The 72,089-nt window shown below is 46.4% G+C and overlaps 1 protein-coding gene across 1 annotated transcript; it reads left to right on the forward strand.

The window, feature by feature from the left end:
* Positions 1-282: 282 nt before the first annotated feature.
* Positions 283-52,885, forward strand: TMIE (transmembrane inner ear; the record flags this gene model as incomplete). Its single annotated transcript, XM_084618335.1, has 4 exons — positions 283-372; positions 22,097-22,214; positions 51,883-52,032; positions 52,774-52,885. The coding sequence occupies 4 exons, from the start codon at positions 283-285 to the stop codon at positions 52,878-52,880; spliced, it is 465 nt and encodes a 154-aa protein (XP_084474461.1). The 3' UTR covers positions 52,881-52,885.
* Between the last annotated feature and the right edge of the window lie 19,204 nt (positions 52,886-72,089).

Genomic DNA, 72,089 nt, shown 5'->3' on the forward strand with positions numbered 1-72,089 from the left:
CTTGCTGGCAAGGTTAGAGCTCAGAGCACTCCCACCCCTCGGCCCAGAGCATTCTGTAAGCGACACCAATCTAATTAATTAATGACTCCCCAGGGCTGGCTCTGCGACTGCTGGACTGGAAAGCAAGGCTGCAAGGAGTGGAAAGGACTGTACGGGGTAGCTTCTGGCAGATGCCGAGACTGCTGTTGGAAGCTAGCCGGCTATCAATCACCCTTCCTGCTTGGGCTCCAGTACAGAGAGCAAGCAAGAGACAGAGAGAGAGAGACAGACAGAGGGAATAAGATGGCGTGGGATCAGCATCCTCTCTGCTGGCAAAGATGCTCGGCTCTCCTGCTGTCTTACTCCAGAGCCGCCATGAGCCAGTTAATAGAGGTAAGGGACTTCCCCCACTTGGACTGGGAAAAGTGGGGTGGGGATACTGGTGGTGCAGACAGCAGGTTGCATGCATCTTGTTTTCTTTGCACGTTACCCAGAGATAGGGTGACCAGACAGCAACAGTGAAAAAACGGGACGGGGGTGGGGTGGGGGTGGCGGGAATAGGCACCTATATAAGAAAAAGTCCCCAAAAACAGGACTGTCCCTTTAAAAACAGGACATCTGGTCACCTTACCCAGGGAGGACCAATGTGGAGAGTGGAGAATTTAAGGTAGCTCTGAGGAGTTAGAGGTTTGCTTAGTTGAAGCTTGTTGCTTCCAGCGGGCCTGTGTTCGAGGGAGGCACCTGTAAACTACTGCACATTTAAGGTGGTCAGCAGTCAAGTAAAGGCAACCAATTGTTAGGAGCCATTTTGCAGTGGCTAATGGCTACGACAGACTGTCTTGGTTACCTCGGACTTTCCTTATTTCCTCTCATGCATCCAACGTGATGCTGCCAAGAGCATCTGTCCGCACCCCCCTTCTCACTCCCTTCACTGGCTTCCTCTCCTTCCGCAACACAGGCTAGCTCCTTCTCCTTTCCTTCAGCACCCCGCACAATTTCACCCTGCCTGCATCTCATCCCACTAGTCCCAGCCAAGCCACCCTCTGACCCGTCTCCTTTGTGCCATTCGTTTTCCTCGGAGTTGTCACACCTTCCTCCACGTGGCCTTCTTCTCTGAGCCCTTAGCAGTTCACCCGGCCAGCTCATTCACCTCTCCGCACCCAGGGGGCTAGTCCCCCACCCCAGAACCTTCCAAGCTCTGTCAGCAGCCCTCTGTTGGGCCCTATGGCTCCCGGATAGGCCTCCCCACTGCATTCAGCTCTCAGGCTGTTCACAGCACCTCCTTCTGGCCAGGTATTCACCTGGGCAAACAGCCCCCTGAGCTCCCTGTGGAAAACTCCTTGTCCTCCCCGTCAACCCAGTTGGAGGGGGGAGGAGAACACATTGAAGAAACTTCATGGCTCATTACTACAAACTGGCAGGCAGTGGCTATCAGTTCTCAACTAATAAGTTAGAGTACTGCACTAAAGGACAAGCAAAAAACTACTGTCATAATAACCGTATCTAGCCCAGATATTCCCAGTCACCTCTGCCCAGACTAAGATCTGGGAGGCATCAGTCTATGCCTACTGCTTCCCATTCTCAAGGGATGCTGGCATGCAGAGCAAGCCAGTTTCCCCAGTGGGGCAGGGGATCTGCTACCACCTCCACAGTGACTAACACACCAGGGACCTCCAAAGCGATAAGGCTTGAGCCACAAGAACCAGGCTCCATGCTAGGGGGGCTGTAACACTAACCTCGGTGGGGCGGTCACAGAGGGACACATTGACCAGTGGGTTACACATCTCACTGCGGGGAGATTAGCAACACCAGCACAGAATAGGGAAGAGAAACCAGAGTGCTGTATCGGCATGACATGGGAGCCAGTAATTAGCAGTCTGTGTTTCTATCCTCCACATCACCTTGGCTGGGAAAGTCACAGCCTCTGGGCTGCAGGTTTTAGCAGTTAGCCACTAGGTGACGGGTAGTTTGAGCTTCAGGTCACAATAGGGACTCCCAGGTAGGGTGACCAGATAGCAAGTGTGAAAAACCGGGACAGGGAGTGGGGGAATAGGTGTCTATATAAGAAAAAGCCCCCAAAAAGCAGGATTGTCCCTATAAAATCGGGACATCTGGTCACCCTACTCCCAGGCGGTGACCTGAGCTTTGCCACTGACTCACTACGTGCCCTTGGTCAAATCATTTAAATCGCTGTATTCTAATGGGTCCACTAACTTCACATGTCAAGCTGGACATGCCTAGGGCTATTGGACCTGCAGCCTCCATTGAAGCCAATGGGAACAGCCGCTCCATCTGAACATCAGGCCACGAGGGTCCGACTCTCCAGAGTGCTCCGCACTCAAAGTGGAAACGTTTCACAGAGATGCATCCATTTCAAAGGGAAGGTTTTAATGCTTCCAGGTCACTCCCCCATACAGACCCCCCAACTAAAAGCCAGACATCTCCAATCCAAAAACCAGCCATTTCTGGCCACGCCGATTCCTAAAGGTTTTGTCTTCGTGTCCGTGTGGAGCAAAGACACATTTTGAAACCTTGAAATTTGCCCCAAGACTGAACTGTCAGACTCCAACCAGCTCATCTCATGGCAACACGGGCGGCCAGATGTTCAGAGGCCTCAGCAAGCAACAGGCCGAGCCCCCCAGCAAAATCTGGCCACTGACGGTGCCTCGAGAAGAGCAGACGTCTTCTGAAAGCACGACCTCCTTTGCGGGTGCTGGGTTCTTAAAACCCTGCAAGTCGGGCACCCAGAAGGCAAAGCACCCAAGCGCAGCGAGCACCTGTCAGCTATTGACCTTTGCGTGAGTGGGTGGAGCCCCCCTTTGAGGAGGCTAGCCCCCAGCTCTTTCCCTTCCGCCCATGCCCTCCACACGGCTGAAGCCCCAAGACAGGCGCCTCCCCCACCTCAAACGGTCAGACAGGCGCCGTGCCTCCCCTCCCCCAACACGCCCAGGGGAAAGCATCTGTTCTCAGACAATTTTGATATGCCCCATGCAGGTTCCGGGGCGGCTGAGGAGGTGGTATGTGCCTTGGCCTCCCTGGAACCTGCATGGGGCATAATAAAGCAAAATCTTTGCCGCCAACCCCGCAACCGGGGGTCCCGCGGCGAAGCCTCCCCAGCCTATTATACCCACCACCCATGGGCCTTAGTCTCAGTCTCCATTTGTAAAGGCAGCGTAATTACGGGCTGTTCTAAAACATTTCACCCGCGAAGTGCTGTTACCTCAAATGACTCGCTGGGCCTTAACTGTGCGGTCCAGAAATTAGAGGCCCAGCACCTTTAATTCATGTTAAGCTGAGCTGTGCTAACAAACACTGCAAAGATTAAAAGGATTAAGCAGCAAAACATTGCACTGAGCTCAAGAGAGCCCCTTATGCAGAGGCGGCGAGTTGTATGGGCCCGTGGAACGCCGACAGACCCCGGTCGTCGGCGGGCGGAACGAACCGGGGACCTCTGGAGCTTAGTGCAGGAGCCTCTACTGCAGAAGCGAAACGCCAGCTGGCTGTTAGCTAAGGCCTGAGCACTCTCGCGGAGAACACCACACCCAGGAAGTGCGTGGGTTACACCCAGGCTCCAGCAATCGGCTCCGCCAATGTTTGGGGCCAGGTTTCTGCCCCGGCCCCACTGGCTGCCCCCACGTGTCTCCCCCGAGCGGCCCTGGCCTAGGCAGCGGGCGGCTGCCCCCTGCAGCTCCGCACTGGGTTCCCTCCCTGGCCGCTCCTGCGGCCGGCGGCTACCAGGGAGTGGTGCGGGGGCAGGCGGAGGCAGCTGCTTTGCCTGCCGAGAGAGGAGGTGCATACCCCCCCCACCCCGCCCCGGCTGGCAACACCGAGTCGTCTCCAGAGCTGGGGTGGCTTATGCTGGCTGGACCTCCTGAGCAGCAGCCTGGGGGGGGGAGGGGGCAGGAGGGGCTTGGGTGAGTATTGTCTGGGGGGGGAGGTGCCCCCCTCCCCCCAAGTTTGCTGCTGCCGGTGGGGAGAGGGCTGGGAGGAATGCTCCTCTCTGGACCCAAGCCCCGGGGCAGCCTGCCTGCTGCACCCCAAACTCCTCATCCCCGGCCTAGCCCCACAGCCCCTCCTGCACCCCAACCCTTTGTCCCAGTCCAGAGCCTGCACCCAACCCCCGCAGACTCCACACCCAGCACCCCAAACCCCCTCCAGCATCCCAGCCCCATTCCAGCCCAGAGCCCGCACCCAACACCCAAACTCTCTCCCAGAGCCTGCACCCCTATTGCACCCCAAACCCTGAGCCTGCACCCCAAACCCCCTCCTGCATCCCAACCCCCTGCCCCAGCCCAGAGCCTGCACCTAGCACCCAAACTCCGTCCCAAAGCTCACACCCCTCTCACACCCAAACTGCCTCCCAGACCCAAACTCCCTCCCAGAGCCTTAGGCAGGTGTTGGGGAGGCCCACGTGGGACTTGGACCCATTCTAGGCACCACCAAAAATTATACAAACCTGCCGCCTCTGCCCTTATGGAAAGCAGAAGGATGGTCTAGTGGTTAGTGAGCCTTCCTGGGGCTTTGGAGACCTAGGTTTGAGTCCCTACACTTCTGTTGACTCCCTATATGCCTTAGGCAAGTCACTTAGCCTCTGTACTCCATACATAGGGATAATAGCACTGCCCAGCCTCCCAGGGATGTTGTGAGGATAAATACATTAATGGCTGTGAATCACTCTGATACTGTTACAATGGGGGACAGATCGATACCTCAGCTTGATGGAAGGGCCATCTTCCAGAACACAAGACAGGGATCCAGAAAGAAAGTAAGTAGAGATCTAGTCTACACTGTGTCTACACTGGCAACTGAGCCACAAAACTTATGTCCTTCAGAGGTGCTAATCCCCCCCAACCCCTGAAAGACAAAAGTTTTGCCACTGCAAGTGTCAGTGTGAACAGCAGGTTGTCAGCAGGAGCCCTCTCCTGTCGATAACACGAACGCCGCTCGTTGGGGGTGGAAGTATTTTGTCAGTAAAAGTGCGGACTAACAGCGGCTACGCTGCCCGGCTTTTAGCAACGCGGCCGTGTCACTAAAAGCCGTGTGGCGTAGACAAATCCTAAAGGATGGTCAGTATCATACAGATACTTTCCTACAGCCAGGAGACCAGCTAGTATAGCTACAAAAAGAACAAGGAGGACTTGTGGCACCTTAGAGACTACCAAATTTATTAGAGCAACAGCGAGTCAGCTTCCATTACATGGCACCCATTTAAAACTGCTTTGTATCGATGGCCCGTTAGTCTGCATCATTTCTCCATCCCCCTCATCCACCGGCACCCTCCCAGTGGCGATCAGCTGTGAACTCCAGCGGTATGCAACTTACAAGGGGCAAGCTGGTAACAGCCTACGCCATCGTGCTTTGCCTACCGGGCAAGAGAGGCTGAGACCACTGCAGAGACCCTGGCGGCGTGGGGCACGGCAGGGCAGGTATGCCTTACATCACTTCCTAGAACCACCTCAGGGGTCCGAGTCTCCTCTTGGACATCGGCATTAACATCTAGCCCAGGACGGAGTATCGTCCTCTTTGTGTTTTAGGACCACCCACGGCTAGGCTATGAAAACATTAGTAGGACAGGAGAATCATAAAGCTTTGCTTCAAATAAGTATAGAGAAGTCTCTGTCCTTACCTGACCCTCTTGCTGCTACAAACTTAGCCTACTCAAATGCCTAGGGTATCAATCAGTGTGTTTCCCTGATCCCTCCCAGATTATCTTGCTGGTGCATCACTGATTTGCACAGTGACCTTTTTATTCCCCTCCCAGGGCTTTTTCCATCCCCTTATTCTTTTTACCTGGACTTTAGCTTCTGCTAAAACCTTTCTGTCTCATTCTCTGGGCCTGCGTCCTTACACTTTGAAGAGGCAAAGCAGGCAAGATGAAAACAGGAACTGGCCTGAGAAACAGCCTCCTCAGCTCCCCCCACTTTATTGATGCTCCCCTCATCCTGCATTTTAGAGCGGAGTTTGGAACCATCAAACCAATGGTTGGCTTGAAGAGTTTGAACAGCAGGTTTAACTCAATCCTAATGGAGAGAAGCATCGAGAAAGACCTCCTTAAAAAGGCCTGGATTGGGTGGAGGTGTTAGAGAGCTAGAAGGTTCACCAGGTGTTTAGCATTCAGTGTGTGGTTTAGTCAGTTCAACCCTTCTTTAAATGTCTATGTTGTGTTGTTTGAGGAGCGTCCTAGCATTCTTGGTGTGAACTCTTGCAAATTCAAAAACACACTCGGAGTTGTATTCTACCCTTTTTACTCTTTATTTATTAGGATCTTAAAGCCAGATCTACAAAGGGATTAAGGCACCTACATCTCAGTTTTAGGCACCCCTGCAATCCAGAAAACCCATGCTCAGCTGCTGCCTAATCCTCTGGAAGCTTAAACTCACTGGGCAGCTAAACCTTTGCTGTAAAAGGTCCCCCACAGTTTAAGTTTCTGCCCCGGCCCATGCACCCTACTACCTGTCTCACCACTAAAGACCAGCACAAACCAGGAAAGATGAACATACCTCTGCCTGTCTTCCTCAAAAGGGAAAGAGAAGAGAATTGACCAGGGATCCCCCTACCTCTCAGCACAGTACTGTAACCACCAATTGCAGAGTGAGTCTCATGCTGTGTCTGGCCCAATTAATATTTAATTATTTAATTGAGGTGGCCTGGCTTCAACAGGAAAGACTGATAAAGCCCCACCTCAGAGTATCCCAAAGCATTCATCTAAGACATGGGGATTCTGTGTCCAAATCCTGTCTCCTCAGCAGGTAGTGGGGAATTGAACCAGGGTCTTCTACAGACTAACTAGCTCTTCTAACCACAAGGCTAATGGTTAAAAACTAGGGAACAGCTAGTCAATTATTTTTTGTAAAGGGCCACATTTTTTGGTGCAGACCCCAGAGGAAAAAAAGACAACTCCAGTAATGATAATAAGTAAATACAAAGATTTCAGGGTCCACTCAAAAGCATCTGGTGGTTCAGATTTGGCCTACAGTCTGCCTATTGACTACTCCTGAGCTTGGGCCTCTGTTCTTTCTTTGCCCATCCCCTGGCCCCAGCAGGAGCCTAACTCATTCTCGCAAGAAGCAGCTTAGGTGCCCAAGTCACCTGACTCCAGGGGTTCCCAGCTATAGATTGCAAGAAGAACAAGGCACCTCCCTGCAGCCTGGGTTTAAGCATCAAACCAGGGGTGCTGGAGCCCTCCCAAAAGTGTGTTGGGGGGTGTTTCCATGGATGTCCATTTTATGAAGACGCAGGAGATCGCTTGATAACTTTCACAAATGAAGCCTCTGTGTACTTCAGCAGTATATCATTCTTGGGTCTTCTTATGCTAACCATTGTCTAGACTGGAGGTCTGTCATGTAGCAAGCAGCAGCTTGTTATGAACAAAATAACAGTGAGAGTAAGGATCCCTTCACAACTCTTCACTCCATCCGCAAAGACGGCCCTTTCCAGGGGGCAGGGGAGTCTGCGTTGCATGATATTGTGATCCATTTAATTTATTATTACAGTCAGTAAACTGAGAGGTCATCTCATTGGCTCGTTAGTCTTAGCTATTTTACAATAGTCGGGAAGGGTCTTTAATGGGTGCGAGGTCCAACGAGCTAAAGTTCCACTTGACACTTGCAGTCTCTGGTCCTGATCCTGTGCAATAGTGAGACCCTTCAGTTCTCATGAGAGATTAGCCACACCTGGGGCTCTTTTTCAGGTTAACATGGACCTAAGGCTGTATAACCTTACAGGATAAGGCTTCAGGTTGCTAGAGCCAGGTGAGCATCTCTCATTAGAGCTCACCTCCATTAAAGCTTGTAAGCTAGATTCATTGGCAAGCCTGGAGAGTACCAGAGAACAGGGAAAAGGTTACTCCTTAGCCATGTGAGTTTTTCAAGATAGGGTTTTCCTTTTGATTTTTAAAATTAGAGATGGGGCCAAGGCCTGACAGTCTGGATTTCAGATGATTCAAATTATTTGGCTCTGGATTGGGAAGGAGGAAGACTACGTTCAATCCTCGCACTGCTAAAAACTTCCTGTGTGATCTTGGACAAGTTACTTGATCTCTCTGGGCCTCAGTGTCCTTACCAACAAACTGGGCATAATACTTCTTTTCTTGCACTTTTTGTCTTCCTTCTCTGTGTAGGTCGTGAGGCCTTTGGGGAAGGGACTGTCTCTTACTTTGTGTATTACATTGTGTCACAATGGGGCTAGGGTGACCAGACAGCAAGTGTGAAAAACCAGGACAGGGGGTGGGGAGTAATAGAAGCCCATATATATAAAAAAAAGCCCCAAATATCGGGACTCTCCCTATAAAATTGGGACATCTGGTCACCCTAAATGGGGCCCTGATCTCAGTGGGGGGCTTTTGGCATTAATGTAAGACTCTCACAGTATATTGGTTGGTTATGATGACAGCAAGGGGGAAGCCGCTACATAGATGCAAGGTAATATTTTTAAATTTTGGCTCCAGAGTGGGGTTTGGATGCCCTCTAGTCTCAGACGGTGCTCCATTTGGGAGCGTAGTCTGGACTCAACCCTGGTTTTGAAATAAACTTGCACTGAGACATCGATAGATTTAATGATGGAACCACTTTGGAGAAATCAGCTCCCCCTGTTCCGAACAGCCAATATGCTCATAGTAAGTTTATGAACAGGATGATAGGACAGGGCTGCCTGGGATGGCAGGGGCCGGACTCAGTGACCCAGGAGGTCCCTTTTAACTCATCTTCGAGCCAGTCTAAGCACAATGGCACTGCCAGGGCCCTCCAGCACAGAGAGCAGGAGTCTCCACAGTTCATGCTAGAATGCTGGGTCTGTACCAGACTCATGTGCTCTGTGGATCAAGCACAGAGATGGACACATAACACACAGTGACTAGTGGGTTACACATGCAGAAGGCGGTGGAGGACAATGTAGGGGGTTGTGTGAGAAGAACACTGTTCTCTTCAGTCTTTCGTCTCCTCAGTCATTCTGGGGGGCTACCCATGAAGTCACTGAAACCCACTGAACGCTTTGGACCTCATCCTGCAATCACCCCAGGCTGGTGGATCCCCCGTACCCATACGGAGCCTCATAGGTCTCTGCAGAAGTCCGCTTGCTTGGCGTTCGTTTGGTCTGCCCGTTGCCCTCCTGCTACGTGTGTGTGTGTTTTAAAGCCCAGTCTCCCAGAACAGCCTGTGACCTTTAGATATGCCTAATCCCATGCAATTAGTAATAAAAGTTATTTGTTCTCCGAAACAGGCGAGTTGTAAGCAAAGCATCAGCATCCATCCGGGCTAATTACGTGAGACATTTTAAGAGGATAGTGAAGAGTGGTGCCTTTTAAGTTTTCTTTCTGCTCCATTGTATAATGCTGTAAATAAAGCTTCTGTCCCTCCCAGCTATCTCCTTTTCCATTTGGGTGAATATGATCTCTCCACCCTGCCTTTTGTCTGTTTCTGATGAATCAGAAATTAACAAGGGTATTTCTTTTGTTTTGTTTTTTTTTACTTAGACGGAGCGGTGTCAAATAGTTCTGACTTAAAATGTGAACGGCTTGTAAGTGATTTAATGCTCTAGATGCTGGTAAGCACTTCAGAGTCCAGATCATTAGAGGCTAATTGAGGTTCCACTCCAAATCCTGAGGGATAGGTTCTGCCCCTCAACTCCTGCAGTTTATAGGAGCCATAAAGGCCCCCACAAGGGGCTGGGGGACTGTAAGGTCACTATGTTTCCCCTTCCCTGCCCCTCCAAGACCCTGCATAGAGGGAGGGAAGGGGGTGGATTGGGATAGGCCCATAACCCATAATGCTATGGGGAGTCTAGTTTCTGCTTCAGCCTGAGAGAGGCTGCTGTAATTTACACCTGAGGCCATTCCAGACTTTGCCCTGTCCCCTGTGCACCACCTTCCCTGCTGCGCCCCCTAGAGGTGCAGCATAGAATTGGACCCTCAGGGTACATCGTAACAGCAACAAAACCGAACAAAAAAACCCAACCCTTAAACACCCAGTGATATGGAGTCTGAGAGCCCGGGTCAACTGACTTGGACTCACAGGGCTCACACTCTGGGGCTAAAAATAGCAGTGTAGACGTTTGGGCTCGGGCTGGAGCCTGGACTCTGAAACCCAGCAGGGGGGAAGGTCTCGGAGACAGGTTCCAGGCCGAGCCGGAATGTCTACATTGCTATTTTTAGCCCGGTTACATGAACCATACAAGCCCAAGTCAGTTGACCTGGGCTCTGACACTTGCTGCTCCAGTTTTTTAATTTTGATTTTGCTGTGTAGACATACCCGAAGTTACTGATAACCTTTTGTCTTAAACACAGAAATGATGGCCACAGCATATGCAGGGGCTGTGATGCTCTGTACACAGTATTGTTTAGTGCTTACAGGAGTGGCCTATGTTATCCGCAAAAAATCTAGGGCACCCTGCCTATACCCTACTGAAGGCTCAAGGCATGGCCTGGTCAATTTAGGTACCTGCCTTTCCCATGGGGCTCCGGGCTCTATGGGTCTGCGGAAACTTTTCCCAGTGAAGGAGCCGTACACAGCTGTGCTCTAAACATCTATTTGTTAGCAACACACACAGAATATATATACCAAGTAAACCTCTTATGCTCACCACTCTCTATATACAGACAAAATTCACCCGATGGCCACTCAGGATCCTCGCATCTGGAGGTTTCCAGCAATGCCTCTGCGTGTCAGGATCGTGCGGAGGGGTCAACTTCCAGCAGCTTGATGTTAAATTCCAGTCTGGAGATGGTTCCCAAAGAGCATTGGTTTTTTGTTACATTATGTAGGTAAAACTAGCTACCTCCTTTAACTTCACTAAACCTATCACGTTATTCAGTCCGCCAGGTAACAAACTTTAACCAATCACGCACTGGCACCTATGTTTTCTCCTCCCTGCTCAACTCTTTTTACATTTTATCTCTCATGCCCAAATTGTCTTTTATTTATGACCTTCTTTGTCTGTGCAGATGGTCAGCGTAAATTCACTGGTCAGAGCTTAGCTTATCTATTTCACCAATTCTTGGGGGCTTTCTGTTTCCTCCCTAAACTTCCCAGTGCCTGGGGGTCTCTACTTTACAACGCTTGGTGTTATATCTCTTGTTAGGGGCATTCCTGAGGTGGGGGCACCTTAGTAGCATTGGAGCATTTTTTCCTCTTAATTTTAGTGGTAGAAATCCGTAAGTTTCACCCGAGACTGATTTAGTAGGGGGTGAGTTAAATCTCGGGCCTACACCTAGGAGTCAGAGGTCACACAAAGAAATACTATCCACCCCAAATGGAGTCTAATGGAACCCTGCGTGAAAGGAAGCATGCCAATGTGATGGGAATTGCTCTGAATCGGTCATCTGCATTAGGAATGGACTGAAATATCCGTCGCCCGAAGAGAGGTGTAATTTGAGAGCAGCTCCAAGCTGAGTTCTCCTCTCCGGTGTCTGTTGCAGCTGTGTTAGAACTGCAATTTCATGCATGGAGAAGGAAGGAGCATGACTGAGCATCGAACATCGTGCACGTAAGAGTTCCCAAGCCCCTTCGGCTTGTATTTAAAGGACGCTGCCGATTCAAATCTGGCCCTAAACTGAAATTTAAGCCAACAAAAATGTGTCTTTACGACCATCCCAAAGTTCCCAGCAAGTTTTGAGTAATGGTCTCAAGTTGCACTGGGGGAGGTTTAGATTGGATATTAGGAAAAACTTTTTCACTAAGAGGGTGGTGAAACACTGAAATGCGTTACCTAGGGAGGTGGTAGAATCTCCTTCCTTAGAGGTTTTTAAGGTCAGGCTTGACAAAGCCCTGGCTGGGATGATTTAACTGGGAATTGGTCCTGCTTTGAGCAGGGGGTTGGACTAGATGACCTTCTGGGGTCCCTTCCAACCCTGATATTCTATGATTCTATGAACCTATGACTTGCTGCATCACAGGGCAGAGTTAATCAACCTGAGGGCCGATCTGCACTGAATACTTACGTCAGTGTAGCTACGTCACTCTGGGGTGTGAAAAATCCACACCCCTCAGTGATGTAGTTATACCGACCAACGCCCCCATGTAAACAGCACTATGTCGGCAGGAGAGTTTCTCCCACTGACGTAGCTACTGCCTCTCTGGGAGGTGGATGAACTGCACCTTTGGCGTAGAACATCTTAATTAAAGTGCTAGACTGACCCAGCTGCACTATTTAAGTGTAGACGTGCACTCAGGGAGGTGGCTTAATTACAGAGACAGGAGACCCTACCCCTCCCGTCACTGCAGTGAGTGTCTACACTGCAGACATGCTGCAGCTGCAGGGTTTTCAGTGCAGGCATAGACTGAGTAAAAGGATCAACTCTGTTAGCAGTAGTAGAGTGTTATCTCCTACTAAACCAGTTTCCAGTGAGTGCTATGGCAGCTGCTTTGTTGCTGAGTTACATTCCCAGAATTTATTTTAAATCAGTTTTCAGTGGAGGCCATTGTTTTTAAATGAATATTCCCTTTTGGTGTTTGCAACTCAAACACAGAGACATTGCCCTACTTCAGGAGGATCGAGTCTCCAGTATTTATGTAAGGTACTTATACAGCCTCCATTACCATAGTAACCGAGTGCCTCACAGTCTTTGATGTGTGTGGAGCTGGTTGGGAATTTTCCATGAAAGATTTTTTTTTGTCCAAAAATACTGGTTGGGTGAAATGGAAACTTTTCCCTGGAAAAGGTCAGTTTTCAAGCATTTCTCAGCTCAAAAACTTTTGGAAAAAAGTTTCCAAATTGGTGCAATGGAACATTTTTGACATTTTCACAATGATGAAATTTTGATTTTCTGGTACAAAATCACCTTTTTGTTTTGAAAGTTGAGCTAATTAGAGTAAAGAAAATGGTCAAAATCAAGCCACGATGCTTGGAAATGATCAAAGCAAAACATTCTGACTGACCCAAACCATTTCCCTCCCTGGATTTTTGGTTCGCACAAATTTTCAAGATTTTTTTACTTTTGGTTCCAATTCAAGAGAGGAAAAATTTTCAAAATCCCGAAAATTTTCACAGGACAAGAAAACCATTTCCTAGCCAGGCCTAGCAGTTCCTCCCTCAGCACACCTAAGCGGTAGGGAAGTGGTGTTATCTTCATTTCACAACTGGAGAACTGAGGCACAGAGACACTAGCTGAAATTCCCCAAGCTACATAGGGAATCTATGGCAAAGTTGAGCCTTGAACCTACGTCTCCTGAATTCTGGTGGGGGAGTAACTGATAGGGCTCTGTTTTATGCTGAGCGACGGTCGCCCTGTGGTTTTTTTGTTGCTACTAACTTCTACTGGCCTTTTTCATAATTTTACGACTCCGAAACCCCTACTGGGTTTGTAAGGGCTTGTCTACACTTCAAACACTGAGCCAGTGCAGCCAGTGAAGACATGGCCTATGCCGATGGGAGGGATTTTCCCATCAGTGTAGGCAATCCGCCTCCCCGAAAGGAGGTAGCTAGGACAATGGAAGAATTCTTCCTTCAGCCTAATGTTGCCTACACTGGGGGTTAGGGTGTGAATTTTTCATGTCCTTGAGCGACGTACAGATACCAACCTAATTCCCTAGTGTAGACCAGCCCTAAGTAAGGCAATGTGGCTGAGGGAATATCTTTTATTGGACCAACTTCTGTTGGTGAGAGAGAAAATAGCTAGTAAAGTTAGGAATTTAAGCTCACAGGTGTTGTGCACATTTCCTCTGCGGGTGGAGACTGAGAGCTCAGATATAGAGTGATCGCTTTGTGAAAAGCGTTTGCCCACCGGTGATATGATCTTTTATCATTTTTCTGTGTGAGTTCATTCAAAAGCGCAGGGATTGTCTGTCTATTGTTATTGGGACAGTTAGTGCTTCGGATGTGGTACACCACATGCTGTGATAGGTATGTGTCGGACCCCTGGATCTTGAAAGGTGGGTTGTGGGGAGTGTTGATCCTTGTAGCAGTGGAGATATGTCTACAGGTTTTGCATCTGTTGTTCTGGGAGGGTCTGGTGCCACTTTGAGTTGGTGTGTCTTGCTCTGTGGGGATCTTACTTATGATGATGAGCTTGGGGATGGGGGAGGGTTGTCTGAAAGCCAAAAGAGGGACTCCAGGAAAGATTTCTTTCAGAACATGGTCCCCATCAAGGATGGGTTGTAATTAGGGCTGTCAGTTAATTGCAGTTAAATCACACGATTAACTAAAAAAATATTAATCGCGATTTAAAAAATTAATTGTGATTAATTGCACTTGTAACAATAGAATACCAATTGAAATATATTAAATATTTTTGGATGTTTTTCTACATTTTCAATATTGATTTCAATTACAACACAAAATACAAAGTGCACAGTGCTCACTTTATTATTTTTGATTACAAATATTTGCACTGTAAAAATGATAAACAAAAAATAATATTTTTCAGTTCACCTCACACAAGTACTGTAGTGCAATCCTTTTATCTTGAAAGTGTAATTTACAAATGCAGATTTTTTTGGTTAGATAACTGCACTCAAAAACAAAACAGTGTAAAACTTTAGAGCCTACAAGTCCACTCAGTCCTACTTCTTATTCTGCCAATCATTAAGACAAACAAGTTTGTTTACATTGACAAGAGATACTACTGCCTGCTTATTTACAATGTCACCTGAAAGTGAGAACAGGCGTTCACATGGCACTTTTGTAGCTGGCATTGCAAGGTATTTGCATGCCAGATATGCTAAACATTTGTATGCCCCTTCCATGCTTTGGCCACCATTCCAGAGGACACGCTTCCATACTGATGATGCTCGTTAAAAAAATAATGCATCAATTAAATTTGTGACCGTACTCCTTGGGGGGAGAATTGTATGTCTCCTGCTCTGTTTTACCCGCATTCTGCCATATATTTCATGTTATAGCAGTCTCAGATGATGACCCAGCACATATTGTTTGATTTCCAAACATGTCACTGCAGATTTGACAAAACGCAAAGAAGGTATCGATGTGAGATTTCTAAAAATAGCTACAGCATTCGACCCAAGGTTTAAGAATCTGAAGGGCCTTCCAAAAGCTGAGAGGGACGAGGTGTGAAGCATGCTTTTAGAAGTCCTAAAAGAGCAACACCCAAACCACCAAAAAAGAAAATTGACCTTCTGCTGGTGGCATCTTACTCAGATGATGAAAATAAACATGCGTCAGTCGGCACTGCTTTGGATCGTTATTGAGCAGAACCCATCATCACCATGGAAGCATGTCCTCTGGAATGGTGGTTGAAGCATGAAGGGATGTATGAATCTTTAGCACATCTGGGACGTAAATATATTGCCATGCCAGCTACAACAGTGCCATGTGATCGCCTCTTCTCACTTTCAGGTGACATTGTAAACAAAAAGCAGACAGCATTATCTCCTGCAAATTGTAACTAACCTTTTTTGTCTGAGTGATTGGCTGACCAAGAAGTAGGACTGAGTGGACTTGTAGGCTCTTAATTTTTACATTGTTTTATTTTTGAATGCAGTTCTTTTTTTGTACATAATTCTACATTTTAAAGTTCAACTTTCAGGATAAAAAGATTGCACTACAGTGCTTGTATGAGGTGAATTGAATATTTTTTGATTTTTTACAGAGCAAATATTTGTAATAAAAAATAAATATAAAGTGAGCACTGTACACTTTGTGTTCTGTGTTGTAACTGAAATTAACATATTTGAAAATGCCACACCCCCCAAATGTTCCTCTATGCCCCTCTAGGGGGGTGCCCCCCCACAGTTTGGGGACTTCTGCTCAAGTCTGACCTCATAGCTAGAGAGGCCAGAGAATTTCATCTGGTTATGCCTGTTTTAATCCCAATAACTTGTATTTGACTAAAGAATATCTTCCAAGAAAAGGAATCCAGTCTTGATCTGAAGTAATCAAGAGATGAACAATCCTTAAAGCACATTTCTTCCATCAGACTTATCATCAGTGATCCACCAAAGAAATAGACTCAAAACAAAGGGGCAGCAGCTGCTCCATAATTAAGTTTGCAACAAGGGTTTTGTTCACTATATGGCCAGATTTGCTACTTTGCTCTCTCAAGTCTACAAACCAAAGGAAATGGCCTCAAAAATGGAATGTTAGATTAATACAATTCATGGGCAGAAGGGACCATTATGGTCATTTGGTCTGACCTGAGATGAGTGGGGGTGGTTAATGAAAAGGAGTGACCCAGGTGAAGCGGGAAACCATAAATTCCGCATTGCTCCATACAGGACCACATGCTACCTGAGGGCCCCACAGTTATTGCTAGGGCTGGGGAGGTCTTATCCACTTGCCTCCTTGTCCGTATCTTAAAATTGTGCAGCAAAATTTGTGCGTAAAAATTGTGTAGTGTAAACCCATAAAATCCGGCATCTCTACTTATTTAGGAGTAAATGAGCCACCTCAGCCAACATTGGACTTGTTATGTGAAGTGCGTAATCTATGCATCATATGAGATGTCCTCTGAAATGCACGTCCCCCAAGCTCCTTATGGTGACCGCGAAGTGGCCCTCCTTCCCCGTCCTTGACAGTTTAAGAAGCCAGTGGGAGGCCGGGCCGTGGAGGGAGTGGCTGATAATCTGATCTGCAGTTGGCGCTGTCCAGGCTCCTCCTCGTCGTGAGAGCGAATGTGGACACAAACCTACGGGCGCATGAGCAGGGGAGGGGGTGCTGGCTCCTTCACAGGAACAAGGGTGCCCATTGCCCTGTACTCACGTAAAACCCACGTGAGGGGATGGAGATGCTGAGATTCAGCCCCTCATCCTCCAAATGTAGCTCTGCAGGGATCTGCCTCAGAGCTCGCTATAGGGTCCCGCCTTGCACTTCCCCTGAGGGGTAGGTATCTGTGTGCAGAGGAGCTATGAGGGACTGGTGAAGGGGAGGACACATCCGTCCCCCCACCCCTCCTTCCCACCCACATCCAGTCCTCACATACGTATGTCTGACCCCATTGGACACAGGGGTGAGAGCTTCACCAGGTCTAGGGGGAGGGGTGGGATGGTTACCTGTTGGAAGCAACATGGGCCAGTGTCAAAGATACAGGCCTAGGTGGCAGGAAACTTGCCTTCCATTCTTGCCTGTGCCACTTCCCTGCTGGGTGACCTTGGGCAAGTCATGTTCCTCCTCTGTGCCTTAGTTTCCCCGTCTGTAACATGGGGATAATGAACCTGACCCTCCTTTCTACAGGGCTTTTGAGAGCTACAAGAGAAAATTGTCCCTGAGGGTGGCAGAGGTAGTAGCAGGAACAAGGGCCCCATGGGCCAAAGTAGCATAAGTTATGGCAGACGGGGGGCATCAGCTTTTGGTTAGATACAGAGAAAACAAGGACATTTAAGCTACTTACGCCACCATAATCAGCCGGCAGCCCGTGACACAGAGTTTCTGTTCAGTCCCCATCACCAAAAACTCACCCCAATTGGCAGTCGCTGCATGGGCCACGCAGACTGAAACCTTCTCTAGATGTTCTTCCTCCAGACCGGGCCAGTGCGTGTGCACCGGGGGAGAGCAGCTCGCACCGCTGCCGTGCAGGCCAGATCTGCGCTGTGGATCAGGGACCTTTCGGTCTCCAGGGCTGGTCACCTGGTGCCTTTCGCCAGCACGGCAACCTCTCGCTCAGCTGTGGTTCAATAACGCTGGCTGCCGGCCCACTCCAGGGCACCTCAGCTGTTGTCTGAATTAATTAAGGCAGCTATGATTGCTTGCCACGTAGATTTCTACCCACGGAGGTGTGAGGAGGGTGCTGCACCAGCTGCTCCCAGTACTTCAAGAGCTGCCAGTGAGGCGTAAGGAAGGCTAGGCAAGGATGCTGCGTGATTTCTTAGGCTGGGAAATGGGAGGCAGATTTGTTTTCTCGCAGCTAAGACTCATATTCCCTTCCACCGCTCTGCCAATGCACTTCAGTCCCCAGCGACAGCACCCTCTGCTGTGAGGGTAACTGGCCCCCCCGACAGCTTTAGAACCTGATCTGCAGCACCGGGCTCATTCAGTCTTGGACCATCTGGGCTCCCATGAGCAGGGGAGGGGTGGTACCAGGGTTTTTTATTGCCTGTGCCACTTCCCAGGCACTTAAAGCATTTCTATCCCCCGCACCCTGCAAACACACACTCCTGTACAACCTGAGCACCTCATAATCTTTACCATATGTATCCTCCCAACATCCCAGTGAAGTAGGGCAATACTGGTTCCCCCATTGAACAGAGGGGGAACGGAGGAACAAGGACTCTCTAAGGCATTTAGGGTCTCAACTTCCACTGATTTCAATGAAAATTAGAAGCCTACTTACTTTAAGGATCTGGGCCAGAGAGACTAAGCCACTTGCCAATGGTCATAGAGTCTCAGGCAGAGTAGGGAACTGTCAAGGTTCCTTCCCCACTCTGAACTCTAGGGTACAGATGTGGGGACCTGCCTGAAAGACCCCCTAAGCTTATTCTTACCAGCTTAGGGTAAAAACTTCTCCAAGGTACAAACTTTGCCTTGTCCTTGAACCCTATGCTGCCACCACCAAGCGTGTTAAACAAAGAACAGGGAAAGAGCCCACTTGGAGACGTCTTCCCCCACAATATCCCCCCAAGCCCTACACCCCCTTTCCTGGGGAAGGCTTGATAAAAATCCTCACCAGTTTGTACAGGTGAACGCAGACCCAAACCCTTGGATCTAAAGAACAATGAAAAAGCAATCAGGTTCTTAAAAGAAGAATTTTAATTAAAGAAAAGGTAAAAGAATCACCTCTGTAAAATCAGAATGGTAAATACCTTACAGGGTAATCAGATTCAAAACATAGAGAATCCCTCCAAGCAAAACCTTAAGTTACAGAAAGATACAAAAACAGGAATATACATTCCATTCACCACATCTTATTTTACCAGCCATTAAAGAAAAGGAAATCTAACGCATTTCTAGCTAGATTACTTACTAACTTACTTAACAGAGTTTCTGAGACTGCATTCCTGATCTGTTCCCCGCAAAAGCATCACACAGACAGACAGACCCTTTGTTTCCCACCCCGCCCCTCCAGCTTTGAAAATATCTTGTCTCCTCATTGGTCATTTTGGTCAGGTGCCAGCGAGGTTATCTTAGCTTCTTAACTCTTTACAGGTGAAAGGGTTTTGCCTCTGGCCAGGAGGGATTTTATAGCACTGTTTACAGAAAGGTGGTTACCCTTCCCTTTATTTTTATGACAACTGAACCCTGGTCTCCCAGGTTGGTGCCCTAACCAAGGGACCATCTTTCCTCTTGATTGCTTCCCCTGATTCCGTCATTGCACCAAACTAGTGTACGACCCCACTAGGCAGCGTCTCAGGGAAACCTCACCAAGAAGAGGGCGGTCCATGCCCACCTGGCAATGACAGAGTGGCACCTGTGGAGGGGAGGACAGTCCCTTTAGAGGAGCAACAGCCGAGGAAGGGGCCAGGTGCATTGTACAGCGCAATCACGTTTTCTTCACAATAGCGAGGGCTAGAAAGTTAATTTATTTAAAAACAAGGGCTGAGAAGCTGATGTCATCGTGTGAGTGTGGGAGACGGAGCCCTAGCTACAGGGTGTTCATATCTGTGCCTTCATCCAGCTCCGTACATAGCTCCTACTTTCCCTGTGGGTAGAAATCAGGGATGTCTTGTGGCTCATTCTCACTCCTGGATAGGGTGACCAGATGTCCAGTTTTTAAAGGGACAGTCCCTTTTTTGGGGTTTTTTTCTTATATAGGTGCCTATTATCTGCCACCCCCCGTCCTGTTTTTTCACAGTTGCTGTTGGATCACCTTAATCCTGGGTGAACATTTTTGGCCCAAACTTTTTTCGCTGGCAAAAAAATACAGCTTCGGCAAGACCAAAAAGTGTCCCTGCTTTGTGTCAGTTTCACCAGACTGTTTCGTCTGAGGAAAAACGACAAGAATTCTGAAAAATTTGGAACGTTTCCTTTGGACATTTTGGAAATGAAACACTTGAATTTTTCAATTCAACACAAAACTTTTGTTTTCAAGCTGGCCTTTAACTGTATTAAGCAACAAGCAAAAACATTGAAAACCAAGCAAAACTGAAACAAAACGTGACAATGTTGTCAAAAAAAAAATGTTTCATTCGACTTGAAATGGAAATTTGACTTTTCAGTTCAGCAAAAATTTCAATTTTGGTTCAACCAGAAACTCCGCCCCCCCGCCAGAGTTGACAGCAAACCAAACAATCCATTATTCGTCCAACTCTACTTATGAGGCCTCATCGAGAACTCAGACTGCTTCTCTTAATGCTGGAGCTGTGGCATGTTGTAGCAGGCACCCCGGTTTACCTGTGCACTGAGTGGAAGCTGTACAACCTCTGTACTGGGGTGGAGAAGTGGGGGCTACTCTCTAGGGCACTATCCTGGCAACGTACTTGTCTTTCAGACACTTACAAGCAAAACAAATAAATAACTAGCGAGACCAAAACAGAGACAAGGGTTAGCTACAAAGTACGTCTGCTGGAGTGTTACTATCACAAGATGCTGCCCTGTGCATGAAACTCATCCCTTGTACATCAAATATTGATTCCCTGATGGTTACTAGAACAGCGCCAGATCTTTAGCTGGTGTAAATCAGGATAGCACCACTGTAGTCAGCTTACACCAGCTGATGATGTGGCTCACAGCATTTATTCTGTGAACCCAGATATTTTAGCCCACATAATAATGCTTTCCATCCACAGATCTCAAAACAGCTTACAGGGATAGGAAAGTATGGTTATACCTCCTCTTTTACAAGTGGGGGAAACTGAGGCACAGAGCATTGCAGTTACTTGTCTAAGAGGACACAGACGAAGCTGGATATAGAAACAAGATCTCCTGACTGTAAGTTTCAAGCAGTGCCCATTGGGACACACTGTCTCTCTACTTATCTGCCCCCCATCACCATAACATCTGATTAAACTTTAATACAAATACCCCGTGAAGTCGTAGTTCCCCACTTTAGAGATGGAGAAATAGAGATTAAGTGACTTTCTGATGATCACATAGCATCTGTGGCAAAGGCAGGAAGCACAGCCAATGCTCACAAGTCCTGGATCAGTGCTCTAGCCACAAGACCCTCCTTTAACCTTAAACTCAGATCTCATGCCCTAGTTGTAGGACAGGCCTGTCTCTCCAGCCAGACTTCACACCAAGACCAGCGATTATTAGAAAATTAGTGGCCACACTTGATGCCATTGATTAAAATTAGTGACCACATTTGATGCCATTGATTAAAATGTTCTACCTAATTTTTTGGTCTGCCTTGATTCTTATTTGGTGCACACCCATCTAAATCCTATCTGAGTGATCTTGCAGTCCTTGTGCAGAATTTCTATGGGCGTTTGGGCAGGTGAGTGGGATGCCATGTGGCCATCCCCTCTAGATTCCAGACCAACACGATGCAATAACCAACGAAGAGACACCGCCCCCCCCCCCCCGAGAACTCAGACCTTGTTGGACACGGAGCTCAGTTCCCTCTCCGACAGGACTTTGGGAATTCAGCATGTGCTGAGCCCGTCCCATGCAGACATGCTCAATGGTCTGGATAGGTATGTACCGTACAGTCATACTAGGGGGAGTGCAGAGGAATAAAAATGTGGCTGCTTTTGCAGGAGCACTTTCTGTTCCCACCATGTCTGGAGGAGCTGCCTCTCCCCTCCCTCTTGTGTGCAGAGAAGCTGCCTCTCCCTGCTGTAGTCCTGAGGGGCTGGGGAGCTCACTCCCCACTCCACTGCCCTGGAGGAGTTCTGTGTCTCCACTGATTGGGGGTGCCTGTGCCCCTCTTGCTCTCCCCCCTCGTGCATGCCCTTATCATCGTCATGTATTTTGCCACCAAGCCTCAGTGCTTTGACAGAGGAGTTCTCATTTTCTTTTTAAAATAAAGCTGAGATTCTTGCATCATCACATGACTCTGGGAGCTGGGACTTTCAGAATCCTCCCCCCACAAAATATTGCAAGACTTGCTGTAAAGTCATGAGAGCTGGCAACACTGCCAGCACGCTCAATGAAGCCCCCAGTGCCGTGCCTTGCAAGCTAACCTCAGTGCATTGATTGAAGGAGTTCTCAGTCATTGGGCAACGCAACTCCAAGGATGAGACCCACTGGTTTCAGTGCTGCGAGTGGGTGATTTGTCTCTCCTCAGACACTGAAAGGTTTCTGCTGTGTTAGGGTGACATTTTCAATTCATTAACTGCTCTTCTCCCTCTTCCAGGCCACCACTGAACCCCCCAAAAAGAAATCGGACCCCGTCACTTCCGAGACCGTGGTTTTCTGGGGGCTACGCCTCTGGCAGGTGATTGGAATCTTTGCCATCTTTGTCCTGGCAGTCAGTAAGTCACGATTCTCTGCCCCTCACCCCCACTCTTAGGACCCCATCCTGCTCCCATCAGAGCCAAGGGCAACACTGCCGTGGGTGTCAATAGGTATAGGATCGGGCCCTTCTTCCTGGTACTTTGCCGTGTCAGGCTGCAACAGAAGTGTGAGCTGGTTTTTCACAGGCACCCATTTCACAGGGAATTAGGTGTCCCCTGGATGTGCCCGTGTTATGCTAGTGGTCAGCCTAGCTGATCGTAATTAAGGCTAAGATTTAGTTATGGGTATTTTTAGTAAAAGTCATGGACCCATCATGAGCAAGAAACAAAAATTCATGCCCGTGACCTGTCCATGACTTGCACTATATACCCCTGACTAACTCTTGGATGTTCTGGAGGGCTCTGGGGGAGCAGCTGCTGCTCTGGAGGGGGGGGCTCTGGGGCACCTGCTGGTGCTCTCAATTCAAACACACACACACACTCTCTCTCTCTCTTATATTCCAACTGTAGCAGACTTTTGTGTCAGTCTAATACAGGACATATATGAACAGGTAAAGGAAGTTATTTAACAAGAATTCACTGGTTTTCAACTAGATAACACCTTGCTCCCATCAGTGGCAAATTGATACGTAATTGGTTTAAGCCAAAGAGGCACAGGTGGGGATCCTGTCTAAGGGTCCAATTCTCTGATTCTGCAGAGAACCATCTCTTTTTGTCTGGGAAAGATTTTTCTTTCAGAAATAAATAGGATGGTTTGTAGGCATTACTGGTTTTTCACTTAACCTAGGTAATTTAATTGATCTTATGACAGTGAGAGACAATACCAGAAAAGCAGCTATTAGGTTAGATATTAGAAAAAAATTTCTATCTAAGGATCGTTAATGGAATAGGCCTCCAAGAATGGCTGTAGAATCCTGGTCATTGGAGGTTTTTAAGAACAGGTTAGAAACACACCCATCACGGGTGGTCTAGGTATAACTTGGCCCTGCCTCTGGAGGTCCCTTCAAGCCCCACATTTCTGGAATTCTATGATTCTCCTCAACTAGCACAGTTTAAGATCAAAACCAGAGAGATTCCAGAATTTAGTAAAACTAGCTTATGTCTAAATTAGCTACATAAAATTTGCAAATGATTAGCTATGTAATTAGCTCTAAACACTAAAAAAAAATAGCTTTTTTTTTGCTAATTACAACCTATGTAGAATTAGCAATGTCTAAAATCGTAACCAGAGAGAGACTGTTTAAAACTTTGTAAAATTAGCTTAAATCTGGGATTTTGTCATCAGCCCATGCCAACTTCATGTCTCTTTGTCCAGGGCAGTTTCCCCTCTTCTTTGGGTTCTGGGTTCAGAACAGGCTGATGGTTCGCCAGTTTAGGAGAAGGAGAAGAAGTCACAGCTTTGAGTGGGTCTATGCAGCTATTTCTTAACTGAGCTCCGAGACCTGCCCTTTGGGTCTTGGTTTTGCTCCAGAGCACACTGCTGGCTTGCTGTTTTCAACCAGGAAGACAATTCAAGGGGTGTTTCCGATTCTTTAGCTGGAATTGAGGGTCACAGGCAGCTTGGGGTTTTTGCTTAGCTTTACACTTCTTGGGTCCTCGTCTGTTTCCAGAAGCACCAACTCACTGGCCAGAGGAGGATTGTAGCAAAAGTCTTTAATCTTACTCAGAGGAGGAGCATCTTTCATAGGGTGGGTTTCGTCAGGGTTTTGGAGGGGTGTCTGGCCCAGCTCCTATTAGTTTGACAGTCATACCTGTTTAGCAGGGGATAGCTTTTAGCGTACTGGTTTATGACGTGTGTTCGTCACAGTAACCAGGAGGTGGCAGCCTTGTATTACAAATGCGTTTCAGATCTTATTTCCGTGGATGACAGCAAGGTGACAGATTCCAGCAATCCAGCCTGGTTAAATTCCAAGGATTAATGAAAAAGAACATTTCACTTCTTTCTCTCTCAGGCAAACCCTATCTATCAATTTATATGGACATCAAGGCTCTCCAGAGCTAGGATCATTCAGGATCAAATGTTTTGGAAGGGCTCTTAAACCTCTTGCTTCAGGGTTTCAGCCAAGCTCTAACTAACGGACAGCAGGATGAGAGCTCATGTGAGATGCAGTGTTGGTGTAGCTGTGTTGGTCCCAAGATATTAGAGACACAAGGGGGTGAGGCCATATCTCTTATTGGACCAACTTCTGCTGGGGAGAGAGTCCAGCTTTCAAAATAGAGCTCTATATAAACTCGAAAGCTTGTCTCTCTCATCAACAGAAGTTGGTCCAATAAAAGATATTACCTCACCCACCTTGTCTAGCTCATGTGCGAGGCAGATTATCCCATATCTGCCTAGAACCAGAAGAACAGCCAGACTGGGTCAGACCAAAGGTCCACCTAGCCCAGTATCCTGTCTGCCAACAGTGGCCAATGCCAGGTTTCCCAGAGTGAATGAACAGAACAGGTCATCATCAAGTGCTCCATCCCCTGTTGCCCATTCCCAGCTTCTGGCAAACAGAGGCTAAGGACACCATCCCTGCCCATCCTGGCTAACAGCCATTGATGGACCAACCCTCCAGGAACTTATCTAGTTCTTTTTTGAACCCTGTTATAGCCACTGTGGGGATCTTACATCTAGTACTGGCCACTGTCAGAGACAAAGTATTGGATTAGATGGATCTCAGCTCTGATCCACTGAGGAAACTCCTGCGTTCCAATTTTCCTTTTTATGCAATTTCATCCCTATTATTTAATAGCATTCATAATCCTAAGAGATAATCAGTCTTCAGTGAGTGTAACGATCCTTTACAGGAGACCTGTCACAGGTCTGCCTGGTCCTGTAAAGAGCAATACACATTGTTCAGCTTTCATTAGCAGAGGGATCACTCGCAATAATGAACAGCCAGCTAATCCTGTGGCAGTATGATTCTTGTTTGTTTCTATAGTAAGCCAATACAAATCAGGAAAAATAAAGGAAGTGATAAGTTTCCACTCACTCAAAAGCATTTGTTCCTGTGTCTTGCAGGACACATTCTTCATTGCTTTAAACTGATCTATGATCAGCTGTAACTGTGCCTCCGTGGGTCACAACTGAGGATACCAAATTCAGGACAAACTGCTGAGAAATAGGGCAAACATAACCCCAAACTGGTGGTTATTCTTTCATAAGATATACCCAACCAGCCACAAAAGTGAACTCCTGTTTCACTACACTGGCTAACAAGAAGTCATAAAAGCAGTCTCCTTGGGCATTCTAGGTCTTATATCACCACCAGAAACACTGGATTCACAGATGAGTGGTTCTTTAAAACCAATCTAATCAAATGAAAGGTTCTTCTGATCTCAAAGGACCAGCCACACACCCAGGTCAATATATAACTTAGATCTTACCCAAAAATCACGCTGATGCCAATCCTTTAGTATTGAAAATCTAAAGGTTTATTCATAAAAAGAAAGAATGGTGAGAATTAAAAATTGGTTAAAGGAATCATATACATACAGTAATGGCAAAGTTCTCGGTTCAGGCTTGTAGCAGGGATGGAATAAACTGCTGGCTTAAGTCAAGTCTCTGGCTTCTTCCAAATCATTGGAAGGTCCTCAATTCTTGCTTAAAATGCTCCCATTAATATAGTCCATATTCCAGAGGTTTGGGCAGGAAAGAGGTTGGAGCAGGATAGAGGCAAAATTGAGGGGTTTGCAGGGCCTTTTATATCCTCTGCCATGTGGAGGGAAACCCATTGTTCTTACTGTGGAAAATTACAGCAACAAGATGGAGTTTGGAGTCACATGGGCAAATCACATGTCCATGCATTTTGCCTAGTCATTGCAGGAAGCCATTACCTATACTTCAGACAGCACATTTACATGACAGTCCAGTGTAGATGGGCGTCTCCCCTGGTTCATTGTGAGTTAAACAGCCTTTTGATGGGCCACTCAATTTGAATAGTCTCTCCAGGATGGGTGCTAGCTAACTACCTTGTTAGTTACCCCAGGAGCAAACATTTGAAATACAGGTTTATAGATTCATAGATTCATAGATATTTAGGTCAGAAGGGACCATTATGATCATCTAGTCTGACCTCCTGCACAATGCAGGCCACAGAATTTCACCCACCACTCCTAAAAAAGACCTCACACCTATATCTGTGCTATTGAAGTCCTCAAATTGTAGTTTGAAGACCTCAAGGAGCAGAGAATCCTCCAGCAAGTGACCCGTGCCCCATGCTACAGAGGAAGGCGAAAAACCTCCAGGGCCTTCCAATCTGCCCTGGAGGAAAATTCCTTCCCGACCCCAAATATGGCGATCAGCTAAACCCTGAGCATATGGGCAAGATTCATCAGGTATAGCGCCAATATTCATAATTTCAAATACAAAAATGATACATGCATACAGATAGCATAATCATAACCAGCAAATCATAACCTTTTCAGAGATATCTCACATGCCCCATTTTGTACAAGATTTGTTGCAAATATATAACAGTGGTTGCAACAATGATCTACATGGTGATATTTTAATCAATCAACTAACATCCAGAGCAAAGCACTGGAAAAGAGTTGAAAAGAAAGGCTGAACTAAAAGATGTGTAATATATAATATCTGGCTTAATACCTGGGCTTTAATTTACCATTTTAGCATGTGTTAGAGTACACCTTGCCTTGTCTTTTGGCTGGAGTTTTAGAAGGGGTTGGACTGACATGAAACTCATTACAAACCTTTAAATCCTCCTCAAGACAAGGCCTCAGAAGCCAACATAAATGCAATTATTTCTTAACATAAGAGACCCCATGCCTCCCACAGCACTCAGCAATGTCAGTAGCAGTGTATGGGCCTGGCTCTTCCCCTCTGAGTGGGAGTGACAAGCTAACCATAGACCACAGGGAGATTGTATATCAGCTAGGAGGCAGGCCCTTATCAAATTGGTCTAGAAGACAAAAGCCGGAGCGTCTCATTTGGACATAAGCCAGGAGCCTGGAAGGCCATTTCTGGCACAGGGGGCTGATTACCCATTTTTCAAGCAGGCCAGAATGCTGTTAATGTTACACACAGGACGTTACTTGGTTCCAAAGCAGACAGCATATCTCACTTTATAAGGCTGTTTGTGCTGGGCTCCACCTAAACCAAAAGAGAACCAGACTGCTGGCATGTAAAATTGAAAAGGTTGTGGAGGATTTTTTAAAACTAAGGACTGGGAGAAAGTCGAGAGGCATGGAGGAGCACTTAGCTTGGGGGGAGACATCCCTTAGGAATGAACTGATTAAAGGGGTAACTCTATATCCTAATAAAGAGGATAGGAGAAACTTGGTAAAGTACAGTAGGAGCTGGGGAGGAACATTCAAACATAAACGAATCTCATTTAAATAATACATATGACATGACTGAATACTGAGAAACTGTACAAGTTCTTATATACAAATGGTAGAAGTCTAAATACTGAGATGGGCGAACTAGAGTGCCTGGCATTATTGATATTGATGTAACAGTCATCACGGAAACTTGGTGGAATGAAGATAATCAATGGGACACGGTAATACCAGCATACAAAATAGATAGGAATGACATAATAGGTCACAGTGGTGGGAGAGGGGTAATATATGTGAAAGAAAGTATAGTCAAATAAAGTAAGAATTGTAAGTGAATCAAACTGTACCACAGAACCTCTAAGAGTAGAAATTCCATGCTTGAACAGTAGGAATATAGCCGTAGGAATATACTACCGACCACCTGACCAGGATGGTGATGGTGATCGTGAAATGAGGAGTTAGATTAGAAAGGATACAAAGGTAGAAACGCAATAGGAATGGGGGATTTCAGCTATCCTCATACTGACTGACCATGTGTCACCTCAGCAAAGGACGCAGACAGAGAAATTCGGACGCCATGACTGCTTGTTGGAGCAGCTAGTCCTGAAACCCACAAGGGGAGAGGAAGTTTTTGATTTAGTCCTAAATGGAGCACAGGATCTGGTCTAAGAGGTGAATATAGCTTAACAGCTCGGTCATCGCAAGCATGATGCAATTGAATTTAACATCCTTGTAGGTGGGGGAAGTACTAAAGACAAAGAAACCCACTGCAGTAGCATTTAACTTCAAAAAGAGGAACTACACAAAAATGACGATCCTAGTTAAATGGAATTAAAAGGAACAGTCACAAGAGTGAATTGCCTGCAAACTTCATGGAGACAATTTAAAACATGGTAACAGAAGCTCAGAGTAAATGCGTAGATGAGACAATGGTGTAGGGAGGAGGGGTTTAGATTTATTAGGAACTGGGGGAATTTTTGGGAAATGGGGAGCCTACACAGGAAGGATGGACTCCTCCTAAACAAAATGGAACCAGATTGCTGGCACTTAACATTAAAAAGGTCGTAGAGCAGTTTTTAAACTAAGGGCTGGGGGAAAGCCGAGAGGTGTGGAGGAGCACGTGGTTCGGACAGAGACGTCCCTTAGGGAGACGTATTAATGGAGGATGTATTAATGGAGGATGTATTAATGGAGATTCTCTATGTCCTAGTAAGGATGAGAGGATGGAAGATGATAAAATACAGATAGGATCTGATGAGAGTCCCATTCAATTACATTATGTAAAGACAGACACATAAAAAGTGATGAGCTCTGAAAGTGCTAATATACAAATGCTAGAAGTCTAAATAATAAGATGGCTGATCTAGAATGCTACGTATTAAATGAGGATATGGATATAATAGGCATCACAGAAACTTGGTGGAATGAGGATAATTAGTGGGACACAGAAACATCAGGGTAGAAAATATATTGGCAGGACAGAACAGGTCGTGCTGGTGGGGGAGGGGCACTATCTGTGAAAGAGAGCATAGAATCAGATGAAGTAAAAATCTTAAATGAATCAAACTGTACCATAGAATCTCTATGGATAGTAATTCCATGCCCTAATAATAAGAATATAGCAGTAGGGATATACTACTGACCACCTGACCAGGATGGTGATAGTGACTGTGAAATGCTCAGGGAGATTAGAGAGGCTATACAAATAAAAAACTCAGTAATAATGGGGAATTTCAACTATCCCCATATAGACTGAGTACATGTCTCCTTAGGACGGGATGCAGAGATAAAGTTTCTTGACACCTTAAATGACAGCTTCTTGGAGCAGCTAGTCCTGAAACCCACAAGGGGAGAGGCAATTCTTGATTTAGTCCTAAGTGGAGCACAGAATCTGGTCCAAGAGGTGAATATAGCTGGACCACTTGGTAATAGTGGCCATGATATAATTAAATTTAATATCCCTGTGGCGGGGAAAATGCCACAGGAGCCCAATATGTTAGCATTTTATTTCAGAAAGGGGAATTACACAAAAATGAAGAAGTTAGTTAAACAGAAATTAAAAGGTACAGTGCCAAAAGTGAAATCCCTCCAAGCTGCGTGGAAACTTTTAAAAGACACCATAATAGCGGCTCAACTTAAATGTATACCCCAAATTAAAAAACATAGTAAGAGAACCAAAAAATGGCCACCATGGCTAAACAACCAAGTAAAAGAAGCAGTGAGAGGCAAAAAAGGCATCCTTTAAAAAGTGAAAGTTAAATCCTAGTGAGGAAAATAGAAAGGAGCATAAACTCTGGCAAGTGAAGTGTAAAAATACAATTAGGAAGGCCAAAAAAGAATTTGAAGAACAGTTAGCTAAAGACTGAAAAAGAATAGCAACATTTTTTTAAGTACATCGCAAGCAGGAAGCCGGCTAAACAACCAGTGGGGCCACTGGACAATCAAGGTGCTAAAGGAGCACTCAAGGACGATAAGGTCATTGCGGAGAAACTAAATGAATTCCTTGCTTTGGTCTTCGTGGCTGAGGATGGGAGGGAGATTCCCAAACCTGAGCCATTCTTTTTAGGTGACAAATCTGAGGAACTGTCCCAGGTTGAGGTGTCATTAGAGGAGATTTTGGAACAAAATTGATAAATTAAACAGCAATAAGTCACCAGGACTAGATGGTATTCACCCAAGAGTTATAAAGGAACTCAAATGTGAAATTGCAGAACTACTAACTGTGGTTTGTCACCTATAATTTAAATCAGCTTCTGTACCAAATGACTGGAGGATAGCTAATGTGAAGTCAATTTTTAAAAAGGGCTCCAGAGGTGAGCAATTACAGGCCATTACACGGCAATTACAGGCCAGCAAGCCTGACTTCAGTACCGGGCAAACTGGTTGAAACTCTAGTAAAGAACAGAATTGTCAGATACATAGATGAACACAATTTGTTGGGGAAGAGTCAACATGGTTTTAGTAAAGGGAAATATTGCCTCACCAATCTACCATAATTCTTTCAGAGGGTCAACAAGCATATGGACTAGGGTGGTCCAATCAAGATAGTGTATTTGGACTTTCAGAAAGCCTTTGACAAGGTACCTCACCAAAGGCTCTTGAGTAAACTAAATAGTTATGGAATAAGAGGGAAGGTCCTCCCGTGGCTCCCTAACTGGTTAAAAGATAGGGAACAGTAGGAATAAATTGTCAGTTTTCACAGTTGAAAAAGGTAAATAGCAGGGTCCCCCCAAGGATCTGTACTGATCTATGTATGATCTAGAAAAGGGGGTAAACAGCGAGATGGCAAAATTTGCAGATGATACAAAATTGCTGAAGGTCATTACGTTCAAAGCTGACTGTGAAGGGTTACAAAGGGGTCTCACAAAATTGAGTGACTGGGCAAAAAACCAAAATGGCTGATAGGGTGACCAGATCGCAAGAGTGAAATATCAGGACACATTGGGCAGGGGGTGAGGGGCAAGAAAGAGAGCCACAGGTGCACAGCCCCGACTGGAGCCATGAGAGGGGGCGCACAGCCCTAGGAAGCTGCAAGAGGAGTGTACGGACCCTGCTGCAGCCTGTACAACAAGCCACAGGGCAAGAACTCAAGGATTCATAGCCCCAGCTCCAGCCCCCAGCAGAAGCCACGGGGCCAGGGGCACAGGTTTCTCCTCCCTCCCTCCCTCCCTCCCAGTGCCCTCCCCCACAGCCCCACCACCACAACTAAACAATGCCCCACACAAGCCCGCACTGCCCAGTGCCCTGACACACAAAGATCTCCCCCACTGCCCAGCACCCCCCAACAGGCCTCCACTGCCTAGCACCCCAAAGCACACAAACCTCCTCCACTGCCCAGCGCCCTCCACACCCTCACAGCCCAGCACCCCATACACACCTCCCAGACACTCACTCCATCACACCCTGCCCCCTTCCCTGGCTGCACTCACCAGCCCTGCTGGGAGGTCTCTGGCTCCCAGGGTCAGAGCGGCGAGGGGGGTCTCCAGACTCTCCACGTGCTGCGCCCACCACAAGCAGAAGCTCCGTGGCCCCCAGGGGCTGGGAAAAGTGCCAATGAGAGTTGCTGGAACCACAGAGCGGGGCTTGCAGGCGCCGGCAGTGTGCAGAGAGTCCCCCCCCCCGCCCCTAAGAGCCAGAGGGACCTGCCAGCGGGTGAAGTGGGGAGTCCCGGCAGTGCTTACCTGGGGCGGCTCCTAGGAAGCATTTGGCAGGTCCCTCTGGCTCCTAGGGTTGGGTCGGGTCGGGTGGGTGGGGTGGGGGAGGTGGAGGGCTCTCTGCCCACTGCCAGTGCCTGCAAGCCCTGCCCCTGCAGATCTGATTGGGCAGGAGGGAGCCGATGCAGCAAACGGAGACCTCCTCCGCCTCTGTGCCCAGGGGCCGCCCGACCTGCAGGCTCCTGCCAGCGGGCAGGCGCACGCATGGCTGAGAGCTGCCCCAAGAAGTGCCGCCACGCGAGCCCCAGGACTTTGGCGGTGATGGTGAGCGGTCCGTCCCCGATATCGGGACAAAGGGCGTCCCGACTGGGACAAAGGGGTTAAAATCGGGACTGTCCCGATAATATCGGGATGTCTGGTCACCCTAACGGCTGATGAAATCCAATGTTGATAAATGCAAAGTAATGCACAGTGGAAAAGATATTCCCAACTATATATTCAGAATGATGGGGCCTAAATTAGCTGTTACTACTCAAGAAAGAGCTCTTGCAATCATCGTGGATAGTTTTCTGAAAACATCCACTCAGTGTGCAGGAGCAGTCAAAATGCTGACAGAATGATAGGAACTACAAGCAAAGGAGTAGATAAAACAGAAAATATTATAATGTGTGATAAAGTTCCTCCTCTACCTTGGTGGGTCTTGCACTTATTGGCAGATTTGCTCGCCTTGGAGCTTCACAGCAGCCCTCAGTTTGGCCGTTTTTATGAACCCACAATCCAGGTCGACTCCTCCTGTGTCTGACCAGGAGTTGGGAGGTTTGGGGGGAACCTGGGCCCGCCCTCTTCTCTGGGTTCCAGCCCAGGGCCCTGTGGAATGCAGCTGTCTAGAGTGCCTCCTGGAACAGCTGTGCGACAGCTACAACTCCCTGGACTACTTCCCCAAGGCCTCCTCCCCACACCTTCTTTATCCTCACCATAGGACCTTCCTCCTGGTGTCTGATAATGCTTGTACTCCTCAGTCCTCCAACAGTCCGCGTTCTTACTCTCAGCTTCTGGCGTCTCTTGCTCCCAGCTCCTTACATGCGCACCACAAACTGAAGTGACTCCTTTTTAAACCCAGGTGCCCTGATTAGCCTGCCTTAATTCATTCTAACAGCTTCTTGATTGGCTGCAGGTGTTCTAATCAGCCTGTCCGTCTTAATTGTCTCCAGAAGGTTCCTGATTGTTCTGGAACCTTTCCAGTTACCTTACCCAGGGAAAAGGGACCTACTTAATCTGGGGCTAATATATCAGCCTTCTATTACTCTCCTGTAGCCATCTGGCCTGACCCTGTCACAAACGCCACTATATAAATCCATGGTATGCCCACACCATGAATTCTGCATGCAGTTCTGGTTGCCCCTTTTTGAAAAAGATATTTTGGAACTGGAAAAGACACAGATGGACAACGAAAATCATTTGGGGTATGGAACAGCTTCCTTATGAGAGGAAATTAAAAAGACTGGAATTGTTCAGATTAGAAGAGACACGACTAAGGGGGGTTATGATAAAGGTCTATAAAATCATGACTGGTGTGGAGAAAGTGAATAGAGAAGTGTTATTTACCCCCTTCACATAACACAAGAACCAGGGGTCACCTAATGAAATTAATAAGCAGCAGGTTTTAAATAACCATAAGGAAGTACTTCTTCACACAACACACAATCAACCTGTGGAGCACATTACCATGGGATGTTGTGAAGGCCAAAAGTATACTGGTTTCAAAGAAGAATTAGATAAGTTCATGGAGAATGGTCCATCAATGGCCATTATCCAAGATGCCAATAGCTCCGGGTGTCTCTAAGCCTCTGACTGCCAGATGCTGAAAGTGGATGACAGGGGAGGGATCACTCAATAATTGCCATGTTCTGTTCATTCCCTCTGAAGCATCTGGCATAGGCCATGGTTGGAAGACAAGATATTGGGCTAGGTGGACCGTTAGTCTCATGGAATCATAGAATATCAGGGTTGGAAGGGACCTCAGGAGGTCATCTAGTCCAATCCCCTGCTCAAAGTAGGACCAATCCCCAACTAAATCAACTAAGGCTGACCCAGTATGGCCTTTCTTATGCCTCTGCATCACTTAGTTCACTCTGGAGTGAGAATAAGGCATGGTCCCAGGGGCAAGATGGGAGAGCAACATCTGGGGTCGGGCTTGAGATGAGCTGGCATGTGGAGGAGGGCATAAGAAGAAGCCCATGTTGTGAAGAAGCAGCAGTGCCTCCTCATAACCAACCCTGAGCTGTGCTGAGTCATCATCTCAACTCACCGTGTGGAAGAAAGATGGGATTAAGCGAGGTATGCAGCTGGGAGAAGCTCCGCCTCCTAACCAACAGGTTTCGAAAGCTTACCCACGCAAAGCTGAGTGTCAGAATTTTGGCTGAATGGGGTGGGGTGTGTCAGGCACCGAAGAGGCAACATGTCGCCAAACCCTGCCCTGTCTCCATGGCTATTTATTGTGCTAAGTACTGGGTGGAGCTTTGATTTCTCAGCTATCCGTGTTGGCAAATGCTGAGCGGTTAATGGCAGCCATTGGAACCGGGAGAGCCTAACTCACTATGGAACTAGGCCCGATCCAAACCCTGCTGCTATGGGAACAATGTTAGCACCTGCTCTGCTGAAGGGTGGAGCTCACATGGCTAACTCGGAAGTGGATCGTGGCAGGATATTGGGGCTCAACGGAGAAGCTCATCATAGGAAAATGAGGCCTGATTTTGACCTCCCTTGGCCTGGTCTCACCCACCATTTCAGTGGAGCTATTTCTGATTTAAACCAGCCTCAGATGAGAATTGAGCCCAGGCCAAAGAATCTGGCCAATTGGCCTTCGCGTCAAAACGGCCCAGAGTTTCTGTACTACTGAGGCGAAAATGAGCAATGAAACCTTGTGAAAGGGCCGCTCCAGTATGAGAAGCAGAGGGTGAAATTTACCCCTGCTATGGCCCCTCTACACAGGAGTGAATTTCAGCTCCACAGTGCCATACCAGCCACAAAAGCCTTTACTATCAGGATATCAGCACATTCAGCGGTGGTTGGGAACCACAGTAATAAGATACAGGGCTATTTTGATCTATCTTCTGGCCTGTCTAAATTGGGAGACATTACACTGAAGTTCCTGTGGTTACATTGGTGTAAAAGTAGTGAGAGATCAAAATGGGACTCATGTTTATTATAACTGAACACATATGTTCCCAGGGATCAGCTACTATTTAACAGGCATTAACAAAGCTATTACAGTTAAATTGCGCGGACAGTTAATTCAGTTCCAGGATGCTTCATCTGAAGCGTTATGGCTTTAATTTACCACCTTGCTGCTGGCATTGAAGTATAAATGCCAGGCAGGAGATTTACACCATTAAAAAAGCAGTACTTTTTGGAAGGCGAAAACGGCTAGGCCAGATGTTTCCGCCAGTGTGCAGAATTCCATTGAGCCATGAAGAACGGAGAATGGCTTAAGGATGTTTTCCACGGTGCTTGGTAATGGAGATTTTATATATTCAAATGCTGACGCAGCAGCAGCAGAAAAAGTCTTGCTAAATTAAAGTACACTGGAACAGTTGAAAGTACTAGAGGACAGAAAGTAGTGACTCACCGCTCGTGAGTATCTGCAGCTGCGTGCGCACTCTTGCCTTCTGCTGGGTGGAATGTTCGACAAGCCCAAATGGGTGTGTTTCACTATGTGTAGGCTGGAGGCCTGCAACAGGGATATAAATGCAAATACCAGTGATGCGAAGGGCGGTGCTCAGACAGATTTGCAGAAGTGCCTAGGAAATGTTACCTGTGTGCTGGCCCTGGTTTGCTTTCATTCTCCATTTGCTCAAGTCATCGAGGACGGTGGGTTTTTATTTGATTGGAGCCGAGTTCTATTCTGATTGACCCACGGGTGCAGTTTAGCAGAGGGACACAGCTTATGTATGAATGGTAACTTGTGCACAGCAGCAGAACAAGGTCCATATACCACTTAAGGCCCATTGACATGTGTCAAGGCTGATTCCCCACTCTGGCACTTCGAGTGCAGAAGGTGGGGGCCCGCAAGGATTCTAAAAATTAATACTGGCCACTCCAGGCTGGTATTAAACTCTCAAGTTTACAGCTTCTCTCTGACCTTGGCTTGGTAAATGCTGCCACCGTCTAAGTGCAAACCCCACCCCCGTTTTGAGAACCCAGGAAGGAGCACTTGGTAATTCCTTCTTGTGGGGTACCCTCAAGCCCCGCTCTCCCCCGGGAAGAGCTGAGAAAGAAAACAAAGGAAATCAGCTGTTGTCACCAGCTAATTAAACAACGTGCACAAACCTCTTAGGACACAAAAAACCCAATCCTGTTCTTAAAAAAGGTCAATTTATATTAAAAACAAAAAGAAAGAAAATACATCTGGAACTTAGGGTATTGCTAGATTTAAAAAGAGCAAATATAATAATTAAACCTCAAGAATGGTTTTCTTGAGGTGCAGCTTAAAGGTTACAAGCAAAACAAGAGCACCTGGGGTTAGCACAGAGGAATCCACGAGCCTTACAGAAATAAAAGAAATAACCCTCATCGCGTCGTCCTAGACATTCCCTGATCTCCTTTCATATCTGGGGTTCCAGATAAGTAGTTTCGAGGTATGATTTGATGATTTTTCATACCTGTTTTTAAAAGCTTCTTACAGCATTGCTGCTCTGTGTCTCCTCTCTCCGGAGAGCAACAACAGACAGACAAAGGAAATTTTTTTCCCCAATTTTAAAAAGTTCTAGCCCTCCCATAGGCTCTTTTGGTCAGGTGCCCACTCCTTCCTTTTACCTATGGGCTTTTTTAACCCTTTACAGGTAAAGCAAGTAGAGAACAGCTACTAACAGGGGTTTTGTAGCTAACTGGCTGGGCGGGTGTCCATAAAAATGAGCTACCCTCCCCCACTTCATTTATCACAACAGGTGTAGGCATTGTGTTGGCCTGCCGACAGGGGTGAATTTCACTTTGTGGGCCAGATCCTCAGATGGTGTAAATCAGTTTAGCTAACAGAGCTAATTTACACCAGCTGAGGATCTTGTCCTAGGTAAGTATGGGACCACAATCATTTACAAGAAGTCAGTTTGGTTGGGATAGACGTGGGTGCGACTGGATCTGGGTCTGGTTCCGATCTTCCCCAGGCTGGTGAGCGTTTGGGCCCAGGATTTTTGCCCCATCTCGAGTTTATAGTGTTAGTTATTAGCAACTTTTAAAAAATAATTCAAATAAGTCTCAAACAAGCTGACGGCTTTGCATGATAAGCGCCTAGTTGCTAGCTCTGTCAGCTATGTGCATTTTTCCTGATAGCCAAACGATCCTAGTTAGATCCTGCATCATAATGTTACTGTGTTTGTGCCTCAGCACGAGCACATCATAATATCCATGCAATGCCATCGAGTAGCGATGCAACATCACAGGACCCACCCCCAACAGAGGACTCTGATCCTCTTGGGATGCAGGACAAACTGATGAAAATTCAGGAATAGTAGTAAACTCCCTGGCAAAATAATGCATGTGAGTTAGGAGACATAAAACCAAGCGCCTTGCAAATAAAAAGAACAGGAGGAGTTGTGGCACCTTAGAGACTAACCAATTTATTTGAGCATAAGCTGCATCCGATGAAGTAGCTCACGAAAGCTTATGCTCAAATAAATTTGTTAGTCTCTAAGGTGCCACAAGTCCTCCTTTTCTTTTTGCGAATACAGACTAACATGGCTGCTACTCTGAAACCTTGCAAATAAAGTAACTGCTTGTTTCCTGTTTGCTTCAGCTACCCAGGGCAGCTAAGTCATCCTCAGCATGAAACAAGGTCTTGTTTTGCAGTGTTCTTTTTACCTAGATCCATAGATTCCAAAGCCAGAAGGGACCATTGTGATCATATAGTCTGACCTTCTGTATAACACATGACATAGAATTTCCCTAAAATAATTCCTATTGCATATTTAAAGTCTGTCTGCCTACAACTGCTCAGTGAACTGGATTCTAGATCAAACTTTCTTCTTTAATAAGCTGGGATCAGTTTTTTATTTTGCAACTTTGTTGTAGATTTTGAAACTAGAATTTAACATCATGATTGTTCTTTTCCCAGTTAAAAGCATATGATAAATAACATAGCCAATACATTTGAATGCTGTCACTTATTTATTATTATAGTTGCACTTGCAAGTTGTAATAGATAGTTGACATTTTTCCGGTGGAAAGATTTCCTGATGAAAAAATACAGTTTTGTCCCAATGCTGAAATTTTCCCAGGAAAATGTCCAGTCTGATAAAAACAAATATTTCCCAGTGTGAAACGTGGAAGTGAAAATTCTCATTTCATTTCAATTTAAACTGATTTTTGTTTCTTCTGTGGTGTGAAAAATACCAAAACACCATTCTAAATCAAAACTAAATTAATTCACTTTGTTTCCAAAACACTTATTCCAAATGAAAATTATCCTGTCAAATCAGTTTGAAACTTCCCATGGGAAAAACAGCATTTTCCAGCTGACATATGGAGCAAAGACTTATTACAAATTTCTGGCCAGAAATGTTTTGGTTTTCTGATCTGTTCTGGCCGCAGTTGAGATCAGGGCCCCATCATACTGGATGCTGAACAGACTGTGAGAGGCAGTTTCGCCCGCCTGGAAGAATTTACAATCTAAACAGATAAGTTGAACAAAGGGCGGAAAAAAGGATGCTTTATTATCTAAACCCAGATACAGAGAGATAGCAGACTGGAATCAAATAAACAAAATCTATCCCAAAACATCGCTCAAACACATGAAACATACCAAAACATTTTTAGGTTCAAAGAGTTTGGGTGACATCTTTTGTTTTCCTTTTGTCACAATATATGGAATCTAGTCTCCATGGAGTTTACTTCCACTTCTCACATGATGATCTACAGAATCACAGTCCTGCTTAACCCAGGAGGCATTTATTAAAGAAAAAAATAACAAACTGTAGATACAAACAGGCTTCCACACAGCTTGAGTTCCAGCTTTTGTTTACCAAGGTCCACACACCCTGTTGGGAACTCAGTATGCCACAGAGAGACATCTGGGGGTGAATCATATACTGCAAATAAGTACAACAGGACAGTTTTGACCAACCCAGAAGCAGTGCTGCCGCAATGCCCTGACTGTGCTTTACAAAAGAAGAATCGATATTGTCTCTACTTTGTACATCGGGCAGTACAGAGTGCGGACATACATTGACTAAGGTCACACAATGAATCCGTGCCAGCACAGGAAACAGAACAGATCGCCTGACTCCCAGACCATCTACTTTAACTGGTTGCATTCCCTTCTTGCCTGGAAATTAACATGTTAATTTGAATGCAAGATATTCATTAAACTAATTCTGTATACAACTATCATTTTGGTTACCCCTAAGGACTGAAGCTGAGTACATACCCAGGGTCTTCGGTGGCTAACTGAGCATATAAGCCTCTACCACTTCAGATAAAAGACTAAATCTGCTAGCTCATTCATGTGCTCAGTGGATCAGCGTTGGAAGGGGATGCAAAATCTACTGCATCCAAGGGCACAAACAATTCCAAAAGGGGCATGGAGGAGGCGAGCCTGCGACCCCCTCCCCATGCACACACCAGTTCCCAAAGTCGGATAGGTATGGTAACAGGAATGGGCTGTACCACTCCCTGGGTATGTCTACACTGCAATCAAGAGACATGAGTTCAACAGGTGCAGACACACCTGACTTAGCGTTCAAGCTGGCTCTCTAAAATTAGAAGGGAAGCTGCTGCATCAGAGGCTAGCCACCCAAGACCCTGGGTATGTGCTCAGGCACCTAGGCCGTGCTGCTGTGGCTTCACTGACATGATTATTCCAGCGAGCTAGGTCCAAACTAGTTTGTGATGTACCCTGCACTCTCAGAGGACTGTCTCTTCTCTGTGCGGGCTTTTGCCTGTCTGGCATAGCCTGGCCTTGAAGTGAGACACAGCTATGATCCACGATGAGAAAGGATAGCCCAGCAGCCTGGGTGTTATGCTGGGCTGTAGAAAACCTGTGATCAATTCCCTACTCTGTCATTCTTAGTGTGATTTCTAAGAAGGGCCAGATTTTTAAAGGTGCAGAGAAGAGCCACATGGGATTTTCAGAAGACCCTGTCTGTATCTCAGTTCCCATCTGTAAAATGGGGAAACCACTTCTCTCTCTCATTATCTACTGTGAGGTGCTCCGATGCAAATTTCAAACGTCAAAGTGCCTTAAATAGATGTAATTTACCAGGCAGCCCATGGGTATGTACACATTTTCATGTGAATGTAATGAACGAGGAACCTGGGTCTTTCAACAAGATCTTTAAATAAGATTGCTGCCCTTAACTTGCTTGAATAAATCTGCATTAATTGCTAGCGTTATTAGCAACAGAATTGCTTCTTAATTGATTCAGGGCAGCACAATCTACTTTGCTAAACATTAGTTAAATGCTCCATTGATTGTCTACAGCTTGGAGGGGGAAGAAACCCTGAGGTGTATTTCAGTCACTTAATTTAGTTAATTAGTGGAACTGCTTAGTTTTCATTCATATGCTAGTTACTAAATTATAACAAATGCTGCCTAGCAGGGAGTCTTCATTTACACGCTTCCCTACCCCTAATAAATCTGATTCCCTTTTCACTTATTGGTAAATCAGGAGTAACTCCATTGCAATTGAGGGGTTAAACCAGTGTGAGAAGAGAATAGGGCCCAATAAGTTAAGGGGTGACTTGATCACAGTCTGTAAGCACTTATGTGGGAAACAAATGCTTGATAATGGCCACTTCAATCTAGCGGACAAAGATCTAACACAATCCAATGGCTGGAATTTGAATCCAGATGAATTTGGACAGGAAATCAGGTGTACATTTTTAACAATGAGGGTAATTAACCATTGGAGCAATTTACCAAGTGTGGTGGATTCTCCATCAAGGGCAATTTTTAAATCAATTGGATTTTTATAAAAAGATCTGCTCTTATTCAAAAAGGTGAGGGGGAGGGGAACAGTCTACGATCTGTGTTATACAGGAGTCGATAGCTGATGGGTTTTCTTAAAGTTCCAGCTCCTGGAGTCATGTGAATACATGAGAGTCTCAGGTCTCATTTAAAAAGAATCACAGTGGTCCCTTCTGGACTTGAAATATACAAAAGTAATTGATGTCATAAATGCACATGAAGATTTCACAGAGGCACTTTTAGCCTCTGTTATTTTAGAACATTAGCTGCTAATCAGCTCAGCTCTCTGAAACGCCTTGTTTCCCTTAGTGTTTGCAGATCCCCAGGAATTGCCTATAACAGAAATTAGGGGTAAGCCAACAGGTTCAAAAACAATTCTATACCCTCTGCCCCAATGCCAGGAGCTCAGATAGTTTGGCGATGACAGTGTTGCTAATCCCCAGTGTTAAAAAAAGAACCATGAGACTGGCCCTCAGAAAATCATGAGATTTAAAATAAGTTAAATGAATGTTGGGTTCTTTTTGTCTGCCTTCTGCTTATTGAGATTTCAGGCAGTCATGTTTTCAAGCTTTTTCTCTGCAGCTATGAGGCCCATAAACTTCTTTTTAAATGAGACCTGAGAGTCTCGTGTAATCACGTGACTCCAGGCCCTGGAACTTTAAGGAAAAGCATCAGCTATTGTGAGACTCACAATACAATTGTAGGCCCTGGCAATGCTGGGGGAGGTGAGAACCTGAATAGAACTGAATCTCTAGCTGAATTTGAAGTAGACTTTATGAAAAATATTCTGAAGTGGTAGAACCCTGGGATGTTTCTTGCCCCATCTCTGGTGCGAAAGCCTGGCTCCACAAACGTCAAGGGGAGTTTTGCCATTGACTTCTTAGGGCCAGGATTTTAACCCCAGCCCCTGGCAATGGAACCCACCAGAGAGGTTGTTCCTGCCATCCTGCACTTCCCATTCTCAGGACGCTTCTGGGATTGGAAGCAGGAATATCCTTGACAAAGCCTGTACTTCAAAGATTCCTGACCCAGTTCTACAGATAAAAGAGGTTCAGATCATAGGGACAATATTTGCTGGCTTCTACCCATTGCTGTCTTGTCTGTCTAGACTGTCATCTCTTCAGGATAGGACTGTCTCTTACTGTGGCTTTGCAGCACCTAGCACAAGACAGCCCTGATCTCACTTATGATGCTACTGCAATATGCATAATAACGAACAACTTAGCTTCAGGGTACCAAAAACCCCCTGAGCCCCAAAATGTTTTGAGGTTCTCCCATGACTCGCAAACATGCTCTCAAATGTTCATTTCATACGCCTAGCATCTTGTGATCTTTCTTGCTTGGCTAAAAAAGCATGAACAGTGGAGAGAACTTAGAATCCCCATCGTTGCATCTGGGCTGTATTGTACGAGGACGGAAGAACTCAGACCAGGATGGCAATGGTGTGGGCCAAATTCATCACTGGTTGTAACTCCACTGGCTTCGCCAGAGTTGCAAGAGGGGTGGATTCGGTACCATTCTTGGGACAGTGAGTGGTGAGCGTTGAAGAGTTCTCTCTCCAGCAGGGGGAGCTAGAAACCAGTTCTCAACCAGCAGGCTGGACCGGGACACAAATGGTCAGCGGGTGGATGGTGCTTCCCTGCGGAGAGCTACAGAATCACGGTGGGGATCCAGGCAGGGCCGGTTTGCTCCTTCCCCCTGCTACTTCCTCCATCCCTCACCTATCGCAGAGCAGCAACTCGGTCATGCCCCTGCCTACCCAACAGCACTTTCTAACCCACCGAGCTCCACGCTGTGCAGCCATGGGGCAAAAGAGAAGGCAGGGAGAAACCCCACCCACTTCTCTAGCTCCCCAGTCCACAGCACCACAAGCCAGCACCACTAACCCCTGTACTTCAACAGCTCTCCACCCCAAGAGCTCTAACCTCGCCTGTCCTATAAGTCACCCAGCAGAATCTGCACCCCCCCACACTTTTTTTTTACCCAAAACAAGGCTGAAAACAAATTATCCTGTGATGAACCAAGTCCCACCATCCTTTGTGCTCACAGTGGATTGTGGGATTTGGGTCATGAAATGGGTGGGTTGCTGACCCCAAGAGACTGAGAGGAGCGGAGCTAAGAAGAGCTTCATGCCCATGGTAAGAAATCACACTGGATTCATGGGGAAGCCACTGTGGGGCAGAGAGTGGGATGTGTGTGCAATTCTTAGTCAATCAGGGGCACCCATCGAATCCTGCATTTGCCTCCCCATGATCAGGTTGAAGTTTGCCAGCTGCATTCCAGAAGAATCATAGAATCATAGAATATCAGGGTTGGAAGGGACCCCAGTAGGTCATCTAGCCCAACCCCCTGCTCAAAGCAGGACCAATTCCCAGTTAAATCATCCTTTGTCAAGCCTGACCTTAAAAACCTCTAAGGAAGGAGATTCTACCACCTCCCTAGGTAACGCATTCCAGTGTTTCACCACCCTCCTAGTGAAAAAGTTTTTCCTAATATCCAATCTAAACCTCCCCCACTGCAACTTGAGACCATTACTCCTCGTTCTGTCATCTGTTACCATTGAGAACAGTCTAGAGCCATCCTCTTTGGAACCCCCTTTCAGGTAGTTGAAAGCAGCTATCAAATCCCCCCTCATTCTTCTCTTCTGCAGGCTAAACAATCCCAGCTCCCTCAGCCTCTCCTCATAACTCATGTGTTCCAGTCCCCTAATCATTTTTGTTGCCCTTCGCTGGACTCTCTCCAATTTATCCACATCCTTCTTGAAGTGTGGGGCCCAAAACTGGACACAGTACTCCAGATGAAGCCTCACCAATGTCGAATAGAGGGGAACGATCACGTCCCTCGATCTGCTCGCTATGCCCCTACTTATACATCCCAAAATGCCATTGGCCTTCTTGGCAACAAGGGCACACTGCTGACTCATATCCAGCTTCTCGTCCACTGTCACCCCTAGGTCCTTTTCCGCAGAACTGCTGCCTAGCCATTCGGTCCCTAGTCTGTAGCTGTGCATTGGGTTCTTCTGTCCCAAGTGCAGGACCCTGCACTTATCCTTATTGAACCTCATCAGATTTCTTTTGGCCCAATCCTCTAATTTGTCTAGGTCCTTCTGTATCCTATCCCTCCCCTCCAGCGTATCTACCACTCCTCCCAGTTTAGAGGGTGAGTTTGAGGAGAGGGGAGTTTGAGGAGGGACTTGAAGGAGGACAAGGAGGTGGCTTTGGAGATTTTGATAGGGAGTTTTCCCCACATGCTGGGGCCAGAGGGAGAGTATTTTGGGCCTGAATTTCATAGATTATAAAGGCAGAAGGCATGGGCGGTGGGTGTAATAGGCCTGGGGAGGCTAAGCCTCTCCAAACCCAGGCCGTGGCCCTGCCCTCGCTTCCCCTCTCCCCCAAAACCAGCAGGGGCTCAGCTTGGGGCTTGGCAGGCTAGAGGCCCTGGGCGTCTGGGGCCGGCTTGTGGCCCAGGGCTCAGAGCAGTGGGGTGGGCAGGCCGCTGCTCGGGATGGATGAGGCTGGTGGCCTGGGACTTGAGGAGGCCAGCGTGGCTGAGGGGGGCCAACCAGCAACCTGGGGCTTGGGGTGACTGAGGCGGGTAGGCTGGGGCTCCTCTGGCTGTGCGGCTGGGGAGACCTCAGGGCTCTGGAGAGAGAGGGGGGCGGAAGGGGAGGGCCTCAGGCCGAAGAGTCGGGGCTGGGGGGGCAGGCCTCCCCAACGGGGCGGGGGGGGGTGTTCATGCCCCGCCCTTGGCAGAAGGGTCACTATAATCATCTCATCTGACCTCCTGTGTAACATCTCCTGAATTAAATTCCTGTTGGAACTAGAGCATAGCTTTCAGGGGAAAACAGAGTCCAATCTTAATTTAAAAATTAGTTTCCATGGAGCATCCACCATTTCAGCTGATCATTTTTTGTGGAGTCCTAAATCAGGCCCTCCCACGATTTGTCGCACTGCACTATGAGTAATCTTTCCCCTTTGAAGTCTTTGTCTCTTTAGAAATAACTAAACAAGTTAAGATTCAGGAAGGAGCAAATGCGTTCGCGAATCCCATCAATTCCCTTGCCCAAATCTTCTCGGATTTCGATAAGGAAAGCAAAGCGTGTCAGTCATTTTAGCTCCTTTGTTGTAATACACGCTTTTGGGGGACCTGTGTTTAAATCCATATTTAATAAAGGAACACAAAGTAGCTTGTTGTAAAAATTACACTTCCCTTTCCCAGCCTCCCAGCAGTGAAAAGTGATTTAGCTCTTTGATGGTTTGAGAGCTGAACATAGAAAGAAAACATCAAAAGCGGGATCAGAGCTGATTGTTAATTTAAAAGGGAGATGTTTTTTCAGAGGAGGTGGCTGCCTTCAACTGTGTGTGTCCGGGAACTGGAAAAGATGGTTTTCAGAAGCCGAATAGCAAAGAAGCCAGCAGGATGTTAATGCAAAGATAAGGAAGAGATTTAAATTGCGCACGGAGGGGAGAATATTTATTATTTGCAGCAATGGTTCTCAACCAGGGGTCCGGGCCAAAAGCAGGTTTCAGGGAGGGGGGTGCGCCAAGCAGGACCAGCATTAGACTCCCTAGGGGCACAGGGCAGAAAGCCAAAATCCCACCACATGGGGCTGAAGTTCGGGGCTATGAGCCCTACCATCCGGGGCTGAAGCTGAAGGCTGAGCAATGTAGCTATGTGGGGGCCCTGTGGCATGGGGCCCCAGGCAATTGCCTGGGTTGCTACCCCCTAACGCTGGCTCTGGCTTTTATATGCAGAAAACAAATTATTGTGGCACAGATGGGCTGTGGCATTTTTATAGCATGTGGGTGGGTTGGGTGGGGGGGCTCAGAAAGTAAAAGGTCAAGAACCCCTGATTTGCAAGGTGTCACCAGTTAGTCGCTGGCAGGCCGGGATCTTCCCACGGCACAGGAGACAGGGAAAAGGAGGATAGACCAGTTCTTAAGACCATGTGGGTATTTATTTCACTAGCACTTGCATTCACTCCCACAGCCCCATAAGTGTTCAGTGTGCTCGAAGTCTGTTCCCTTCAGAGGAGCCCCTTGTCTCTATGTAGGCAAGCCATGGCCTGGGTGGGCCCAAAGTCCAGATCCAGTCCCTTCTTTCCAGACTCTGCCATGCTTCACGGTGCCACCACAGTCTGACCTGGTGCTGCCTTGAGCAGCCCCCTCACCAGGGCCATTTCTCTCTCCTCTCCTTCACACTGCTTTACTGGCATACCTTTCCCTGGTGCCATCTGCCCTCCAAGTCAGAGGAGCCTGTATTTTATAGGGCCACAGACTCCTCCCCCTCCCAGCATGCTTTGCTGAAAGCATATTAATAGCCAGGGCTCCCTTCCCCAGCTCTATCAGAGGATGAAACCAGCTGGATTGTGCCAGAGCCAGGTAGGCACAAGGCTACTTCCTGCTAAGTCTGGCTTCTCAAAGGCTATTTTTTCCTTCTTCCATTGTGACAGCTACTTTGTCACTCCAGGGCTCTGTGCCGTTCCCTTCCTTTTCCTGATGCTAGAGCAGATCAGTTTCATGAAGCTATAGAGGTCTATATGATGCCCTATTACAGAGTTAAATTTTGGGGTGAGGGAGGTGAGACAGACATGTTATTTCAGCCTCCACCCACTGCATAAGCACCACCTACTTGAGACAGAGGCCTCTCAGTTGCCTGCAAATGTTAAAACTATGATCACATGAGCTGTGCTGGGCTTCAATCCCCTTTGGTGGAATTTTTCTACATCCATGTTGTTCCCTCCAGATGTGGCTTCTCCTTGGTGGGGTTCCGCTGATCCTCTGGGCTCAACTCCTCTCCCCTCATTGTTGATGTTCTGCCAGGCTTTTTGGAATTAGCTTCTTCATGGCTGGTTTAAAAGAAACTAAATGGTAGCTTTCTTCTAAGTAGCCTCTGCTCAGGATATCAAAATGAGCTGTCACTCACATTACTAGGTGCAACTCTCCAGAATCTGAACCTCTCCTTTCTCACCTGCTTTGATCTCCACAGAAAGAGTGAGCAATGCTGATGTTTAAATTCTCATAATTGAACATCCATGTCCAAAAAACCATGGAGATGAATGGGGGAGCTGACACCTGTCAGAGCTCTTGTCTCAGGCTCTCTGCAAACTCAGGCAGGCATTACCACAAGAGTTCATATTTTGAAGGTTTCCTGCCCAATCATAAGGGTCAGAGACTTACTTTAAAAAAAAATGAAAGCTGAAATTCTGAAGAATAAGATGGGAGATTGAAAGAGGTAACGGTACATCCTACTGCTCTGTAAGTCAGTGAGGAATCACCAACCTTGCTTTATTAACCCAAAAGGATCCAACTAAATGCACAGTGTCTCAAACTACTCTCAACCACCCAGTCAGGATCTTACCCAGCCGTCATCTTCCCCCATAATAAGCTGAAGCTATTAATAATATAGTTCAAAAGGTGGTCACATGACCTCTGGGGGGGGGGGAGTTGTAGGTCCTCCCCAAGCAACGACAGAATGCCAGCTCTTAAAGGGCCCAAGAGCTATAACAGGTGCACTGAGGTTCATACCTGTGCCCTAAAGCCCTGTTACGTGGCCCAGCACTAGTCCTGCCCAATTGTGGGAACAGAAACAACAAAAGGTTAAAAAGCTGACATAAAGAAAGAATATAAAACCTTACATTGTAAGATACTATCAGGCCTATGGGGAAACGATACAATCTCCTACACAGACAGAGGACTATATACTGCATTAACTAATAGCTTACATTTCCAGGTGATCTTCACAGTGAAAAAGGTTGGAAACTTTCCATTCCAAGTGGACATTAACATTGGCATTTAGAGAGTCCCAGAATGCTTTGCATTGATTTCTTGTGTGATGGTGGAACAGCAAGATATGCAGGAAATGCAATTACATCATACTGGTTGGAAGGGAGCAAGCCATAAAATAAATGCTAGTTAGAGCAGAAATTGTCCTGAAATGCACCCAAACCCTTCCTAATAAGCAGCCCAGGCTCTCACTCTTATTAAGATAGAAAACTGATCACACAAAGTCCAAAGTGAAAGGAGGCGGAGTATACCATGTGTAATTACTTCCTCTGAGCAATGAAGAAATACAGAAATCATCTCAGCAAGTTCGCAGTAAACACTAAACTGGGAGGAGAGGCAGATACGCTGGACGGTAGGGATAGGATACAGAGGGACCTGGACAAATTGGAGGATTGGGCCAAAAGAAATCTGATGAGGTTCAACAAGGACAAGTGCAGAGTCCTGCACTTAGGATGGAAGAATCCCATGCACCGCTACAGACTAGGGACCGAATGGCTAGGCAGCAGTTCTACAGAAAAGGACCTAGGGGTTACAGTGGATGAGAAGCTGGATATGAGTCAACAGTGTGCCCTTGTTGCCAAGAAGGCTAATGCCAAAGTAGGAGCATTGCCAGCAGATCGAGGGACGTGATCGTTCCCCTCTATTCGACACTGGTGAGACCTCATCTGGAGTACTGTGTCCAGTTTTGGGCCCCACACTACAAGAAGGATGTGGAAAAATTGGAAAGAGTCCAGTGGAGGGCAACAAAAATGATTAGGGGGCTGGAGCACATGACTTATGAGGAGAGTGGGAACTGGAGATGTTTAGTCTTCAGAAGAGAAGAATGAGCAGGGGATTTGATAGCTGCTTATCAAAGGAGGTTCCAAAGAGGATGGATCTAGACTGTTCTCAGTGGTACCAGATGACAGAACAAGGAGTAATGGTCTCAAGTTGCAGTGGGGGAAGTCTGAGTTGGATATTAGGAAACACTATTTCACTAGGAGGGTGGGGAAACATGGAATGGGTTACCTAGGGAGGTGGTGGAATCTCCTTCCTTAGAAGTTTTTAAGGTCAGGCTTGACAAAGCCCTGGCTGGGATGATTTAGTTGGAGATTGGTCCTGTTTTGAGCAGGGGGTTGGACTAGATGACCTCCTGAGGTCCCTTCCAACCCTGATCTTCTATGATTCTATGATTCTTGCTGCAGTGCTCTGATGTACCTGGTCCCAGATTTTATTCACCTGCCTATTCCTCCTTTTACAGCTAATAATAATGGTAATATTTAACATCCACCCCAGCATGTGGCAACATCACAGGACTCAATCCTCAGTTGCGACTGGTGCTCAGCAGACCTTGGGTTGGGGGACTTTCTGTTACCTTCCCACACACATACCCACCCCTGGGGCTGGGCTGGAGTCAGTTCAGTTCAGCCCTCAGCACAATACACTCATGTCCCACTGCAATGGCTTCCAAGGGGCTATTTCTCCTGCTCTGATTAACAAAATGGGTCCCAAAATGTTTTGCAATGTCCTGTGTGAGCTGATATGCAGGATTTGAATTGTGGTACGGTGGTACAGCATTGTGCCTGGAGGGCTGTATGAAGTTTGCACGCACCTTCCTCTTACAGCCATCCGTAGCCAGGCTGCAGTGTGGTCTAGTTGCTAGTGAACTAGGGTGGGGTGCAGAAGACCTGGGTTCTATATCTGACTCTGTGACCTTAGGCAAGGCTCTGTGCCTCAGTTTACCCATCTGTAAAATGGGGGTAATGATACTGCCCTTCTTGATAAAGTGCTATGAATGAAAAGGCGAGATAATTACTAGGTATTCTTATAAACCATCACCTGGGACTAAGAGAAAAGAAAAGGAGTACTTATGGCACCTTAGAGACTACCCAATTTATTTGAGCATAAGCTTTTGTGAGCTACAGCTCACTTCATCAGATGCATACTGAATCCTTTATAGCAACAAATCATGAACTAAAGAACTAGGGTCCAGCTCCTCAAGGGTGTTGGTAACTCTCATTGATTTCCCTAGTTCCAGGGTCCCGGGCCAAACACCACTATGTTAATGAGAGGCTTTTCATTGATTACAAAGGGCTTTGGATCGGGCCCTAAGCCCTCTGCTTGGGAGCTGTAGCAGAGCCTGTGGGTAAGGCACCAAGTGAACTGCACATCCTACACTGAACGATGTGTTACAGTCACCCGTGTGCTTGGTAGGTGTGGTCAGTGACCTACCCACCAGTCAGCAACATCATCCTAGCAATAAATCCACAAGGACACATTCCCGTCTCTCATCTTAAGATGAGCAAAGCTCAGTTACCTGCAGTTTATGCTGGACAGCACAAAAGGGCAAAGGATAAAAGCATCTAGATAACTGCCCCCACTTAGAGCCAGCAAAATGCTTTACAGTCCCTAATGCTTACCTGCAATTAACCTTTGCTTCTGTTTTCTCCTTCCCTTGGGACTTTCCAGTGACCCTTGATGATAGTGAGATTCCATTATGATTTCTCTTCCGGTAATTGTTTAAAGGGATGGATAGTTTCTGCAACACACCCCAGAAGGGGGATCAGTTGCTCTGGTTTCACTGACAGCCCAACACAGATGGCGATGAAAGCCCTGGAAATGATCACATTCCCCTGCTCTGTTCGGTGAAATAAAGGAGTGTCCCTCTGGAACCCTTTACTTTTTGTCAAAGTGACACCTCCCTGCTCAGGGGAGTCCAGACTGATGGAGCACAAACTCTTCCCCGGGGGTGAAATTCACCTTTGCAAAAAGCCTGAGAACTACCCAAGTCTGGTTTTGAAGGTTTAAGGGGGACATATGTGATGCCAAGGTACTTTCCTGGCCCTCTGCACAGGGATAAATTTCACCCATAGTGAATGAGAAGCACTAGGCAGCTGATGGAGAGGGGAATGGAGTCTCACTCCTCGCTTTCCCCCATCTCCCCAGGTTAGCATGAAGGGCCTGATTGTGAACCCCCAGTAGCATAACTCCATTGATCCTGCTCCTCCAGTGCTGAGGAAGGTAGCATAGAATCAGAGGATCTCAGGGTTGGAAGGGACCTCAGGAGGTCATCTAGTCCAACCCCCTGCTCAAAGCAGGACCCACCCCCAATTTTTTTTTGCCCCAGATCCCTAAATGGCCCCCTCAAGGATTGAAATCAACCCTGGGTTTAGCAGGCCAGTGCTCAAATCACTGAGCTAAAGGTAAATCAGATGCTCCTATTGACTCTCATAACATAAGGGGGCATCCAATTAAAATGAAAGGCAGCAAATTTAAAATGGAGCAAAGGGAATCCTTTTATACGCAGCACATGGAAGTCATTGCCACAAGATGTCATTGAAGCCAAGAGCACAGCAGGAGTCAGAAAAGGACTGGATGTTTGGGCACTGCAAACGGCCAGAGTTACATTAGAAAGGTTTCAGGAAAAGAAACTCAGATGTTTCAAAGGGATACAAACCCTCATGCTTCTGGGTATAAACTAATTGGAGGGTAGGAGGGAACTGTCCCTGTGGGCATGGTATTTTATAATTGCCTACTTTGGTGCTTTTTGCACTTTCCTCTGAAGCAGCTGATGCTGGCCACTGTCAGAGACAAAGCACAGGGCTAGATAGACCATGGGTCTGATCAAATATGGAAATTCCCTTATTCTAGGCAATTATACACTAGAGAGAAATTTTGGAGTCCTAGAGACTAGAGAAAAATTCTTATCAGATGTAAAAACCCGGGCCCAAATTGTGAACTGGTGTCAATCAGCATAGCTCAAGGTGTGGTCCTCTTCAACCACCCGTCAGCTCGCCTGTCTTCTAGATGCCTTTTATGGTCGCTTTTGCCAACACAGGAGAGGACGATGGAATCTGGTCGGCGTAATGAGTGGTCAGCGATTACAGTCGTTAGTCACTCTCTCATCACCGACCCAACCAAGACCTGCCAAGACACCCGTGGCCATGCCTGAACCAGTTTCGAACAGGACAGAGCAATTGTGTGGCCAATCTCTTCAAAGAGGTTTTCTCTAACGCTCTATGATGCAGCTGCAGTCAACTTCAGACTATGTCGTGTCTCCTTGATGAGTGCCCACTGACTTAGTTTGACGGTGGGCTATGGGCTCTCCACCTGGCTGGGAACACTGCGCATATGCTGAGAGAGAGTAGTTAGAGCAGCAGGTTGGGGGTCAAGAGATTTGAGTTCACTTCTAGGCTCTGCTACAAACTCCCTGTGTGGTTTTTGGGCAAGTCACGTAGTCTGCCTTGTTCCTTGTGAAATGGGGATGCTACTAACCTAGCTCACGGGGAGCTTGTGAGGGTAAAATCAGTTGAGCGTTGTGGTGATCTCAGATTCTGTGGTGATGAAGGGGGGATAAAGAACCTAGACAGACGATTCTAGTGAAGTCAATGGGGCAGGATTCCCAACTGACATAGCTGCACTAAGATCTGCATTCTCCCACTAATGTCTGTTGGCTGTGATCTGGTGAACCCTTTACTTGTGCTAGCAAACTTAACTGAGACCAGCTCTCTCCTCTCTCCCAGTTATAACCCTGTGCTGTATCTTCAAGTGCCGGATTCCACGGACAAAGAAAGAGATTGAGGCCCGGTATGCACAACGGCAGGCAGCCAAGACCTATGCAGACAAACTGGAGACCGTACCACCGCTCAGCGAGCTGACGGAGATCCCTGGAGGTACACCCACACCCCCGTCTCTTCTCCCAGAGACAAAGCGCCAGATTGTCCGCGGGCACAAATCTGTGTTGCTCCAGAGAGTTCAATGGCAATCTGCACCCATGGAAAATCCGGCCCCATAATTTACGGTGCAAAGCTCCTCTGCTTTGCTTGCACTCTTTGTGTCGTTTAACTTTCGTGACAGAAAGCACTATCGCTAAGATGAAAAGGCCAGATCCGCAGCTGGTGTCAATCCGCAGAGCTCCATTGAAGGCAGTTAGCTCAGATCCGCAGCTGGTGTCAATGAGCACAGCTCTACTGAAATCAACAATTTAACGTAACTGAGGATCTGGCCCCATTCCTTTTCCATTCTAAAGGCCACATTCTGAGGTGAAGCCCAAGGGGTAGCAAATGAGTTTCACCTTTTTGTTTTGAAATGGCACTTCATCTAGAAATTTTGCTTTTATTTTTTTTCCCAAAAAGGGTGGGTAAAATACCGGAGAAAGACTCAAAAGAAAAAGAAAAACTGGGAAAAAAGTTCATTTGGGGTTGAGCAAAGCATTTTGTTTGACCCAAAATGAATTTTTAGGGGGGCGGGGTTCAGCCTCCGAACTGAAAAATCAATTATTCACTCAGCTCTATTAACGTTTCCGCTGCCCCTTAAATGGCCTGCCAGTCCAGACTGCCAAGTGCATCTCTGTCACTGTGATCTTGTCATGGTTTCTTCTCCTGTCACTCACTTCTCCTAATTCTATACTCTAGGCTCTACTGAAAGCCTTCCAACTCTCTCTGGTCATGTCCAGTCCAGACCTCTCAACTCTCTGCCTGTGGTGAAGGAAGAAGATGAAATGGCCCTACAAGGAAATTAGGGGGAATGTCTGTCTGTCTGTCTGTCTCTGTGGTGTCTCCTTTCCACGGCTTCGCAGAGGAGATGTGGACTTTGGAACTCACTGTTCTCCTTTCCTTCCCTCTGTTTCACCTTCACTCTATCTTCTTCCTAAGGGTTTTCTTTTTAACATTGCTCTGTAAGCCCAACCAGTAGTCACTAGGCTTTAGAGGAGCTTGGAGGTTCATTGCCCCAAGCCTAGATCTTCAAAGGTATTTAAACTGCCTAACTGCCATTGACTTCAATGGGAGATAGGTGCCTAAATATGCCTGAGGATCTAGGTCTCATATTATCACAATCCTGGATATGGAGGGGAGTGGAGAGGCAGATAAGGAAACGGAAGGAATTCAGGCCCCGTTCCAGCAAAACACTAAGACCATGTCCAAATTTAAGCACAGAAGATCTGACCCAAAGCCCACTGAAGCCAATGGAATGATTGTAGGCTAAAGTCCATGAGTCTCCCCATTTAAATCAATGAGTCAGATCCTCAGCTGGTATAGCCCTATCACATGCAGTACAGCTATGCCTGTAGACCTGGCTTCATGGGATTGCTCGCGTGCTCAAGTGCTGTGCTGGGCTGTGGCCTTAATGAGTCCGCCTGAATTCAACAGACACTGGGTCACGCCCCGTTCCTCGTTACCTCGTGGAAGTCAACGTGCTGAATCCAACCTCAAAGTAAGCCCAGTGAAATCAAGGGATACATTTGGCCCAATGGGGTTGGATGGGTATAAACGACAGCAGAACTGGGCTAGTCATGGAAGTAGGAAATCAGACTGAAAGGTGTCTCTGGTTGTGTTACTAACTACACCTGAGATCATTACAATGGGAAGATGGGAAATGTCCAGGGCTCGGTTATCTGGTACTTTGCAGCTGGTATCAGCATTTATAGCTATGCGATGAGAGTGTAAAATCCTACCATGCTGCCTTCGCAGTGTTTTACACCTAATCTGCCCATGTATACATGATTTCGTCATTCGTTCAGTATAATTTATTATTTGTTTGCATTGCCGTAGCACCCAAACATAGATCAGGACCCCATTGTGCTAGGTGGTGTACAAACATACAATGAAAACACAAGTCCCTGTTTGGTACAATCAGTGTCACAAGCTGCAGGGCAGGGAGGAATCAGGCCCTCCTGTTTGTTTTTCCACTTTTTAGGCTGTGTGTATTCTCTTCTTCTTCTTCGCATTTCACTCAAGTTACCAGAATAACTGGTCTGGTCAGTTGCACTTTCTGAACCCCACATCCTTGGCTGTGTAAACTGATGTAGCTCCATTGACTTCAAGATTGGGGCTTTTATCTACCAAATTGTAAGACGGGCAATTTGCTCCATTCACTGCCATAGAACAATGCTGATTTACACCAGCTGGGGACCTGGCCCTAAATGGGTGGAATTTGCCCTGTGCCGAGGTCCTGAATGAGGTTTATGCACCACTTAAGTTTTATAGAGTTAATCTGGTTTCAAACTGACTTAACAGAGCAAAATTTAGCCCCAAAATACGTAGGAACAAATCCTCAACGGGTATATATTAGCATAGACCCACTGAAGTCAAAAGACCAGTGTCAGATTGCACTAGATGAGTTTCTGCCATGTAGTTTGATGGCGCATTTATTCTTGTGAACAAGCAAGAGAGAAAAGTAATTATTTTAATGAATGAATGGTCATTAAGTGCTTTGAAGTTGGAAATCGCTACTTAAGTACTAAGTGCCAATCTCATTATGATCATTAAATACTATTAACAGTTATTGCTGGTTGTTATTTGAACTTCTCCATCCCACTGTTACTGCTATAATGGAATGTACCAACTGATGGCTGGTTCCCTGAGGACTTCTTGATTGTACAGCAGGGGTGATGTCTCTTCTGGACAAAAACAAGGGATGACTTCAGATTGTGCATACAGATCTTGCTCGCCTCATTGACATGTGTCATCTTGCTCACGTCATGTGAGCAATACAAGCAGGGTTTGGCCCTTGCTCTGACTGGCGACGGGACTGCATGTTTTAAGGGCCTGATCCAGTTTCCAGTGGCTTGGCTGGGAGCTGGATTGGTTCCTGTAATGGTCATAAACAAGGAGGCGATCCGTCTTTCCCAAACTTTCCTACAAGGTGTCCGCATTTCCCTCCGATTAAAAGAAAGAGGCTGCATTGTTTTCACTTTACTCTGCAGATCCCTTTGAATAATTACTTTGTAGATACATTATAACTGCTGTGTATTGATCACACTCTTCCATGGCCAAAGTATGTTATTTTTCTATAACACATTGTGTGCACTTGTGGTGACTACTTTGGGGTTAAATGAACATAATAAAGACAGGCCAGATACTTAGCTGGCACAAATTGGTGTAGCTCCAAAAGTCAGTGGAGGAGCTATGGACATTTAAACCTGCCGGGGATCTGATTCTACAGATTCATTATTTGTAAGCTGTTGGGCAGGAATGTAGCCTCACAAGAAATGTTCTGGGGACACATGCCTCCATCTAACATTTGGGATCGTCAGACGAGGGGTTGTGATAAAAAGGTCATTTCTGGCAGATCTTTGTTACCATTTTGCACAATTATGTGGTGTGGAAAAGTGTTGATTTCCTGCTCTCCCCCGCCCCCACACCGAAATGTGAAATTTGTCTTTGAATGTTATCTCATTATTTGAAATAGAAATTCAAAATGTCAAACTTTGTACTCAAAACACAGGAGAGAAAAACAAACCCATTTTCTTTTAAAGAAAATTGTTCATTTTTAAACCCTTTGCCAGAATTAATGACGGGTTGACACAGCTAATACTTAAGGGCCAAATTATGACACACTTACTCCTGTTGAACAGTAGCCTACCTTATTATAGTAACACCCTAGATTCTCCAGCCAAGATCAGGTCCTCATTGTGCTAGGTGCTGTACAAACACATAGTAAGAAACAGTCCCTGCCTCAGAGATCTTACAATATAAACAGGCCCAGAGAAGTGAAGTGATTTGCCCAAGGTCACATTGTAGGTCAGTAACAGAGTCACAAATATTAGCCAGGTCTCCGAACTCCCAGTTCAGTGCCCTTTCCACACTGTTTGTGGAATGAGGTGCTAATTGAGATGAGTACGGGTCTCAGAGTCTGAGCCTGAATAAATAAGAGACAGAAGGTGGAGGTTTGCAGTTCCTGCTCTTTCCTTGTATTGTAGTTGGCACTAAGGACTCCAAGCAGAACCGTAAAGTGTTCACCAAAGACCTCCCTGGGTCCCCAGAGACCTTCTGCTTTATCTTACTGTTAAGACACTTAACAAAACAGGGTCAAATCTTCAGCTGGTGTCAATTGCGTTAACCCCAGTGAAGTCAATGGAGCGATGCTGATTTCAACCAGCTGAGGATTTGGCCCAAGGTAACTTTTTATGCCGTGCTTAATTTGTAATGAAAGAGGTGCCGGGACTCAAGCAGGTATTTTTTTACATTCATAACTGAGGAAGCAAGCCTAGAGGTGCTGGGGCTCAGCCCTGGCAAGCCCTGGCACAAATTAAGCACTATGTATGTGTAGCTACAGTTAACTCACCTCGCTATCTAGATTCCTAGTTAGAACGACTAAGGAGACAGGGAAATGATCTGAATGTTTCATAGTTACCACTAGTTTAAATGGCAGAAGTGATACAGGGTAGTCAGCAACCAGGGCCAGGTTAAGACTTTTAGAGTCCCTAAGCACTGAAAAGATTATGGTGCCCCCCCATATGTGATTCAAAATAAAAACAATACTATACCATAAAATAAAATGTTATTTTTCGAAATGACACAAAACTTACTTGTATGCTGAAATTAAAATAGCTTCTTTCTAGATTTTCTGATCGCAAAATTCTGGATAAGTTCATTGAAGCTGACTCGACGAAGCATGGCCGCTTCCATACACAATAGGGAAAAAGAATCAAGTCTGTCCTGACACGTTGTTCTTTGAGGGTTTTTTATTCTTTTCAGCTGAGAAAAAGAGTCTTCTGCGGAGCAGTTAATAATCATCAATGTTCAAAAAACACGTAGTGCGATCTCTACATTTGGAAATACACATTGTATTCCATCTTTCAATATTGTGTCATGAAGATCAATGCGACAGAATTTCATTTTTCCTGTTTCATTAAACTTTGCGCGTATATAACAGTGGAACTGCCGTACTTCTCCACAGAGATTCATGTTCAAGTCAAGAGGGTATGAGTCAACTAGCTTTTGGGAACCTTGTGAATATTGTTCGTCAGATAGGTCCATATCGTTTAGAAAAGAAAATCTACTCGATACTTCTTTGTACACGTCACCTCTCCTTTTCATATCAGCTTCAAGTGTATCAATTATAGCATAGTAAGTAGATACATGAAATTTGTCTCTAGGATTCAATGCTGTTTCTGTTGCGCTGCTATCATTTGCTTGTTTTTTCCTGATTCGCTTGCGGGACTGGGCTTCTTTGTAGTTAGTATCAGACAAGATCTCTTTTGATATGTCTTCAAATCTTTTGAAATCATTCCTCAAAGTGTGTAAGTGGTCTGCTAATGATTGCCAGAGGTCTACACATGTTTTCAAATCCAATTATTTTTCTTGGAGAGCTTGGCTTATGTGGTAAAAGTGTTGTAAAATTTCATTCCACATGGTCAACAGGAATACAAACTCTAGTTCTTGCATCTTGTTTGCAATGTTTTCTGCCTCTCGTCTAGTTTCTCCCTTTTGTGATTGGTCTTCAGCAATACTGTCTAATGCATCCACAATCTTTGAGAAGGACTCCAGAATTGCACTTGTTGCCACGGCATGTGCCTCCCAGCGAGTATTAGAAAGAGATTTCAACACACAATCATGGCCCAAATATGTTTTAAGAGCTGCCCATCGATGTGTTGAGGCAGAAAAAAATGTATAAAGTAACTGGACTGTTGAGAAAAAACTTACTGCCACCGGACAACAATCAACAGCACCGCGGCCAACAAGACTGAGAGAGTGTGCGCAGCACGTGGTATGAATATGGCACGTTTGTTCTGTTCTAAAAGCTTCTTCTGCATTCCTCGATAATCCCCTGACATGTTGGCAGCGTTGTCATAAGATTGACCTCTGCACTTTGAGAAATCTATTTTGCAAACTTGGCACAGATAATGCAGTACTTGATTTGCCATTTCTTCACCAGTGTGGCTTTTCAAATTGAGGAATGTTATAAAGCGTTCAACTGCTTTTCCATCTGTGGGAGAGACATATCTTAGTACAATATTCAATTGATCGATATGTGAAAGATCAGGTGTAGTGTCGACAGACAAACTGAAGTACCCAGCAGTACTTATTTCATCCACAATAGCTGAACGAACTTTGTCACTCATTAGACCAATGAGTTCATCACATATTGTCTTGGATAAGTATGATGGGTTACCTTTACCAGCATTCCCATATTTTGAGATATGGCCTGCTAAAAATGGGTCAAACTGAGCCACAAGCTCCAACGATCCCAAGGAATTTCCATTCTGCAATGATCCAAATGTGTCATTTGATCCCCGGAAAGGCAGACCACGTTCAGCTAATGTTTGAATAACAGCTATAACACGCTGCAAGACATGTTGCTAGTATTCACACTCCCCTTTAATTCGTTCTTCCAATTTTTGTGTCAATCCAAAGCCCTGTCTTCAATTTCAATATGTCAACATTGAATCTCTGTAAGTAGTGCTATTTTCATGTTGTTCAATTAAAACAGTATTCCGCCAGTCACTAAATCCATCTGCAGCAAACTGGGATGTTGAAGGCTTATATGCAAAAAGTTTGCAAACAAAACCGTACACAGACCCTTTTGATGGTGAATACAGTAGCCATTCTCGAGTGTATTTCTCACCATTCGCTTTCATGCCGAAAAATATTTTTTGTGGACAATATCTTGTTTGTTTGCCATTGGTAAAAGTCCAATGTGATTTCTCAAATGGCCCAGTGTGGTGCTGACAGTCATTTGGTCCACGATCTATCCAGTAAGCTACATCATCGGTACTGAAAACCCACACCCCAGGATCTTTTCTCCTATTATTTACAGCATGAGCAGGTTCAGTCTCTGACACATCCACACCTTCTAGAACAATGTCTGTTTTACCACCAGGAGTTGGACGATCAGTTACAGTCTCTGACACATCCCCATGTTCTGGAATGGTGTTTGTTTCACCAATAGAAGAATCGTCAGTCTCTGAAACACCTACAGGTTGTGGAACAATGTCCTACTGAGAGAAGATGTTGCTTCTGATGGATTTGCTTTGAAAAATGATGTCAGCTTTGGAAGATTTTGGAAGATTTCACTAGTTTTTTGTTTCTTTTCTTCCACCAGTTTACATTTCTGTGCTCCACTCAGTTGGTTATGTTTCATCCTGCCCCTTATCTCAGTTATCTGAATTTAAAAAAAAAACCAAAACAAATTACACAACGTACACTATTTTTATCTATATATATATAATATAAGAAAGAAAAAAAACCCAAATCAAGTACGTATAACTCAGAAGAATATATCAATAATAAAACATAATTGTATTGCAGTACATGACAGGATCTGATTTCCTCACATTATTTCAATCTATGGGCGCCCCCCTGGTTTAGGTGGAGATAAGTAATAAAAAGAGAACAGAAAAACGGGGGGAGAGTGTGGAGTGGAGTGGAGGAAGTCTAACAAAGTTTTGATTTTTCCCATGATGACTACTTCGATGCTGGTTTTAAAATATCAAATATCAAATTTTTTCCAAAAAAAATCTCATTTTTTTTGGTGCCCCCCGCTTTGCTGTTGCCCTAAGCACGTGCTTAGTCTGCCTAGTGGGTAATCCAGCCCTGTCAGCAATACGGCTGGGCAGGAACCAGATTACTCATGACATGGGAAATTCTGTGATTTAAATATTCCTATTACTAAACAATAATTCTATTCCAAAAGGGAACAAAACCAAAAGTGACATTTCCCGCGAAACAAGTTTCTGAAATGTTCATTGCATGTCACTCAAAACATTTTGTTTTAATAAAATGGAAACATTTTGTTCTGGTTTTTCTCTTTTAGCTTTTAAGCTAATGTTTTATATAAAAACGTGAGTTTGATTTCAAAACCTGTTTTGAAGCAAACAAAAAAAATAAAAACATTCTGTTCCAAAAATGTCGGCATCCTTGGAACACTTCATTTTGGGGGTTTGGAATGAAATGTCATCCCAGCGGACATGTTTTTCTAAACAGCAATTTTCACTGAAAAATGGTTTTGATAAAAAAATCCCCAGTCAGCTGTAGTTGGACCAGCTCAAGCAATCCATTCCAGGATTGCTTGCTCCAGGCCAGTAACACCATGCAGGGCAAGCCTTGTTCCTCACTCTGCAATGCACAGAGCCAGGTTGAGATACCATTAAGGATGTCTGTCTATCTGCTCAGCATAGTAAAGATTCTTCCTGTATTCACAACAACCAAGTCCAGTCTCTTCTCTTCTGCAAGGTACACGCCACACCACAAGAAAAACCCCAGTCAGGTTTTAAAAGAAACCAAACAATGGGGGTTCTGCTGCTTTCCTTGGGACACTGTTCCACATTGGACCGTACTGTTAGGGAATTCTCCTTGATTGTCATCTTGGGTCCAATCCCAGTCCCGTTCAAGCCAATAGGATTTTTTTGCCACTGATTTCAAGGGAGCCAGGATTATGATTAGCTGTATCCCATTCCTCCTAATATACCCGTAGATTAATAAATTGATGTTTAAATACAGCAAATCAGGGAGCCAAAGGGAAATATGCAGGGTGTTGGATTGTTAAAGTGAGTTCTGATCTCCCAGATTTGCATCTGGGATGCAGGAATTGTCTCTCTTATGGTGAAAGTTACCCCAAAGTAACTTTGTTTTCTTTCCCCCTTCGATCCCTACAGCTCATGTGGCAGAAGAGAAGAAAGAGGAGGTGCCCACCGTCTCAGGGAAAGTGGACCGGGCCCAAATCAAGAAAGAGTGTTCCAAGGCATCCAAGAAGAAAGAGGGCAGAAAGGAGCAGAAAGCAGGGTCCAAGAAAGAGGGGAAAGAAGAGACCAGAAAGAAGGAAGGAGGAAAGGGTGCAGGTGAAAAGAAGCAAAGAGGTGGAAGGAAAGGTGAGAAGGAGACCGACAGAGCTAAGGCAGGAGGCAGCACCAAGGTTGGCAGCAAAGCTGGGGGGGACGCCAAGTCCTCAGCAAGGAAACCCCAGCAAAAGAAGTGATCAGACCAACCGCGGAACTGCTGATATCCCCTCCCCCAAGCACGCGCAATGCTGCAGACCTGATGTGGAGAGTGCAGTCCTAATGCCTTGGACCTGGGAACACGGAGGAGACAGAAGCCTCAGATTCTGGAGGGACATCTGGAGCTGCTTGACTGATTTCTTTAAAAGCAAAATCGCCATTGCTACAGAGGTGATGTTTCCGCCAAAGGAGAACCTGCCTCGTTGGCTAGAAAGTTATCGGTGAACAGAATGGCCCGTACAGTGCTGATTGTGTCCCAGCATACAGCCTGGAGTGAGAAATAGGAGCACAGATGGACTCATAGCAGCACAGAGCTGCCAAGAGCTAGAACATCAGGAGCGAGTCCATTTTGCAATCAGAGGTGTGACTGCAGCAGGTCTAGACACACCCGAGCTAGCTTCGATTTAGCTGGCTCGAGAACCAATAGCAGTGAAACGGCAGCAGCATGGGGCTGTACAGCCCTGCCTGGGACCCTGGGTATATACCCGAGTGGCAAGCCCATGCTGCTGCGGCTTCACTCCTTTTGGTGCCCAAACTGGACAGATCAAAGCGGCCTCGGGTACCCCTCTGACTGCAGCATAGACGGTCCCTGGGAGAGTACTTGGCCCATTCCATCTGAGATCAAGATACTCGGCAAGCAGTAGCTAAGCCTCACACCAGCCTTCTGGGATATGTGGCATTCCTTAGAGGGCATGGGTGGTGGGTATCACAGGTCACGGGAGGCTCAGCCTCCCCGAACAGCCAGGTGTGGCCCCAGCCACGCTCTGCCCCTAAGCCCCCTTCTGCTTCCGGCTCTTCCCCCAGGACCCAGGCTGTGCCCAGGACTCAGGGCAGCTGGGGCCAGTGCTCACGCCACCTGGGGCTGGGGGCTGTGCCACCCAGTCCTCCAGGCCTGGGGACGCTTGGGCAGCCCAAGGCTGGAGCGTGGGGCCAGCAGCCTCGAGGGGGTGGGGTGCGGGGGTGGGAGAGGAAGCTTTGGGCTCCGGTACAGGAGTGGGGGTGGAAGGGAGAGGCCTCAGACAGAAGGGCCTGGGCTCTGGGCTATCCTCCCCGAAGGGCGGGTCACATGCTGCCCACGATAGAGGGCTAAACTCAGGCACCAAATAATTGCTGGAAGACACAACCCATAGGATGAAGCTCTCTAATCCGTGGCTATATTAGAGATGTCTTGGGAGAAGGCTCTTCTTCCCCGTGCATTTCTTCTTAACTGTTTGGTGTTTCTCTCTGTCTCAGAGATGCTGACAGAAGCACTTTCCTGGCATGAGCTAAACACACTTTCCAACAGCCTGCCTTATCCTCTGTTTTTTTACCAAAGGTGTCATATAAATGAAGCTGTATGCCAAATATAGAATAAAGAAACAGACATCCTTTGGATGTGGGTGATGCATGAGATTACTGGTTCTGTGGATGAAGGGAAAGCAGTGGATGTATTGTTTCTTGACTTTAGCAAAGCTTTTGACACGGTCTCCCACAGTATTCTTGTCAGCAAGTTAAGGAAGTATGGGCTGGATGAATGCACTATAAGGTGGGTAGAAAGCTGGCTAGATTGTCGGGCTCAACGGGTAGTGATCAATGGCTCCATGTCTAGTTGGCAGCCGGTATCAAGTGGAGTACCCCAAGGGTCGGTCCTGGGGCCGGTTTTGTTCAATATCTTCATAAATGATCTGGAGGATGGTGTGGATTGCACTCTCAGCAAATTTGCGGATGATACTAAACTGGGAGGAGTGGTAGATACGCTGGAGGGGAGGGATAGGATACAGAAGGACCTAGACAAATTGGAGGATTGGGCCAAAAGAAATCTGATGAGGTTCAATAAGGATAAGTGCAGGGTCCTGCACTTAGGACGGAAGAACCCAATGCACAGCTACAGACTAGGGACCGAATGGCTAGGCAGCAGTTCTGCGGAAAAGGACCTAGGGGTGACAGTGGACGAGAAGCTGAATATGAGTCAGCAGTGTGCCCTTGTTGCCAAGAAGGCCAATGGCATTTTGGGATGTATAAGTAGGGGCATAGCGAGCAGATCGAGGGACGTGATTGTCCCCCTCTATTCGACATTGGTGAGGCCTCATCTGGAGTACTGTGTCCAGTTTTGGGCCCCACACTACAAGAAGGATGTGGATAAATTGGAGAGAGTCCAGCGAAGGGCAACAAAAATTATTAGGGGACTGGAAAACATGAGTTATGAGGAGAGGCTGAGGGAACTGGGATTGTTTAGTCTGCAGAAGAGAAGAATGAGGGGGGATTTGATAGCTGCTTTCAACTACCTGAGAGGTGGTTCCAGAGAGGATGGTTCTAGACTATTCTCAGTGGTAGAAGAGGACAGGACAAGGAGTAAAGGTCTCAAGTTGCAGTGCGGGAGGTTTAGATTGGATATTAGGAAAAACTTTTTCACTAAGAGGGTGGTGAAACACTGGAATGCGTTACCTAGGGAGGTGGTAGAATCTCCTTCCTTAGAGGTTTTTAAGGTCAGGCTTGACAAAGCCCTGGCTGGGATGATTTAACTGGGAATTGGTCCTGCTTCGAGCAGGGGGTTGGACTAGATGACCTTCTGGGGTCCCTTCCAACCCTGATATTCTATGATTCTATGATTCTATGATGCTGTCTTCAGTTCTTCAGGTTGTACTCATCATGGGTGTGATGCTAGCAGACAAATCAGCTCATGCCAGAGCCCCAGGCCAATTCACTTGTGTATTAGTATAGATCAAAGTGATCGTTAAATGTATGAGAGTGTATTTGGTGTTTAAACTTCCTGAAAACTAGTGGGAGCTTATTTTCACTTCTCTGTCTTCTGTGATAATGTACTAGCAAACATTCACATTGTGTATACCCCTGTGATTAAATAACCCATCGAACGAGAAAGAAGTCTTGTGGAATGTAAATGAGGGACTGTAACGGAATGGTGCTCATTTCAAAGCAAGTGGTCATTGTGTGTGATGACTGGAAGTCAAAGACTTCAAATACATTCCCCACTCTCTCTTACGATAGAGACACTGTCAGAAGAAATTATAAATATGGATTCCAGGAAAGATCCTGCATCTCTGGGCTGTTTGGACTCTTACAGAAAAGTGTATCAGATGCAAAGCAGAGATCCCCAGAGACAATCTGCGTACCCTGAAAAGGTTTTTGGGAAACTGGGAGTTTATTACATCACTGCCACCATTTGGAATTAAACTGTGACTCACCTGTGCATATATTTTATCAACCACCCAGTTACGTGTCTAGATTTAAACAAAACCCTGCTGCAAAATGCTTCAGAGTTTGGGACACCAGCCGGCTTTCTGCTCCGGGGCTCAGCTTCTCCCAACCCACACAGGGCACGTGGCCTTCTGCAAAGCAGCTGCCCTGACCACTCGCCCTCGTGGAGTCTGACCCCAGCAACAGGGAACCTACTGGAGCAGACCCAAAACTACTACCCCCGATTCCAGAACCTTCTGGATGTGGAGTGCTAAATCTGCCCAGCAACAATGACCCAGACACAACTCACTCCTTCCTCCCCGCAATGGGTCTCTTAAAGAGATATCTTCCTATCAGGCACATGGGTTACACAAGATCTGTTATACCACATGATCTGGGAGTAAGTGACTGGAAGCAACCTAAATGCGATGTGATTTTTGGTATGGGTGGCCTTTTATCCCAAGATGCAGTTTGCCTGGGTGGCAAGACTGGAGAGTCTAAGGGGACTGTCTGTGACTCCGTGGTAAGACAGGTGTGGTGATGCAGGAGTTCACTTTTGCCACAGGCTTAGTGAAATTGAATTATAAAACACACCACCAGTTTGGGCTCTCTGCCTGTACTCTGACAGTCTGCCCTGAGGTCGACACTTAAAGTCATGAGACACTTCAGACAGCCTGGAGGTGACAAGTGCTCCCAACTCCCACTGAAGTCAAAGGTGGTTGGGCACTTTTCTATAGAGGGTCAGCATCTCAGGGCAGCAGGCTATGTGTGGACAAAGTGTACGCTTGCTTGCTCACTCTGTGTCTAGGCTAATCTTTTTGCGCCAGTTTTAACTTGTTGGTTGATTACCAATTTCTGCGCGTCAGCAGACACATTTGTAAACACCAGTCTAGATGCTCCACAAACATTTGTGTCCTGAAATAAGTGTTTGTGGAGCATCTGGACTGGCATTTACAAACACATGAGCTAATTTGAGTCAATTGGCACTTAGTTAACATGAGATAAAAAGGGCCTAAAGCTAATACCCTCTCTAGTACGTACACACACACAGTGTCAGAGAGAAATCATGCTGGGAATCCAACCGCCTCTTCAAAATACGCAGCCAACATATTTCCCAGTTGTAACTTTTTGACTTACCTCTTATTAAGCTTGTGTAAGGGCTGAAAGTAGCATCTTTAGGGAGATGTCCCGGGAACTCACAAGTAGGTACCATTCCCATTCAGCCTTCTCTCCAATCTGCATCTTGAGGAAGATATTGGTTGGAAAAAAGATTTGGCTTTATCTCTGCAATTCGACCTTCAGCACTGGGCTTCCTGCTGGCTTGCATAAAGCATTCCACGTCTCTCACTAGCTACCTAGATCCCCCCTCTCCCTCACCACCACAACTGAGCACCTCACAAACATCAGTGTATAAAGTCTCACTACCACCCTGTGTCAGGATCGCAACAAGGGCAGCCAGGGCCAAGGGTCGGAGCAGGGGCAAAGCTGAGGCTAGGAGTAGCCGAGGAGTTCGTAGTCAGTTCCAGGCCAGGGTCAATACTGAAAGTGAGAGTCCAAGTGAGGTTTCAGGATCTTAGTCAGGAGGCAAAGTCCAAAACAAGCCAAGGTCAAGCCAGGAGTTCAAGAGCATAGAACAGGACCAGTCATGACAGCTACAGAAGATCTACACTGTTGCCTAGACACTTCCTGGAACACCCGTTGGGTTTATATAGGACAGGGAACCAATCAGGAGCCACAGGGCTGCTGCCTGTCAAACTCTTAAGGTGGAACGTCCCATGATCTGTGTCCACAGGAGCTCATGGGAAATGGAGCGGAGGGTGCCTATAGGTGCTGCCGAGTGGTAGATGGGAGCTGTTAACTACCTCATAGCTTTATAGGCCTGGGTTCTAGACCCATGGGGCCTTACACCTTGTGAGGCCAATAAGTTCCTCATTGTAGCGTAAATCACTGTGAGTCATTTGAACGATGCTGATAGACACCAATTGTCAGCAGGCAGGATTGAATCTAGGGCCTCTGGAGTTCAATTCATGAGCTAAAAGCCGTATGGCTCTTAGTCAAGGCTGTAGCAGACTCATCAATCTCTAGATGGTCTAGATACCACTAGAGGGGGACAAAGTGCCAAACCCAGCAGGCCTGGATTACACTGACCCACACCAGCTGGGTTTCTGGCCTGTTATCTCTGTTTTACAGCTGGCCAACTGAGGCACAGAGAGATTAAGTGGCTTGTTTACATCACACAGGAAGTCTAAGAACAGAGCATGGAACTGAATGTAGATCTCTACCTTCTCTACCTTCATATCACCATCCATATGACTATTCATAGAATCATAGAATATCAGGATTGGAAGAGACCTCAGGAGGTCATCTAGTCCAAACCCCTGATCAAAGCAGGACCAAACCCCAACTAAATCATCCCAGCCAGGGCTCTGTCAAGCCTGACCTTAAAAACCTCAAAAGGAAGGAGATTCCACCACCGCCCTAGGTAACGCATTCCAGTGCTTCACCGCCCTACAGTTTTTCCTAATATCCAACCTAGACCTCCCCCACTGCAAGACCATTACTCCTTGTTCTGTCATCTGCTACCACTGAGAACAGTCTAGATCCGTCCTCTTTGGGACCCCCTTTCAGATAGTTGAAAGCAGCTATCAAATGCCCCCTCATTCTTCTCTTCCACAGACTAAACAATCCCAGTTCCCTCAGCCTCTCCTCATAAGTCATGTGTTCCAGCCCCCTAATCATTTTTGTTGCCCTCTACTGGACTCTTTCCAATTTTTCCACATCCTTGTAGTGTGGGCCCCAAAACTGGACACAGTACTCCAGATGAGGCCTCACCAATGTTGAATAGAGGGGAACGATCAAGTCCCTCGATCTGCTGGCAATGCCCCTACTTATGCAGCCCAAAATGCCATTGGCCTTCTTGGCAACAAGGGCACGCTGTTGACTCATATTCAGCTTCTCGTCCACTGTCACCCCTAGGTCCTTTTCTGCAGAACTGCTGCCGAGCCATTCGGTCCCTAGTCTGTAGCGGTGCATGGGATTCTTCTGTCCTAAGTGCAGGACTCTGCACTTGTCCTTGTTGAACCTTATCAGATTTCTTTTGTCCCAATCCTCTAATTTGTCTAGGTCCCTCTGTATCCTATCCCTACCCTCCAGCATATCTACCACTCCTCCTAGTGTCTCTGAGAGCAGGATCACACTCAGAAGAAATAACATAAAGCAGTCAGTGCTAATCTTATCTTCCATCGGCAGGGAAAGCAGCTTGGTTTAGGAAGCAATCTATATTTGGAAGGATTGGATTTTTATCAGTAAATGTCGGTAAACATCGATTTCACTGTACGCACGTGGAAAAAATATTTCCCTTAATAATAAAAGAAATGTACAGACAGGCAAAGTAAGAAACACGCTGCTTGAGAACTTATTGGAGTTCGATTCAAGGATCTTTGCTTTGTATACTTTGACACGTGATATTGACAATTTGTGTTTTAATGATAATAAAGCTCTAACTTTTTGAATCTCAACATCTACTGTCGTTAAATAATTATTACTTGACCTCCCCCTTTTCATTTCCCCCAGCTGTGAAAATTCTAATCAATGAAAATAATTTTAAAAACAGCTTAAACCTCTTTCACAGCTTTTGCACTACAGTGAAAAATTAAATAGCTACATCCAGGAAAAAAAAGGCTTCAAAATAAATATTATTAACCATCAAAATTATAAAAAAATTCATATTGAATTTCCGCCAAGCTTACCCAAATTCCTAGCTCCTGTAGTCAGTCAGAGGTCATTGATTTCACTTCCCAGGGAAGCCCTGATTGTGAATACGAAGCCGCAGTAGCTATAGTCTACCCCGAAGACTTTCATTTAACTGACTTCACTTTCAGTGAGTGGGAAAAATAAAATTAAAAAGGGGAGCAAATGTTTTAGAGCCTGATCCTGCAGACCTTACTCACATGGAGCCAGGTCCTCAGCTGGTGTGAACAGGCATAGCTCCATTGGCTCTACACCGATTTACACCAATGAGTATCCAGCCCGTGGTGCATTGTGAGGGCTTAAGTGATGAGCAGAGGTGTTGTGAATTTCACCCCACAGGCATAAGTGTTGCAGAATGTGGCTGTTCATTCTAGTCCTCAGCTATGCTCCTAGTTGGCCAAAGATTCAGGGCAACCTGGTGAAAACTGGCAAAATGCCACTGAGGAAGCTTTGTTCAATGTACACCTGCTGAAGAGCTGGCCCTGAGCTAATTGTTAAGTATGTGTGTCACAAAGCATCCCTCAGAATATATTTTCTTCCCTTCAAAAAAACCAAAACGCAACCTGGGACTACTGGGGCTTTTGCATACCCCTGTGATTTTGAGATAAATATTCATTAATTTAGGACAAGCTTAGAAGGAACACACGTTCAGAACACAACTTGGGGTAGGGCATATTAATTTTGTTTCCTATCTGGTGCAACACAAACAAGCTGCGATGTTAATTTCAAAGTGATGTCTCTCCTTTGAGAAGAACCAAACATGGATCACTTGGGGATAAATCCCAGAATGCTTCATTCCATCAATCAGCCTGTCTCTTGTTAGCGGGAGCAAGAGCGTGTGGGCGGATTGATGTGTTTGTATCAGCCCAGTTCTCAAATCAGAATGAACATTGCTCTTAATGGAACTTTTCATTAACTTTAAAAACTCTCATCTAAAAAGATTTGAAGAGGTCATGAAATCAACAGCCCATTACCTACTTAGCCATCTAGCTGTGTTTCTGACATCACTGGCATTTATTTATATCATGCTCCCAGTATAGAATTTGAGGGAACAGAATCTCAGCTGGTACAAAATAGCCTTCCTCTATGACACTGCTCATTTACAGTAGCTCAGGATCTGCCCCTGAGCAAATACGTGAGATTGTGTAAAAATACACAAACAAAGCTTTGTAAAATTGATCATTAATTTAAAAAAATGATAGACATGTTTAATTCGATGAAAATTAAAGCATGAATTGTCCCAATCTATTGAGGCCAAGAGTTTAGCAGGATTTAATCCAAAAGGATCAGACACCTATGTGGATAATGGAAACATCTATAGCTACATTAGACAGGGTTGAAAAACAACGACAACCCTGAAAAGAATATAAACTCCAATGCTTCGGCGCACTAGCCTCCCTTAATGGACGGGAATTTGGACGAACCTTCTCCCATCAGCACGTTATTCCATAATTGCCCACTAGAGGGTTTCTTGTTCTTCCTCAGTCCCAGCTGCTCTGAGCAAGGTTTAACCCTGGTTTCAGCTGAACGCAGTTTGCCTTATAGGTGAAGTTAAACAATGCCCAGTGGTGGCTTTGCTGCACCTGTTGTGAAGGCTTAGTTTCAACAAGGCTCTAGAGGCCTAAAACCTGCCTGAGAGACTGTCTCTCTCCCAGTGCAATGCTGCCCGCTGGGATGAATGCAGATTTCACTAGGAGGGCGGGGAAGCACTGGAATGGGTTACCTAGGGAGGTGGTGGAATCTCCATCCTTAGAGGTTTTTAAGGCCTGGCTTGACAAAGCCCTGGCTGGGATGATTTAGTTGGGGTTGGTCCTGCTTTGAGGTCTCTTGAGGTCTCTTCCAACCATGAGCGGGAACCCGGGAGCTGCTGGCAGGACAATTTCCACAAGAGGACTCTTCAGCTTTGGGACTCAAAGGGATGTTAGAGGGACAAACCCAAGGGTCTCATTGACTTTTATGTGTGTTGGATCAGGCTAAAGTAGCGCTAGTGTGGTGACCTTTAGGGCAGGCGGACAGCTGGTGGGCTGGGGTAGTGCTGGGGCTTGGTTTCCGTTCCCGGTTGGTTATTTTCTGGTTTGGGAAGGAGGTCCCCATATATTGACTCAGAAGCAGAGCCAATTGTTTGACTACCCTTGTGGCTCGTGGTTAAAAATGTCCAAGAGACCAGCTAACCACGCTTAGCCAAATTTATGGCCTAAAGACAAAACAGTACATGCAGAGTGATTCTTACTCCCTTTAAAACTGACTTACAAACCATTTCACCTGCCTAGCTGGGGTGACTGTAGCTAACCAAACAAGTCCCATTTGTAGCACTAAATGCGCATTGATTGCAAGAGATTTCCCATGACACCAGAATAAATTACTTAACATTTTTAGCAGCTCCGTATGGACAGCTTTGATGCTTTTGGTGGTTTGGTGCAATGCATTCTCCTGACTGTGGGGATGGGGTTTTTTTTTTGCACAAAATTGTGATAAATTCAAAGCAGCATCCAGCCCCTCCTTCCAGGAAGCCATTCTGATCTTGCAGCATGTTCACCTTACACAGAAGGTCTGCTTCAAAGGTAGACCCTCAAACACGCTTCTAGTTACACTTTGGTTTTTTTAGACTCTAAAAGCCTCCTGTTTGTCACTTAAAGTTTAAGTTTAGCCCACCAGTTTGTGCCAGTTTTGTCCTGGGTACCTCCCTGTATCTTCCCATATCTCGTCTGGAATGCTACATTTCTGGAGTTGATGAGCCATGAAAGTACGCCCTAGCTCTACTTGGTGCAAAGCATTCCTGCATCTTCACTCTGACAAGTTTCCTCTTTTCTCATGCCAGAGCTGACTTCAGCTTTGCAAAGGGTTGGGGGTGCCTGGCGTGGGTGAATAGGATTGTGGGAAGTGCGTGATACATTCAGTTAACATAGCTTCCCAACACGTACATATATAGGCAATGTGTAAGGACGGATGTGGGGTCAAGTGCCCCCCTCACCCCAATCTCTGCTTGGCCTGCTGGGTGTGGGGGAAGGAAGGGAGGGAGGCCCAGTCCTTCTCATACTGTACCTGCCGCTGCCCCAGGCAGGGTCTCTCTCAGGCAGCTGCTGTGTTGCACAGAGTCAGTGACCCAGAGGTCCAGCTTCAGCCTCTCCCCACCCGGGCCTGGCTGCCAGAAAAAGCAGCTAATGGGGTGAAGAGGGGCCGCAGGAGAAGGACAGACACCCCCACCCCACCCCCCTGCATAGGTAACTTTGGTGAAGAGAGCCTGGCAGCCCTTGGCTGGGCACAGGGCAGGGCAGGGAGATCGCTGGGCAGAGAAGACACTTGGGGGGGGGGTGTCACATGTTCTCGCCTGTAGATTGTGTGCCCCCAGTATCAGGAGGCACAAACCATCTATGCATAATGTCTGTTAATCCCGTGCACATAGTGATAATTAATATGCTGTATACTACCCCGAACACAGTGGTACTGGCTAGCACCATGGACAGGCTGCGGATTTCCTTTCTTTTCTTGCTATAATGATGCTTTTAATGTACAAAGAAAGCAATGAGGGGCCCAGGGCCAAATTCTGTGCTGAGCTCCCAGCGGATACAGCACAGAAGCTTAGCCCGGGGCTGGGAAAATGGCTTTAAACCATCTTTGTGCCTCCCAGGTTGTGGCCAGCTCTGAGAGACGAGGCCCCTGGCGTATGTTAGAACAGCCCCGTGAGCTGCTGCAACTTCCAGTAGCTGCCCCAGAGCTGTCATTGGGCTGCTCTTCAGCGCAGAGCCTTCCTCCCTCTCCTGTCCCTCCTCTGGCGAGGGCTGTCTGGAGCAGGGAGGTATGAGGCTGCACTAGAGGTCCTGAGTAGCATAAAGGGGCCCTCGCAGAGGGTGGAACCTGCCCCTTGGATTGCTGCTTTGTTTATTGCATTATATGTGCAAATAAATACCCTGAATAGGGTTGCTTGTGATGGTGGGGGGCAGGGTCAACAGTCCTGGGGTTCACTTCTGGTTTATGTCTTATATTCTTAAAAGCTCATGCTTCAGGATTTCAGCCGGACACCTGCAGGGGTCAGGAAGGAATTTGTATCCCCTTCCCCCAGTGTATTCTAGGAGGTTTCTTTTATACTTC

This window comes from Lepidochelys olivacea (assembly GCF_965140295.1).
Source record: "Lepidochelys olivacea isolate rLepOli2 genome assembly, chromosome: 2".
NCBI classification, from domain to species: Eukaryota; Metazoa; Chordata; order Testudines; family Cheloniidae; genus Lepidochelys; species Lepidochelys olivacea.